The sequence below is a fragment of the Manacus candei genome, unplaced genomic scaffold (genome assembly GCF_025592945.1).
Source record: "Manacus candei isolate 608988 ecotype Guabito, Panama unplaced genomic scaffold, ASM2559294v1 h1tg000057l, whole genome shotgun sequence".
In the NCBI taxonomy this organism is placed as follows: domain Eukaryota; kingdom Metazoa; phylum Chordata; class Aves; order Passeriformes; family Pipridae; genus Manacus; species Manacus candei.
In genome coordinates, this window is record NW_026138105.1 from 11,101,403 (window position 1) to 11,155,681 (window position 54,279).

Sequence of the window (54,279 nt, forward strand, 5' to 3'; positions counted from 1 at the left end):
TGTTCGGGGAACAGTGGGTGGTAGGTTTAAAAAGGCAGAGAGCGACAGAGGAGGAGAGGAAAAAAGAAACGAAAAAGGAAAAAAAAATGGCCCTTTGCGAATCATCTGACTGTTTTCTTCTGGGATGTAGAAATGCTGCATTAGAGATTAAGGAAGGGCTGTGCTTAAAACAAAATGTCTCACTGGAAATGTTGGTAAAATAGCAGCCAAACCCTGCCTGCTTTTAAAGCCCGAGACTCAGGCGAAGGCTGCAGGGCCGCGGGAGCAGGGGGTGAGCCCGTGAGGGTTTAATGGTAAACTTTAGAGGGGCTGAACTGTTGGTGGGTTTGTTTTAAAGGAGAAATAAACCCTGCTCCCAGCCTGCCGAGCAGGAGCGCTCCCCCCCAGCCCCCCACCCCGCCATATGACATCGCTCAGTCACCACCCTGGGGCTTCGCATTGACAGGAGGCTCAAAATACCCCAACCCCGCTCCACCGGGGGAGGGGAGAGGAAAATCAACCCCTCGGGTTTTCGGGGAGGATTCGCGGGGGGGAAAGGGGCAGGTGAAGGAGCGCGCGGTGACAGACAGACCGACAGACCGACAGACCGAGCTCCCCGCAGGGCCCTTCGGCCGAGCGCGGACCTCTCGGGAAGGGCACGAAGGGAAACACCGCCTCGTTTTAGGGGCGAAGCAAGACGGGGGTGTCCCGCGTGTGCCCCCCCGCACTGACCGGTGCGGCCCCGCGCTCCGCGGCTGCGGCTCCGCGCCTTCAATACCATGGACAGCGAAGCGGAGCCGGGCCGGGCCGGGGGGAGCACGGGGACCGGGGGCAGGGGACCGGGGACAGAGGGACCGGGGACCTCGGGGAGGCTTAGCCCGGGCCGGATGGGAGGCCGGGGGCCGGGGCTGGGTCGGAGGGAGGCCGCCCCGCCGCCCCCCGCATCCCGAGCATCCCTGGAGCTTGTCCCCAGCTCGGAGCTGCACCCTCGGGACTGGGTGCGGGTGCCGCGTCCGAGCCTCCCCCGGGGGGCAGGCCCCGAGCAAACGGTAAACCTGAGCGGTTTCCTCCCTGTTAATTTGTTTAGGTTGTTTTCTTTTAAATCGATAAAAGATTGAGAGCCTCGGTCTGCCGAAGTAAATAGGTCAATATGGAACAGGCTCTAAATAAGCAGATTCTTTTTTTTTTTTTTTTTTTTTTTTTAAGTTTCAGAAGAAGAAAAGCGAAGGGAAAATTCCCTTCACTGCGTAATGTCAAACGCTGATTGTCCCTGGTTTGTGCTTGCCATGAACCGCAGCGTTATAAAAGAGGAAGAGGAAAAGGCATGCAAACAGGGACAGGGGGCTCAGTGCTGTGACTGCCTTGTAAATATGGCTCTTGAGCTTGGGAGGTGATATTTCACCTCTCTGTAGAGTATTTCAGAAGCCAAACGTGGCCCACCAGTATTTTACGAGCTGCTATTTGAAGGCCGTTTCCCCTTCGGAGCCTGGCCTGGCCTGGCCCGGCCATCAAAAAGGGAGACAACAACAGCCTCAAAACAATTGTTTTGCTATAGCGGGGAAGGGAATAGATCCCTCTTCCAGCGGTTATTGCCCAGCTGTCCTGGAAATGCTCCTACTGCTGAGGCAGGGAGAGGCTTCCAGCGCTGGAGCAAGACGCCTTCCATCAAAACAATTGTGTCCTGCCTTCCCCCTCCTTACCCTCTTCCTAACACGAAGGAAAATACCACAGTGCATGGAAATACACATAGGCAAATAAATCCTCCCCTGAAGGCTCTTCTAGTGAATATGCATAGCACGGCTGGCCATAAAAGTTACTCTAGGCAGGGAATAACGGTGTGTAGAAACCCACAGAACTGCACCTCCCATCACAAAAATGAGTGTGAATGTGTGTGTATACACAGTTTTTTGGGAGGGGTGTGTGTTTGGAGGGGGTGGGATGGATGGTTAGCAGTGAAGAAGCAGCCTGCTTACAGAAAAACCTAAACACATGCAAGGCTTCTAAGTAAGACCTCTCCTAACTGGACACAGCCTGCTTGCTGTTGAACACGTTTTCTCTTCCCAGAGATTAAATTTGGTGACCCTAGACAAATAGATAAATAAATAAATAAATAAATAAATAAATAAATAAATCTCAGTCCCTATTTCCATTGTAGCAGCTGCACTGAGATGTCTGTAAGTTTAACCAACAAGAGCCACAGTAAACCCATTCCTGCTTCCCAGCATGTAAAATGGATATGATGGAAGGATACAGTGAGACACCAGCTAAGCTGCAAGTGCAGGATGTCTGAGAGGGATGGTGCAGCAGGGAGAGGCGCGTGGATGCCACGGCATAGGTTAGAACAGGTTGAGGGCAGCAAATCTATACGTGCTTTTGGTGTTTTCCAGGGTGGAAGTCTTAGCTTTAAGAAAAAAAAAAAAACAACTCTCTCTGTTTGTGACTTGAAAGTCAAAGCCATTTCCTTCCAGGTTCTCACTCCTGTGAGTCTGAGCTCATGTAACGTTAAGAAAAATCTAGCAATAAACCCCAAAATATAAAATTCGTATTGTATATTTAAAGGGAACCTCTTACTTTATATAACTCAGGACACATTGTCTCTTCTCAGAGAGAACGGGGGTGAAATCCTACACATTAGTTTAGGAAAAAAAAAAAAAAAAGAAAAGAAAACACGTTTTAAAATTACATCCATGTCAGCTTTAAAGAAAATTATTGCTGATGTCTTTTTGAGCTTGGAAATATAACTGTAGGATGCAGTTTTCCCCTCCCCCTCTGCCCCTCCACCCCCTCCCTTCTCAACCAAAAAAAAAAAAAAAAAAGAAAAAGCAACAGAATATATAAAGCTCCTCTGATTAACAGTTTAGGTGCAGAACCCTATTTATAGGGTACACGTTCTCCTGTGCTGCCTCGGTCCTCCAGCCTGTAGCGGTACATTATTGATGCAGCTGCAAGTGCTCAAAGCTTAAACAATATTTTTTCCGAAAGCCCCAGCAGCCCGCCCGGGAGGAAGGTGGGGACAGGCTGGCGATGGAGTCCTGAATGTTACTCCTCCAGTTTCAAGGACATCTTGCTGATGAGGATTTGGTTAATGGAGGAGAACTTATGTCCTAGCGGTGACGTCATTGGGTCCCAATGTAATCCTCTTGTGCTGAACCCAATCAGCAGATGTGCTGAGAGCCGGGATGCGGAGAAGAAGCTCTAATCCCTTAGACTGGATGAGATCAGCTGAAACAGCCAGGACTAGACCCCAAACCCCTCTGCTAGGAAGATCAAGAGAAAAGGGATAAATTGAGAGAGACGCCTCATAACCCCTTTAAAGAGCTTTGGAGAAGAGAAGAGAAAGATGGGTGGTGCACCAAGTTCATCTTGCTTTTAAAGCCTAGCGGGAGCCTGGTTTTCACTCTGATGAGGTCCTTCTGCATTGTTCCAGGGCAGGAGGAGAAAAGAGAAAAAAAAAAAAAAGAGAGAAAGAAAAGGAAAAAAAAAAAAGAGAGAGGAAAAAAAAGTCTGAAATTCAAAGATAATGAGAGACTAGGCGCCTTTCTTATTCATCTCCAGCTTGCCTACACAAAAACAAGCGTCCTGAGCCACGGGAGGGCGTTTGCACTGGATCTGAGCGAGGAGCGGAGTTTGTGCCGCCGGAGCCGCCGGGCGCCGCGTCCACGAGTGGGTAAATCCGCTACGAGCGGGGCTCCGGCTGTGAGCGCGGGGTGCGGGCGACAGTGGCGGGGAGCGACCGGCTCTATCGCTAACTTGGAACAGCATCAGGATTTTTTCCTCCCCTTGTGCAAGCGACCTTAATGGGCTTGTGATTTTTTTTTTTCCTTTTCCTTTTCTTTTTTCCTCTTTTTTTTTTTTTGACAAAAAGAAAGGGAGGAAGGGGAGGGGGTGAGGATTTTTCAGACGCGATACCTAGAGAGAGAAATCGTCCTAAATTCATATGGCGACTCTTAAGTCCGACGGCGATCGACGAAACCGGTTTAATTGCTTTACCCCTTTTCAATCCCTCTCAATTTTTTTTTAATTTTTTTTTTTTGCATTGCAATTAATTTTTTTAATGGAGCGATTATTGTGCCGAACCGCAGCGGAGCGGAAAGCTGGGAAAACGCGTGTTTAACCTCCGCCGGTTTCCCTTCAAGAGGAGAGAAATCGGCTCCTTTGCCTGGCCAGCAAAGACAAACGCATGAGCGGGATTTTCATTTCGCTCCTGGGAGGGAGCGGGGGTCCCCCGCATCCCCCGCATCCCCAAGCCGGCTGCCCGGGGCTCGGACGGCGGCGGCACGGCGGGGGGTTGAGATCCTCTCCCGCAGCCCCGGGACCGGGGGGGGCTGTGAAGCATCTCCGGGCGCTTCGCCGCCGCTCCTGCCTCCGTGCCGGGACGCGCCGCACGGCACCGGCAGCCGGAGGTTTGTTGCGAGCTGTCCTTGGCGCTACTGGCTTTATTAGTACTATTAATTATTATTACCACCACCAGCAGCCGCATTTTTCTCGCTGGTAGGGCCGGAACTCGGGATGTGTCCGTCCTCTGTCCGTCCCTCTGCCCCCGGGGCTGCTCCGCTCCCGGCGCTCAGCATCTGGCCGGGTGCGATGCAGCGGGAGGGAGGGGGGGGGGAAGTCGGAGGGGCTCAGGGGGCGATGCTGACCCCAGCAGGGCGAGGAGCGAGGGGATGGCAGCATCACCCGGCCCGCAAGGCAAACCCTTCTCCCCTCCCTTCCTCCGCTCCCCACCGCCCCCGGCCCCGCGGCCGCCCCGGCGGAGGGGGGCCCCGGGCGGCGGGGAGGGCGGCCGGCGGTCCCGGCGGGGTGGACCCTGCACTGACAGCCTCTCTCTCTTTCTCTCTCCCCCCCGCTCTCTCCCGCAAGCCCCGCTCGCCGCCTGCCCTGCTCCGAGCGGGGACAGCCCGAGCCCCTCTCTGCGTGTTCACAGCGGACCTTGATTTAATGTCCATACAATTAAGGCACGCGGTGAATGCCAAGAGAGGAGCCTCACAGCTTCATTTTCATGGAAATTGGGGACATAAACCCTCTAATTACACTTAACAACAGCCACGGAGCGATCTATGGAGCATCCTCGGCCTTTTGACAAATAGGAGTAACAATGCGCCAGCGCCCGGCGGGGCAGCTGTCTCCTCGCATTAACGGGGGCACGGGGGGAGGCGGGGGGAGGCCCCGCTCCGGCCCCGCCGGGGCTTGCGGGGGCTCCCGGCGTACAAAGGGCAAGAGGAGAGGCAGGACAATGCGGGCAGAGCTGGGGGGGGCCGCGAGCAGGGAGCGGGGCGTGGGCGGGGGGGGGTGACAAGTGGCCCCTCGCTGCAGAGCGAGGGACCCCCCTCCCACGCAAAGGGACACCCCCGCCCTCCCAGCCTCCACAATGTCTTTCAGAGCTCTCTGGAAAAAATACCTCTTTGGAGGTTTTTTGGGAGGCGGGTGCTTTTTGCTTAATTTTTTTCACTTGCTATTTTTTGGTTTTATTTTTGCCGTTGCCCCTGCAATGCTCCTCCCTCGTGTGGGAGCTCGGCCATGCAGCCCCTGCTGCTCTGCAGAGCCACGACACAGGTCCAGGGTCCTGTCCTACCCATCTGACTGCCCTCGTAGCCCCTTTGCAACTTAACTGTTCACAGAACTAAATTATGAGCCTGCTTTTTTTTTCCAAAAGCAGGGCCGGCAAGGTGAGGGGCTGCAGCACTGCAGCCTCCCCAGTGCCACCTCCAGCCCATCACTGCAGCCTGCAAGATGGCACACATCCCTTTTTGCAGTCTCCAGAGAGACTGCAGTAGCCCACATCGGTCCTTAGGCTAGGCTTTAGACCTCAATAAATCTCTGTTGTAAGACTTGTGTATTCAACTTCCTAAAGACGTGCCAAGCCCTAAGTTTGCACTTGGGCAAGGGAAGATCTAATTATTTGTCTGCAAAAAACCTTAGAGCTGGACTCAGCCTCATACACACGACTCTCTGCACACCCTCCTCTCTTCATCCCTGCTCCACTTTTATCAGCATTGCGTCTCTCCAGGGAACCAAGGCCATAGACAGCTCCATCCTCCATCCCTGCAGTGCTCAATATGGGACACACAACCTTGTCTGCGACGGAGATGGCAGTAACAGGGCACTTGCCTTGTTCAGGAAGGGGGGAAAGGAAAGCCTTACTGCACTTTGTGGGATTACTTGATTTCACGTGTGAAAAGCGGGTGCTTTCAGGTAGGGCTCCTGCGGGAAGCGGGACAAGGAGAGGGAAGAGGCAGAGGACGCGGACTGTGGAGGACAGGCAGCAGTGTGGTGCTGAGGGAGGGAGCTGCTCCCTGCTCCAGAGGCTGCTCTGCAGCGGGGGTGTCACACAACCAAGCGGTTGTGAACAGGTCATGCCTCCAAGCCTGGCAAGAGACAGGAGTGAGGGCACACTGGATGCCCATACAGCTACACGGAGCAGTGCAGAGACTCGTTCCTCTCTGAGGGACCTGATCCTGAGCACTGCTCCAGCAAGGCCAGGTACCCTCTAACTGCAGCGGCTCACAGGGCAAGAGGCTGCGAGGTGCAGGAGGGCCCAGCTTCATCAGGAGCGCCCTAGAGATCCTTAAAACAAGCTGGATTTTTCTCCTCCCTCTTTCCTAATAGGTTAGCACAAGTACTGAGGTGTTGGGAGACCTGCTTGCTCCCACATCCATCAAGTGCTGCAAGGCCACAGGACAAATTTTGACCTCATTTGCCCCACCATAAGTCATGGGCTATGTGGTGACGGGATTCGCTGCTGGGGGAAAAGAACATCTCTGATCTTTTCCATGTAACCCTGTGGAGGCAGATCTCCAGCCATGGGGCAGTTCTGCTCTTGAACTAGTCCTTGGTTCTTTGTAAAGCAGGTAGGGAGGAACAAGAAGCCAAGTGCAGGGAGACAGATCCCAATAAACCTAAAGCTGGCATTGACAGAAGGGAGCACTCCAAGGTAATCTGCAGTGCAGCAGGAAAGCTGCTGGCTTCCTCCAGGGGCCACCAAGAGGCCAAGGATAGCTCTGAAGGAATGCAGGTAACTGGAGGGGGCTGTGTGGGGTCCAGCAGACTGGACTGGGCCTGGTCCCCAGATTGGGGCACAACAGGGATTGAGAATCAAAATCAGTTGTGCCAAGATGGCGCAAGACAGATGCTCATCCTGGACCAGATCCCTCTCCTGGTTTGCAGGGGAGGGTGTTGCACAGACCCCTCAAAAAACAGGACTGCCTCCATTCTCAAATATTCTCTTCTCCCTCAGGCTTCCTATGTGCTCCCCTCTTGGCCAAGAGGGGATTGGTTTAGGAGGTTGGATCACTTGGATGTAACCCTCTTCCCCCACACAAAGCCCCCTCCAATGCACCCACATCCTATTGCTCCCTTCCCTGCCTGGCAATAGCAGTCCCTGTCCCCAGGCTGCAGCTGGGGGGCTGCTGGGGGACTGTCCCCAGGGGCTCCCTGCTGTGTGTGCACGAGCCAGTGGCTGCAGCACGGCCAAGGGGGGCTCATTCACACACACCCCACCGACCTCGGGGGCCACTGCTCTGCAACGAGCCCTTCCCAGCAGTGTGACAGCAAAGGAGACAGCGAGAGTCCAACCAGCTGCACCTGGCAGAGGGAAAAGCCAGGAATGCCAGTGATGGAGCTGGCTGTGCTTCCACACTGCACTTTCCCTGCTCGTACACTGACTCCTCTTTAGGTAAGTCAAGGCTCAGTCGCCCAGGAGGAGAAGGTTATTGCACAGAGACCACTGTATGTCCACAAAACTGCCCTCCCCTGCCTCCTCCATTGCCTTTTCTGCTCAGTGGTGGATTCCCAGGTTCTCAGGGGTATGATCCAGCTCCTCAGCCGTGGTTGCTGGTGATCCCACAGCGATTGCTGGCCGGCTTGGAGGCTTGATCCAGGCTGCTCAGATGAAACAGTTGCCCCCAGAGCAGCATCATTAGCCACACAGCAAGGACAGCACTGCCACCAAGTCACCTCTGGTCACAGGCACCACCTCCTCGACATTCAGGAGGATTTATCCAGGATCAGATGTACCCCTGTGCCATCACAGCTTGTCCAGTTTCCTGATGGGAAAGTCTTGGGCAATATGAGCTGGTCTTTACAACAATGGGTCTGGATCAGGCCATTCTGTGATAGAGTCAACACAGAGGAGAAATTACCTTATTTCCCCTGTACAATTCCCCCACACTCAGGAGAGTGATGGTTTCCTCTCAACATGGGAAAGCACAACTGGATCCAAGTTGAGGTGAGAAGGAAGAATTACCTTCTACCCTCTAAGCACCTCTTCCTTGCAGATGTACACAAAGCACCAGCCTCCACTTCATATCCACATGACAACTGCTCAGGGAACGGCTTTGCATATGACTGGTTCATCCTACACAAGTCCTGACATCAGTTACTCAGGACAGGTTAAAAAAACGGGTGTCTCTGCTCTCAAATCACCACAGGGCAGACAGAGTTGCCTTTTCACCCCACTGTGTGTGCCAGGGAGGCCTCAGGTTTGAGCTACATCAAGAAATAACAGGGACCACTTGCAAACAGAGTAAGGAGAAACCACCCTGGACAGAGGCCCAGCCTCGAGGAAGGTTTGATGACATGGATGGATAAACCTAAGAAAGAAAGAGGTTGGGGAAAAGAGGATAACAGTCAAGTGCACAAAAGGCTGCTGTAAGGGAGAGAACCAGCACATTTCCAGGGCTGTGTAGGTAGTCGTGGGCTCGGCCTGCACCAGGAATGATTCAGGCAATAGGAAAAGAGCCTTCTGGTGGAAAGGATAGAGAAACATTGGGACAACCAGGGAAGGGGGAGAAATTCCTGTCCAGGAAAGATAGTGGGGAAGCACCTAGGAGTCCTAAGCCAGCACTGGTCCCTCCAGCCTCAGGCAGAAGGTGGTATCACTTATCTATTTCTCCTCATAGTATAGCAAAGTCCCCAGCCACCCTCATGTTGTTTCCTAAGCCCAGAGGGTTCATCTTTGTCTCCACAGAAACAGGAAAGGTACCACTGCTCAAGTGACAATGACAGAGCACAGCGTCTTGTCATTCTCATACAAAACCAAGGTTGAGGTATCCCAACAGTAGTGATCAAATTCAAGCACCACCTTTTTTCCTCCAGAAAGATAGAAACGGAATGTTTTTTTCATCAGTCCTACAGAAATAATCCTGTTTGGGATTACTTCCTCACATAGTTTGTCTCAAGTCAGCTCAGAACCAATTGAGAGCATTATCAAGGTATAATACCCTCAGGTGACATCCCAGAGGGATTGCTATTTTCTTTCACCTCCTAATAGCTCCCTCTGGATGGACTGCACACCTTCATGGGTATGTTTGCAGAAACAGAGGAAAACACCGATAATTGGATGTGTGTAGGATTATACATATATACAATACAGCTGTATCTGAAGAGATATATTTACAATATATATTCATACACATAATATGTATATATTATACAGCTGTACCCCTGCCCAGGGGAGTTGCAAAGTCAGACAGGGAAGGATTTAAAGCACTCACTGAAGGACCCTGGAGTCTGCTCTACTCTCAAGGGAGGGGAGAGCAGATTTTTTTAGGCTGTCAGGATGATTCACCTCACCTGCAGCACAGCTTTCCCAGTCTGGGTTGCCCAGGTTCTGACACCAGAAAGTGAGACTCTTAGCACAGCACCCTCCCTCACTGCAGAGCCTGCCTGTATTTGAGTAGCTTCCCTGTGCTGTTTGTGGAGCGGCTCCAGCCCTGTGAGAGCACAGGGATCACTTTCACAGGCTGCTCCCATAACCCTGTAAGTAACCCCACCGTCAGCTGCTGCCCAGCTTAAGCAGGCAACGCCTGTTTAAACTTTCATCGCCTCTAGTACAAAGAGAGAACCGAGATAAAACCAGTTCCTGCAGAACAGAGGAGACAAAAGCGGGACAAAGCCACCGTGCCTCTTGCAAAGGGCCCGGTGACCGCAGGATGGCATCACTGTCGCTTCTCCTGCAGGGACACCAGGGCCGTGCCAGGGGCTGGAACAGAGCGGGGAGGGCTGGGCAGGAACGCTCCTGCTGACAGACTACCCGGCCTTTGGGCCTCCCGGGTGGTGCTTCTGTCACTGAACCGCCGATGAATGATTCAGTATCCTGGACTTACACAGGCCCTGAGCTACGAATTTGGTTTCAAGATTGTGGCTTGAATTAAATTTCGTTCTGGACTGAGAGGAGGCAGCTCTTGCCTCCTCCCGCCAGTCCAGCCCTGCTTCCTCTGCAGCCAGAGCCATCTCTCTGCTCTGGCATTTACAGAAACACGCAGAAGCGATGTTCTATCAGATCCTTTCACCCTCAGCCTTTTAGTCCATCGCTCCTGCCTCCCACTGGCTTTGCCACTTTGACTCAGCTCTGAAGCCCTGTTTCCTTGCAGAGGAAAATCAGGCACCCTGCAGCCTGGTACCCACCCCTCCTGTCTCCTGATGGCCCCTCTGCAAAGCACAGGAGGCTGCTCGGGAAGAGGCAGGTATCCCTGGCACCGCTCTCCTCCGGATGGGAGCCATGGCTGCTGCCGGGCACACGGTGGCACTCGCTCTCCATCCCAGCAGAGCTGCGGGAACCAGCAGCCGATGCAGGATGCAAAGCAGGCGCTGGGTTACTGCTCTGTGTCAGAAGATGCGTGCACCGTTCCTTCCCTGCATACCCTGCCCCTCCGTGGATCCTCAACACCAGCTGTCATGCTCGGGCTCAGGTCCTTTCTCTCACAGGCACCAATTCTGGATGCCAAGGGCTGCTACTTCCATGGACACGCTGGATGTTGGCCCAGAGCTCATTTCTAAGATGACAAGGCTGGAAGTGTGCAAGAAGCAAACACTTTCCTGCTGGTCTGCAAACTACCACTGCGATAAAAGCAGACCATCTGAAGCTTTTCCTCCAGTAAGGATGGAAGGTTACAGCCTCCACCTAACTCATTTCCACAGACTTCCCAACTGAGACACATGAACATGCTCCTTCTCCATCCCCAGAGGCAGCACAAGTCTCTTATTCCCCAGCCCTGCCCCTCCCCAGTTAACCCAGCTTCCAGGGAGAATGGATGTTTCCCTAGCACTTCACTGCACAGTGGTAACTTCCAGCCTTCTCCCACCACCTCAATCCAGGAAAACTCATGCCCCTTCCCATATGGAAATGCCAGCTGGTGTAGAGAGGTTAATGTTTTGTGCAAAGCAGTGATCAAAGGCTTGCTTGCAGCTGCTGAGATTGATTTTAGCTATTGCACAACACAAGAAGATGGCTCACCTTTCCCCCAACAGCATCTCCAAACAGGGAATGATATTTAAATGAGACCTACCTAAATGAGAACTCACCTAAAGTGATGTGTCAAATTTCTTTCATTCAGATGGGGAGGTGGGGGTACAGAGCAAGGAAAAGGAGGAGGGGGTATGTGCCCATGAGATAATGTGTCAGGAGCTTGTACATCAACTCACAGGAGAGAGGACTTGTATCACATGCTTGTAAATGGGCAATTTCCATTTTAGAGGGGTTACTTGTACCTTGGTACCCTCACAAAAGACTCCCCAGGGCCCTGCAGCAAGAGAGGTTGTGCAGTGTCAGTACCAAGGCACAACCCGGGGGCAACCCAGTCGTAGGCTTGGAGTGTAAGGCATGAGGAGCTGACACTTGAATGTCTGGAAATAAATTAAGGGAGAGAGGGAAGATGTCGAACTGGGATGTAGCAAAGCAGCGCTGGAAACTGGCCAGTGGAAGCAGGAGGACATAGGGGCTGTTTTGCTGGGCTGCCTGGCAGTCCTGCTGTAGATGCTGCTGGCAGCACAAACCCTTCCCACCCAAATCTCCCCCTTCTCTCAGTGCAAGACGCAGCTAGACAGCCAGTCATTTACACTGCCAAATCCTGATGCAAAACCTTACCTCTGGAAGCCTGTCATTTCACAGCTAAATTCAGGTGCAGACCCCAGAGACAGAAAAGCTTTTGGCATCGTTACAGGAAAAGATCTAGAAGTGCTGTAGGAAGTTACATTCCAATTAGCTTCACATCAACGGTGGGGTAAAGCATTACAAAGCATTTAAAAGATCAAATGCAAAAGCACAGCTTGAGTAATAGGGACCAAGGTGATTTCAGCAAGGAACAGTTGTGGTTAATCTGATGGAGCTCTTTGAGGCTGTAACTGCTACAGCAGCCAAAGGGGAGGCAACAGGCAGAGCACAATTAGGTTTGCAGCGTGCAGTGGACAGGGCTTTGCAAAAGAAGCTAATGACTGAGATGGGGAGTCCCAGAATAAGTGGATGTGCTGTGGCTTAATGCTCTGGAAATTGCCCAGAAACAAAGATGCAAGCAGGAAGGGATTAATGGAAACCTTCTGTGTCAGAAGGAAATTATTCTCGGGATGGAGCAATACAGGCAGCTTGTCTGGAGCAGAACAAAAACCAGTGAGGTAAGACAGAGAGCTTCCTGGGGCAGGGGGCACATTTCAGTCCTGAACATCATATTCCACGACCCCTCATGCCCCAAATAAATAATTCCCTCCTTTTTTTCAGACAGAGCTCCTGGGATTTTGCTTTTTTGTTTTGTTTGTTTGCTTTTTTTCTCCGTCACTTTCTTCTGCTCTAATGCTGTTTGCTTTGTTGGAGGTTTCTGTTTGTGTTTTTTTGGGGGTTGTTTTGTTTTCAGAGGGTTTTATTTGGTTATTGTTGTTTTTTTAAACAAAAACAGAAACTTACTCCAGAACAAACCATGCCAGCAGCATGCACAGGCCCCATCCATGTGGGGCTGTGATCACATCCCGTGCTTGGAAGCCCAAGCATGAGCTATGTCAGATGGTGCCAACTGGGAGTTACACTCCCCACATCCTTCCCTGCATTCTGCAAATCTGCAGGCAAATGGGAATGGCAGGTGAGGAACAGAAAGGCCTCCTTTTGTACCCATTAGCTTTGGGAAGAGTCTTGCAATGTAATAGTCTGACACACATGAGAACAAATTCCAAGCAAATGGCACCTAAAAACCATCTCACTTTCTGGGGCTTAGTAACCTGAGAGCAGGGACATGAGACAAAGCTCCAGCCTTAGCCTTGTTAGTTGTTGTGCTCACAAGACAGACCAATTCTCACCTCTAAGTACATCAGTGCAAACACCCCAGTCCAAAGGGCTCCCCACCTTCTGGGAGTCACATCTGGAAGTCAGAGTCAAGCACGGCATAGGTCAGGGGGAAAAAAAAAGGGTAAAATATGCTTGTCTCCTGGAACACCCAGTCCAAAGGGATCAGAAACCCATCCTGACCTCAGGGCAGCAGAGGACACACAGGTAATGAATCTGTTTGCCAGAGAAGATGGTGATGTGGGGGGTCACCACACTCATACAATTTACCACAAACCAGCTTATTTTCACATGAATTTACTTCTCAATTCAACAGGTGTAAAGAACTCTGGGAACAAGTTACCAGTTACATCATGTAACCTTGGAGTGATCCATATATATCTATACATTTAAACTAATGCAAAGGCCGTGCCCCATCACAAACATCTCTACAAAGGCATCCTAAATATGCAGTTGGGCCCATGTAAAGAGTCAAAGACCTGACTAGCTCCCTTTAGCACATCTAACTGAGCTCTGCTGATGGCCACCAAAATGGCAATGCTGTCAACTCCATCAGCAATGACCAAATTAGCACCAGGGAGATGATCAGATCTCTGCAGTGGGCTTCTTGGCAGGCAGTTTGCTATTACCTTTCCTCCAGCTTTGCTAATTCTGATCCTTTACCCTCCACTAGCTGTGCGGCCTGGGATGTAAATCCAGATCACTGAAATAAGGTTTTTTGTTTTTTACAGTTAGGGGTTTCAATTAAAAAAACAAAGTACTGGCAGGTTTGCAATGGGGAGGAGAGCAGCCCTCCGTAACAGAGCTCGTGTTGTAAGCCAGTGTTACTACTAGAGAAAAGATAACTCTGAATAAAACCCTTATCTTATCAGAGCTTTTACACTGTCAAAGAATTGCAGAGCTTCCCATACCCATTGCTTTTTTAATTTATCTTAAAGTTGTTCCAGGAAGAAAAAGCCATCCTTGCAGAACCCCCTTGTCATGGGTGGGCTGTAACCACCCACCACAGGATGTGCTTTTTACAGCATGGACAGCTGGGCAGACACCACACCAGACCACCTGCCTGACAAAATCTGTGAAAAAGGGGCTGCTTTCCCTTGTTTGTATCTCTGAGAACAGTACCTGATGTACACTGAGCCTTCCAGACCTCCTCCCTCCTCTGCTATTTTATTTCATTGTTAATCATCCCACTTTTCTCTTTGTTAGCATCATTAATACCTTTAATGCACTCTTATAAAAAGCACAGTGAGATTGCCAGCTAGTGGAAATCAGCAGTGTCTGGGGCTGTGCCAATTCCCTTCAGCTCAGACACACAGTCATAGTTACCACCTTTCTATTAGTGTGAAGAAAAAGCCATCACTGTTTCTCCATGTGCCTCTCTTCTTGGAAGCAAACACATATGTGTGTACACATATCTATATGTAATATACACACTCATATACATAAAGCTACTACATAGCAGAAAAATCCCAGTGTTTACTCCAGAGTGTGATTTATTTGAAAAACTAATGGCTTATTATGTGCACAATGTTCTTATTCTACTGAGGATGAAAAGTGCCTTGGAGAATGAAGTCTGAGAACTAACTGAATTGGAAATGATGACATTAGATCACAAAGAAAATCCATTTTAACTATCCAGGACTCTGAGGCTCCTGTTTGTACAACATTTCCTGTGGGCAGAGGTGCCAGAGAGGCAGTGCCTACAAATCTCCTTTTCTCTGTGATGTGATGGCTCTTGTAACTAACCTTTCAAACAGACTCAACATGCAGTCACCAGGCTAGAGACGCTTTCTGCCTCTGGACAAACCTTACCAGACTGAATAATGGCACAGCTGGGTTCCTGGGAATAATTCAAACACCTTCTTTATTGCTCCATGAGCAACAACCGAGGGATACTGCAACAGTCACAAGCCTCCCAGGAAAGCCCATGTGGGCTTCTCACTGCAGGTGTGCTGGGAAAGCTGATGGCCAAGCCACAGGGAAAGATTGTTCCTTACCAGACTGACAGGCTAAAACCAGGAATTCCTGTTTCTTGTCAGAGGAAACAAAGAATAACTGCAGTTTTAACGTTTTAGTTGTAATTTCTGTTTTACAGAGGTCAAAATCAGAAAACTAGGGGACACAGCTGATCGTCCTGTCTTTCCATTTATCTCTAACGTAGCCATGCCCTCACACTTTAAATAACAAATAAGAACAGAAATCACAGGACTACTTGCACATTTGCCACCTTCCCCCCTCGGCTTTGCTCAGGTTTCTCTTCCCTGGCCCCCACTGTGCCTTTCTGCTCGCCCTGCAGAACCCAGGGGGACTCTCACGCTCCACTTGCAGGACAAGCTTTCTCCGGGCTTTTGACTATGAAAGACCTCTGTGCTCAGAGTATTTCTGAATGGAAAACTGCACCTGCTCCCCGACTGAAAAAGCACAAAAGCACAGCTTAGCAAATGTCTTATGTGTGTTTACTTACCCTCTTCATCACCTCGATGGGCCACTCTGCAGAGCATCAGCCCATCAGGAGGAGGCGAGAAGGAAAGGAGCTGTGTGTTCTCTTGAGTCATAACACAGGTCATACTCTCCAGAGCAGATGATGATTTTGATTATGTTTCTGAGAATGGTTATGCCTCACAAACCACTCGGATTTCACCAGGAGGCTTTTGGATTTTAACAGGAGGAACCTCTGTGCAATTTGTTATCTGCAGGTTCATATCCTTGCTTGTATTTATTATTTAAAATAAACTCTAATGGATTAATAATTTTTAAAAACCTGTCTAAAGATCAGCCTGTCTGCTGCTCTATTATACATACTCTCCATTTTATCTTCCACTATCATGTTCTTTGAAATAATTAAATTAGCAACACACAGTGTTTTCCCATCCTCAGCAAGGTCAGTAAGTTCAGGAAAAATCTAAAATGATACCTGGCTCATAAAATTTCTCTTCTTCCCCATCTACTATTTTACTCACTATGGGCAGATTACATTTCCCATGGGAGCTCATTAGTGCTGCTCTTTGCTCAGCATGGGGAAATCTTTTGGAGTTGTATTTACTCCCAGCTGATAAAAATTGCTTTTTGTTTCTTCTCACGACTCACTGCCCATCGCTCCCCAGTTCTGAGGTGGCATTTTGAGAAAGGCAAAGCTTTTGGACCGAAGAAACCCCACCATGCTTCCAACCTTGATGCTGCTGCTGCTGCTGAAGGAACGAGCTGCCAAGATCTGCGACCCAAGCACGCAGCCAAGGCACAGGGAAAGATTGTTCCTTACCAGACTAACAGGTTAAACCCAGGAATTCTCGTTCCTTGTCAGAGCTAACAAGGAGTTATTGCAGTTGTAATGTTTTAGTTGTAATTTCTGTTTCACAGAGGTCAAATATATAAAGCTAGAGGACACAGCCTCCCTCGCCCTCACTTTTAAAATGCTGCACTCCAGAGTGACACAACGCACGGCTACACCTCCTTAATTGGTTCTTTTGTTCCAAATTTCTGTGGCTGATCTGGCATTAGTGAAAAAAGCATAAGTCCCTGAACACTGTGAAATAAGCCAGCTTAGTTAAGCAGGTACTACAGATAAAAAACAAGGCAAAACAACAGTGAACTTGGTGTGATTAAGTGTCTGACCACCCGAGTGCTGCCAACAGTTCAGCTTCAGTACACCACAATTTAAAATTTCGATTTAAAGGCAGATCTTAAAGTTTTGCAGCATGAGGACTGAAAAGGGTAAAATATGAGAAAAATACACACAATTTGCTGGTGGCTTAAGGCAGTAAACCTGCTCTGGTATCTCAGAATCTAACACTGTCCCAGAAATCAATATTCTACAAATTTTACAAACTTCTCTGAAATAGATTTATATTAGGAAAAAAAATTTCATACACACCAATGGAGTGAGGAAGCCAAAGAATCTCCATAAATCCCCAGACTTTCCAAAATCCACTCTTTCCCGAATGTGCCGAGTATCCAGAAGTTTCACCCCAAAGAGGGTGCAGAAGCAGCCACTCTGCCAGTAACTTCAAAAATGGTGAATCTGGGCCCACTACACAGCACGTGCAAGTCATTAATTAGAAAATGACTTGCCATCCAGGTGTAGACAATGATCTGATGTGTTGCTTCTTTGCCCTAATGACTCCCACCCCCTCAAGGTTTCAACGGAATTCCACTAAATACTGTCCCAACAAAGTGCTTTCAGCTGCAAGAATCCCAACGTTCAGTTTCTCTGCCACCAAGTGCTTTCAGCTGAAACAGGTTGTTACAGGAGAGCCAAGAGCAGCAGGAACAGTTCCTACTACATCAGTGATTTCTAACTTCTTAGGAGGGTTTGCAGATCACTAACTTCCAGGGAGGTGCAGAGCTCTCCTAGAGGGTCAGATGTTATCAATAATCAACGTGCTCAAGTTATAATTTGCAGATCCACAGAACAGGGCACAGAAATCAAAGTAGATATAAATGATGGAAAGAAGCTCCCAGTAATATCTGTATAAATTGATGTATCATTTGCTGATAAAATTTACTTTTTTCCTATTCTCGCTTCACAGATGGTGAGGGGGGAAAATAATCAAGGAGGTTGCTTGCAATATGTATTGCTGCCCAAGGCAATGCATTAATAATCTAAAAATACCTGGAGAATGTATATTTGGTAAAACAAGTATTTACACCTCTTTCCCACTGTCTTCATTATTGAAATCACAGCAAAACACCAGATCCTACTGATTTAGCAGCAGTTGGACATTAGAAATGCATTTGGTGAAGACTTTACTGACTGTCTGTTGTCATGGTAACATCCCAGGTAAAAATAATTTCTCGAATAACTTATAAACAGACAGATGGCATAAAACCTCCTACGCTCTCCAAATTGAAGGAGATTCAGTAAAAGACAGTCAAAGACAGTGTTGATGCCAGTTCTGTGAAGTCCTGCATGTTGAAGAAGGCACATCTCCAAGGTCTTGCTTGTGCTGGCAGTAACTCACCTCAGAACATGAACAAAAGGGAGATCAGGACGTTACAGGAAGTGATGAGACACAAGTCAAGTCAGCACTCTTGTGTAGGCTCTCCCAAGGGATTACCAAGGTGCCCTGAAATGATGATCCTACATAAAATAAAGAAATTAATCCCGTACTGTAACAGGGAACAAAAGCTTTTCTTGGAATTGCTGAAGCCCTGCCCTGCTTATTCTCTGGCAAGGAAATGAGAAATACCACAGACTGCCCTCACGTTGCACGTGCAATACACATCAGTGCATCTGCAATATGCAATTTTAAAGCTTTTTCTTTTTTTTCAACATAAGCTTTCTGAAGACAGGAAAGCTGCAAAATCAGTAACATTCATGCCCAAGACAATCCCCTGCACCCTTACATTAGGACAAAGCACCAACACGTGAACTGGAAGTTGTACTCAAGATGATGTCACCTATGAAACAGCCCATTGGACTGAACCACGTTCCTCGTGAAATCCAAAATCTCCCTCTGCCAAGTCACGCCCCAATTAAGTCATTTCAACATTCTGACTCAACTCTCTTAATTCTAAAAATAGGCTAAACAAGAGCTGTGCCTTCTCAAATGAGCTGTGGACAAGGCAGGGATCACAGAAGCAGCCACAGCTACACTCGCACTATTCTTGGGCAGGATCATAAATTCCAATTAAAAACCTGCACTTTCCCAAAAATAGTGAACAGCTTTCTCCTGAAAAGAGCAGATGCTGAGCACTGTTGTCAGAAAAAGCCAGAGCTTTTTCCAAGGGAAACAGATTGTTCAACATAAAGAATTCAAAGCAGCTGAGAGCCCAGGAAAAGGAGCATTAGATCAAAACACACTTCTCCCCATTAGACATTGTTTGTGCTTCATTTTTGCATTTATCTGCTATTTTAGCTAAGCTTCCCTTGCCCCTCAGTTACTTTTCTCAACAGGTGCACAAGAAAAGGGCAGTAACACCACAACAATTGTTTTTCTTTTGATAGTTTTGTGCTATCTCTGCCTACAAGTTTTTTAATGGCCACATTTACTGGAATTTCCATCTTCCCTGGCCAAATAAAACCCCTCATTATTAAAGAGGAAAAGCAAAGACACATTGTCACAACTTGCCCATGCTCTCTAGTGCACTGTGGTCAGTCTAATGCCAATAAATAAATACTGCTCTCTTTCTCACTGAGATCTCACTAACATCTTTCAGTAAATTAATACCTTTCAGTTCTCCAAAGAAAAATCAAGTATTTTGAGGAGAAACACTCATATCTTTCAGTATCTGCATTTTTACAGTACTGTAAAAGGGTGAAAGTGAAAAAGTAGAATTTTAAATTTTACATCCCCCATTTCCATGTCCCAAGAATGAGTGAGGTAAAAAAAACCAGGAAGTCTGGCCTTATGATGTGTTATGGCAGAGAAGTAATCTTGAATATGAGCTCATTTTTGTCTGCCTGTTTCTGTCCCAGTATCTCAGTGTAGGTTTAACTTGATCATTTTCTCTACAAGCTTAAGTCACTTAAAACCATCATTCACAGCAACACACATAATCTCCATAAAGGTCAGTTATTTAGTACTGTTACTTTTGGTGGGACTACCTGCAATCGGATGTCTTTTCCCCCAGTGGTGTTAAGTTCACAGCCTCAGAGCAGTGCAATGTGCTGCTATCACCAATCAGCAACTGAACCAGAGAAATAATTTCATTTAACTCTGTAATCAGCATTTGGTGCCACCAGCTCCATTTGGCTTAAAAGTGGAAGGCAGCAATGCTACTGTCACACCCAAACTCTAAAAACATCAAGCAAAAGCAAGTCACTTAAGGAGTGAATTTAAGCACAATTCCAAAACCATGCAGGCATGTTCCTTTAGAACTCTTACTTGGACTAAATAAAGAATAAGTAAGACCTGTGACATGAAGTTATTCCAAGAGACATTGGAAGAATGCTTCTTCCCCCTCACAGTGTAATTTGAACACTGCAAACCAAAAAAAAAAAGCGAGTCATCTCTTGAAATTGCAATGGCAGGGGACTGAAAATCAGAAGGACCAGCAGCCAGTTCAGTTATCTGAGCACCCAACGTGGTCGTAACGAAGGGGATTATTTTACCCACTGTTAAATCTTCTCCCACTTAAATCAGATAGTGCTGCACAACACTGCAGCATCAGGAAGAAATCCCTGTATGCTGAAGCTGTTATGAATGTTTTCTGTTACCCACAAAGCCTGACAGCTGAAACTTCTTGTTTCCTTTAATACAGTCAAACTAGTTTCAGCTAAATGCTCCCAGTTTGTTGCCTTTTCTTCTTTTTTTTTTCTTTTTTTTGGTGTGTGTTTTTTTAATATTTACCTGAAGTCTATGAGTGTATCACTGAGTTATTCAATCAAACCACTTCTCAGGTTAGACTTAATTCACCAGTCAGCATAAAGGGGGATTGTAACAGAGGAAGAAGGCAGGGAAAAAATGAAAATGACATCAAGCTTGCTAAATATGTATTGTTTATTAAGGCTTGTATTCTCCTAGAGGAAAAAGTTAATCTGATGCTGTCCATTACCCCTTACAGGCAGTAACAGTCCAGAGACAGAGTTATACGTTCTAAATACAAGTCTAAATGATACAGATTAAACTTTATTTAAATTGGAGGTCCTTTTGGAGTAAATAGTATTCAGAAGATACTTGCTTTCTAATATAGTAAAAGATCCTCTACAATAAACACGTGCAGATTCAGTGTGCTAGAGCAGCGGACATGAGCACCATTTCCATGCTTAATTGGAACTCCAGTTGGTGACAGGTTCTCCGACGGTCCCCTCACTCCACAAAAACATGACAGCAAATTCAGTTTCTTAAAACAGGTTTTTTTACTCATCCAACAGAAAAAAAAAATATTAGACATACACACCGTCAATTTTAAACATCTGAGGCATAATCCATCATATTATCCGTACTATTAGTTCCTACGTTAAAGCTCAGCATTATTGGTATAAAAACTTTAAATGGCATTAGGATTTGGGGGGCTGGGAGGGAGTAATGAAGGGAAGGATTAAAAATGATCTGCAAGTTAACTAATAACACCTGAAAGCTGAAACAGGTTTAACACATTGTTTAAAACCCCTGCAATGTCGATAGCATCACATTATTATTTAATTAAGCTACAAAAACCGTAAAGCAGAATTATGGCTGAGAGAAAGCATCTCGCTCACCCTCGGCAGGATATGGAATAACAGATGCACACTGAAGCACTGGTTAACAGAATGTGAAAGGGAAATATTTTCCAGAGAAACAGTTTCACTGACAATTTGATTTTCTACTAGACAGAAAAAACCAACATGGCGCATCAGCAGTTTTAAAAGTGTAATTGTACAGATAAATAAAGAGGCAGAGCAGCTGCACAAAGTGATCAGAAATTAAGGTTTGGGTTTTTTTCCATTTCGAAATTCTGAAGTGCAGTATCTTAAGAGGTTTTTCAAATGACAAAAAACAAAAAAAAAATCAATGCATGGTTTCTTACTTCCGCCATGAAGAAAAGGGTTTGGGAGGAGGATAAAGGAAGATTTGTCATGTATTTTCCATAATCTCTATATCTGGCTAGGAACATAATTCGTGCCAAAATAAAGTCTTTGGGAAGCACTGACACTTTAGTATGCTCATGTATAGGTCCACATTAGGTTAATATAACTGTTTATCAACTTAAAAAAATAAAAACAGACACACCTTTATTAATGATTTCTACAGAATTTTACATAGAAAAAAAAGATACAAATTAATGCAGATCCACTTGGGCAAAAATAAACTACAATGTACTTAAAGATGTGACAACTTAATTTCCCCTGCACGAGAAGATATATTGGAGCTGAAAGCTTTAGTTTGTCCTGATGCCAGGATACAGCACCAGTTATACTTAATTTTGTTTCTCATAGTCGAATTTAATATCAGTTCTAGTATATATATCAAACTGTATATGTTTATTCTTATTGTTTGTTTCGATTCTGACGTTCCTGCAAAGAGAAAAAAGTTAAGATTTTAGTCAAATGAACAAGCAAAAAGTTTTTAGTAGTTTTAACAGCACTAATGTGATCCCAGATAATTACACACTTAAACCAATGCTGCTACATTTTATAAATATATTGTTTATACCCAAAAAGCCCAAGGACTTGATAACTTAATGTTTAACTGCAGCCTCAAGTGGAACATCTGAATGAATACCTGCACAGCCACTTCAAACCAACAGCAGATGAAGGTCACTGAGAGAAAGGTATGAAATATCAACACTCCTAAAGAGAAACAGGATCTGCAATATTCTACTTTCTGGATTATTTTAGCTACTGCAGTAGTAGCACAACCAATACACGAGCAGAAAGCAGATGGCAGATTAGTGAACTCCACAGAACCTGTATAATTTTGAAGCACTCAAATGACTTTGGAGTTTAGTCAGACTCAGTAAAAGCAGCAATTTGAGCTGTCTAGAAATTCTGTTCCTAATTCTTCCTGTCTGCTCAACTGTTCTGGGAGGCACTGGGAAATACTTGACAAGTCGGGGGAAAAAAATATATCAGGTAGAAGACAAGTTATGTGCTTTTGCATGGTCTGATAAAACCCACCACGGCTGGACTGAACCACCCAAGTGTGTCTCAAACCATTCCAGTACAGCAGCTGGGGGGATCTCTGAGCCTCTCTCAAAAGTTTCTGCTAATCACAAATCCTGAAAACAGATAAAGACCATCTAAGGGATGCAGCACCTGCAGGTGAATCTTGGCTAAGGGAGCCTGTGCTCTGCCAGCAGCAAACAGGGAGGCCTTTGGAGCAGTGTCTGCACAGGGATTACACAGACACACTGAGAATGCCTGAACAAAACCAGGGGGGACTTGTTCACTGTTTCAGGAGCCCCACAAGCTGCAGAAAATGCCACAGACAGCAGGACAAAACCATGCTGCTGTATTCTTTAGTCCTGTGCATTCTCCAGCTAAGGCACCAGCTAAGGCAGACTGAATAGAAAGGGCCCAGCCTTCCCATTTCCCACTCCATCCCAACACTGTCTAGAACAGACTGTACAGTGCAGAACTGGCATGGAAAGACACAGCTCTGCAAATGCATCAATATGGCACCAAATCCTATTTCAAGCAAGAAAATTGTGAACTAGCCCAAGCAGCAACAACAGTCAACTCCTAAACTAACGCCTTCACATTCTACTTGTTTTGTGGAATCCTTCTGTATAAAATTCCTCTGAGAATTGTTTCTGTTGCGATATAAAGCTTATTTGCAAATATACCAAACATTATAAATCTAACAGACTGCATTTGCTGCTTCAGCTGGTCACAGCATAAAAATCAGAAGAGATTTTAAAAAACGGAATATATTGATTTCTGCCTCCAGGCAGAATATTAATATTTCAATATTCATAATAAAATTAAATCAACAAGGTCCAGTATGAATTCTTAATCTATGATTTAAGGTAGAGGTAAGAAATAGCAAAACTGTTTTACCAAATCAACAAAACAGACTGTGTAAAGTGGTAGAATTAATTTTAAAAATCTATATTCCTCCTGTCTTTTAACTGTTGACTATGGTGAACTGTCAATGAAAGACATTTCTTAGTGGCAAAGCATCAGAACGTATTACATGTTGAATGTTCTTAATAAAAGGAGCTTATGTCTGCCTGACATTTCAAACAAAAGGTAGTTAGAAAGAATCTAGAACTGAATCATATCAGCTCGTTTTCAGGCTTCAAAAAAAAAAAGTAATTGTTCCATCCTACCTCCATTTCTAAGGTGGCACATCCCCTTTAACTCTACTGCCCTGCCATGCTCAGCTGCCCATTCTTGCCCATTGCCACTTTAAGTAACTTTTTAGTTTCCTGTGCAGTCACCCGCTGACCATCGTAATTCAACTTGCTTTAAAAATTGAAGGTTTACATTCTCATGGACTAGTCCCACATAAACAGAGACAGGCTGGCACCTGAGACTTCTACCTGGTACCTGGAAAGTATGCTCATGGCATTCAGAATCTCAGCTCAGGCTTTATAATTCAGTAAAAAGCGCTATTTACTGAGCAAGTTCTCAAGCAGTTCCTCCTACCTTGCTGCTTGCTTTCTCTCTTGGGGGCTAATCTGAGTCTTCCTCTTTACCAGTGTCTGAAACCACATAAACTGATGCAACAATTCTTCGTGCTTCTGAGCATGGTTGCTTTTTAGAAGCTCTAACTCTCAAATTCTCTTCCTTACTGCTATTTAGCACTACTGCAAGCAAGAACAAACAGTTTTGTAAGCAACTAACAAAGCTTTGCTCGTTTTGGTTCTGAAGATCCGGAGCCTTCACAGTTTCTCTTCTCCAGTGGAATTCTCCAGTACCTCACAGGAGAGCTCCTGTTGCATTTCTCCTTCGTGACACTAATGTATATGGTCTTCAGACACAGGGAAAATGGGTTTTCACATAACTTGCAGAAGTTTCCATCTTGGAGACACTCGTCCCTGTCAAACTTCTGTTCTCTTCACCTCAGTCTAAAATATCTTCACCCTTCCTACTAAACTTAGTCAAAGTCAACAGGATCAAAGTATTCATCTTCAGACACAAAAATATAAATGTTTTCTTTATATCAGGAACATGGTATTAGTCTTATAATATAAATGTTTTTTAGCTAGAGCTTTGGAGGAAGGACAATATTCCATCCTTAAAAGTCCTATTTCAATGAGTGTGTTCACAGAGAGCTCACTGAGAGGAATCACAGTGTGCTAGAAGAAAAGGAGTATTTCCAAGTGCCAACATGGACCAGTAAACACTTTTCAGTATTTAATCACCTAAAGGAGAACTGGTCATCTTGGAGCTTTCTGAGGCCATGCAGCTCAAGCTCCAAGGAGCAGACCTTGGAATAGCTGGGTGCCTTGACCCAGAGCAGAGGTGACAGCACAGCAGCCCAGTACAGGAACTGTGACCATGTGCTTAGGCACAGATCTGTGAGGACCAGCTGCTGACAGCTGATCTGTCACCTGCCCTACCATGAGATGCAAATAAAATTACCAAAATCTACAACAAGTTTATTGCCTTTAAAAGCTTTTTAACTTCGGAAGATAAACTTAACTTTGTTAAGACTGTGCAAGCATGTTTTTAGGGACTGTTAATAATTAACACCACATTATACTGTATTTTCTTTTCAAGAAGCTCTCATATGTCACAACTTTTTTATATTTTCAGAGCATGAGTTTAACCATGGAAGTTGCCCTCTGTGGACAATGTAAGAGCCCTGGAACTGACTGAAAAAGGCTGGGAGGGTCAGGAGAGATTTCAGGTCACTCACTGTTTTGCTATTTCATTCCAGACCCCAATATCCTTCCATTACTCCTTTCCCAGGTTCTGGGTCAAAAGACTGGGCTTAAATATTTTATTACTATGGCAAATCAAAAGCTGGACTTACATCCCAGCATGACCAAATCCTCCCTCAATTCCAGATACTGCAGTGCTGGTACCAGTGATGGATCTTTGGCACTTCACTGAATTCCATCCAGCACTGCACCTGCCAAACCCTCACCTGCTCACTGGGCACTGACACAGAGGTTCCTGCAGCAGTTCAGCTCACACACACTGGGGCTGGCTCTGCACATCAGTTATGGAAATGCTGGTTGGCAACAAACTGGAACCATCTACAGAACTGAAATGCCAGCACACTGCACTGATTATGTTGTTGTTCCCTATGAAATATCTGTGTTTAAACGACATTGTGGCATTCAAGTGCTCCCTGTGCAGATTTTTAATATCTCTGGCCTTTCGGAATCACGACAGTGGTGAAACAGAGGCACAAAATTTCAACAAGTAATTAATTTTGCAGTTTAAACAGAGTATATTGAATAAAATCAGTAATTTGAGAATCCATTAAGATGGCACATATACAACCATCTGAAATGTCAATTAGGTCATAAGATACCTTAACTGGTAATGAGAGTCTTCAAAAATTATTGTGAGAGGAACATTAACTTTGTTTAACAGTAAGGCTTTAACTTCAATAGCACAAACTTCTTCATGATAAAAACTTTAAGTGTGTGTGTACATCCTGCAAAAAAACTCTTCTAATAAACAGCTGGACTTCTAAAATTCATTTAGTCAAGGAAGGGGAAAAATACTGACTTTCCAGGAAATAGTTTTAGAGAGTGCAACCTGACAAGCAGCGTCTTAGTTTTCATTCCCTCCCTGCTGATCTGCTTTCCCTTTCTAGCACTGTTACCTTCCTCACTTTGGTGTCCCATTTTCTAAGCTATTTGGAGGTATCTAAGAAATATTAAATTAAGACTTCATATTTTATTTTGTGACTGTGTCATACAAGCTAGAGCCTCGGTTTTAAATGAGGAAGAAAAATGCGTTATTTTGAAAAAATGATCCTGTTGTATAGCAAGCAGTGATGTGGTAAGAATACGTTTCAGCACTTGAACTGAAAGTGGGAATTAGCTGTGTTTATTAAACGAACCCAAAATGGGATCAGCCCTCTGAGCTACTACAAAGCCAAGGAATTTCAGTGTTCAGCATGCCACCACCAGGATCCTCCTCGGGCCAGCAAGTTATCTGTGCAAGAGCAGAACTCTAACTTTCCCCATACTCTCACTCCTTACACATACACACTGTTCTCCCCTCCAGATTTGGCAGCAAATCCCAGGGAGACTCAGCATTATTAAAAACCCAAACCAATCCCACCCCTCTACACCATAAACACTGGACAGAGGAACCCAGCCCACCTTAGTCAACACTCTCTCCTATGTAAGAGAACCTCTCCAAGACACAGGTTGCATTAAATATTGAATTGCTGATTGTCTACTGAAGGAATGAAGTGTTCAAGTAAAGGCTTTTACGTTTTACCTTGTGAAACCCCATGGGGAGTACACAAGAAAAACTTCCAGTTTTAAGCTGTCCTTCCCTGCTGTGCTGAGGTCAGCTATGCACATCTATCACAGTCAGGAAAAGTTCAGCTAAAAAGTTTTTAAGATGCTGAACTCTTTTTCCTCTCATACTTCAAGGGTACATTATATGAAGACAGTTTAAAGCAATTTTAAATGGCAATAAAAACTTTAAAAAGGCAATCTTAAAATTTAAGCTGCAGGAACATGCATTAAGTCTTTGCTTTAAAAACATCCTGAAGCAAGTGCAAACTGCACTAAACTAAACCTGTCAAACAAATGCTGTATCTGGAATGCTACACAAAAAAGGTCTGAGAAACACTATCAACATCAAGCAAATTTAAGTTTTACTTAGGTAGTAACTACACACCCCAACACCTATTATTTTGTCAGGCCATTACTTCCAGAATGCCTAATTAGAGAAAGGCATTCTTGAAGCTGAGGTCATGGGATGGAGAGGGACAGAGGTCTCCCGTGGTAGACTCAGAGCCATGAAAGTGTATGGAAATTTTTACTACACTCTCCCACTTACTGCCCAAACTTCTCTTACTAAGGCTCCACTCAAACCTTCAAGAATTAGTAGACAGATTAAACCTGGGAACTGAAAACCTTTATTTATCCAAATAATACATGTGACTTCAGCAGCAGAAATGCAATCTTTCTAGCACTATTCCAGCAATTTTATGCAACTCTTTCTTTTCCAGAGAGATCAACTGAACAAACAAAATCAGGTTTCTTGTTTTTAAAGGTGATGTACAAATTCCAAATACCAGTACAGGTATCAATTCTGATATCCCAGTTCCAGTCAAACAGTGTTAAAACACCCCGTAGTTAAGGCAAAAAACTTAAGTGCAATCACTGGCAGAATCCAATTCTGAAACAGAAACTATTTTCTAGTTTATTAACCATTTTAAGATAAAAAAATAAATCAAACTCCAATAAACTGGACATCAAGTCCTTTACCTGCATTACTGCTTAGGTTTCTGCTTCGAAACTCATCAGCTACGAAACTTTTCACAGACAGATTTGCATCAGTTTTTTTTGTGTTGTTAAACACACATGAAACCATCGAGACATATTAAAAACATTTCAAATTCCTACTTACATTTTTCCACCATAGCAGCCTTCACATTTCATTTTCCCCATATCTGTGTATAAAATAAATTTTTTAATAAGTTTACCTTCCGCACCACCTCCTCCTCTTCCTGGCGCTTTTCATAATGAGAAAAGTCATCAAAGATGGAGGTCGTGTGCTTGTAAGTAGCAATAATTTTAAGCACTTGTTTTGCTTTTTCTAAGGGCACCTCCTGTGTATCACGGGAGTTTGTAACGGGTTTGTTGTCATTGTTCTCCAGCCTGATGTGTCGGAGTTGGTTGTTGGGCACATCCTTCACAAAGATCCACTTGACATCAAATTTCCCCTTCCACTTGTCCTGAGACCAGACACCCGCGCTGGTGCCATAGTCCACAGGTGATTTCATCTCTGCAACTCCACAGAAGTGTCCACTGCCATTGACACTGAACAGCAAGTAGACTGGACCCTTGCTGTTCATGGACCGAAAAGCGCTGTCCAGGCGTTTGTTGCCGTGTTCTGTACTACACCAAATAGAATACTTAATGGAACGATGAATATCATCCTCAGAATAGCTCTTTATTATGAACACGCGTCCATTTTTAAGGTTCCATTCGAAATCTTTAGGGTTATAGCTGTGAGCAGCTTTCAGTTTTTCCAGGACAGGATGGGACTCTCCGCTGGGGACAGGGTTGGGCTGGGTGCTGCCAGCTGAGCTGCTGTCGGTACCAGTTCCTCCACTTTGGCCAAAAGCTGCGTTTCTGTTGCGAGGAGCCACCCAGCGATTTTGGGGTGGCTGCTGAGGGGCCTGATACTGCGGCTGAGTCAATGGAGGAGGCTGAGTTGGAACAGGCTGAACAATTGGTTGCTGTGGCTGTGGAACAGACTGAGGAGAAGGTATCTGTTGGGGGGCAGGAACTTTTGCCACAGGACCCTTATTGTCCCAAGTACCTATGTCCATATTATGCTTTATAGGGGGAGGAGGCAACGCTCCTCCGATTACAGGTCCAGTTTTTGTTTTCATTTTAGGCTGTGGTTTCGCAGGCTTACTGGCAATAGCAGCCCAAGAGGTTGGTTTAGATACTGGCAAGTTTACATTAGATCCATTACCAGAGAGGGCACCTGTCATCCCGGCACTGTTAACAACAGAACCTACTGTTTTCACCGCAGAAGTTGTAACATCTCCACCAATCTTAAGTCCAACCATTCCCTGTTCAATACTGTTCATCCCAGGAGCTTTATTTAAAGTATCATTATGAAATCCTGTTTGTCCATCCACAATGGTGCCACCCAGTGAACTGGGTGGGTAGCTGTAACTGCTCCCATATGCTGAACTTTGAGTCTGCTGTCCTTGGGACCCGCTTGTTCCCCAAGCTGAGAAGGCAGGATTTTCAGGGAAAAAGTTAAACCGGTGTTGATAGATATTATTTCCCAGACCCCCAGGCTGTCCAAAAACAGCATCGTGCATAAAATGATGATCTCCATTACTGAGCTGTCCATAGGTGGTGAGATAAGGGATAGGAGGATCTCCTCCTGTAGACCATGGTGCTTCACTGAGAGAATAGGGGAACCCAATAGATGGTGGATAATAACTGGACAGATAAGGATCAGTCATTGATGGATAGCTACTGTTCTGTTAAAGAAAAAAAAAGTCACCAGATAAATAAACCCTTCATTTATAGGTAGCCACAACACTGTTCATCACCAAACAGAAAAGAAAAATAAGAGACAAGGTAACGTAATTCCTAATTGCAGATTTTAGTTGACACTCCAAGAAAGATTCAGGGCTAAAATGGAATATCTCGGCATTTATAATATACCCCAGAACTACTGGCTCACAGATTTTGAAACCATGTAATCTTAGTTACAATACTTAAGGTTATTTAGTAGTTAATATCCCAAAGGATTCCAGGCAACTTAACTAGCTATATTTTGTAGCTCACAGAACTAAGGATATTTAGCATTTCTACAATGCTACACCAGAGGAGCTTTAGACTACACTAGCTTAATATGACAACACATATTATTACAATCCTCATTATGGAGTTGTTTTGAGGGGCCAACAGTCTCCAGCAAGCAAAACACATCTCAAGTGGTAAAACATGTAAAGGCTACTTGTGACACACAGGAGCACAGCCAGACCACACACAGGCCAAGTTTGCAACAGGCAGACCTAAGAACCCCCAACTGAGATTAAGGCCACTGATGCACCACAGACAAACACATGCAAAGATGGCACATGACACATGCCACCCAAACTGCTGGGAGAAAGACCCTCTCTAGCCTTTTGTGTAAGTCTCTTCATCTCTCAGTAAAGTTACAACTATGCAGGAGTGTTTCTGACTGTCCTTCCGAACAGGCCGTCTCTCCCACTCCATGAAATCAGAGACTGAATGCTTAAAACCAGGAGACCTCCTTGGAAATTTCCTCCCTTTCAATTGTTTTTAAACCAAGCTGAGAAAGCCTTCCTTCCAACTAACTCTTCTGCTGACACCTGATTTTTGAAACGTTCCCTATGATTCTCATATTCAAAAGAACAAAGCCAGAATATTCTAAAGTAGGTTTTATTCCTCTTCAAATAAACTTGCAGCATATGTACTGGAGACCTTCCAAACTGACACTCTAACTGTAATTACCAGTGAGGGGGAGGGAAGGTCAACATCTCCTGTTAATGAGTCAAACAGTAGCTCGCCTTTCCTTACTCATAAAGACTATTTTAAGAAGGGAAACTCTTCTTTCAAACTGAGAGATTTCAAACTTGGAAAAAAAAAAAAAAAGTATCTGCAAAATTAGTGAAGCTGCATCAGAACTTCAGTCATTTTTCCAAAAATCTGATTATTTCTCAGCTTTTTTAAAAAATGAAGTAAAGAACTCTCCTTGCTGAGGATAAGCTTAATACCCAACTGATACAGAATCAGTTTTACTCTTCATTTTTCAACTACTCCTTTCCATGACATCCCAAAGTCAGAGTAATTCAGTATCCTTACATTCCATACACAGATGGATACCATAATATGCCTCCAAGACTTCCCTGTGGTACTGCAAACACTTCTGAGATCTAAACAGCCTAAATTCAATGTTATTGATTTTAAAAAATGATCTCTGCCACTGCTCATGCTGCCTTTATTTACATGCAAATCCTATCATTAACAAGAGTTACAGAAATCACCTGCCTATGAGATGGTCCTCTAAAATACATTGAATTTTCTGAGACTCACAAGCTAAAATAATCGATATTTAGCATATCAAAACATTTTTCTGAAAGACTTTACTTTGACAATGATGTGTGTTATATTTTAAAGTGTTATTATGAGAAAAAATGAAAAACAAATGCAGGTGAAAGGGAGGAGACATCAGCAGTTCTCTGAGATACTTATGTTCATATATTCTACAGATTTAGAATTCAGGACCAAAAAAAATAAGCCTAGAGAAAAGCAGGTGTTTTGTCCTAAAAATATTTATGCTAAAGGATTCTAGACAATTCTTGTGGCTGTCACCTCCTGTCACACAGCCTGTGAAGTCTCCACAAGGATTCTAACAAGATTAAAGGAAAGTTTCAGCAGGCATCCTTACCAAACATTCAATCTATTTGGACTGGCTTTATGCCAGAGTGTGTAAAAGAAACCCTGTCAAAAGTCCTTCCCTGCAACAACAGAACATTTATTTCAACAAACTTATCCTTGACCTTTCTGCACCCTTCCCTACTTTTTTTATCAAAAACACCACCAAACAAAAACAACAAATCAACCCAAGCATTCTGTTAATTAGGAAGGGAATCTCCTTTCCCCCACAGGATGCTACTTGCTAGTGATTCCCAGTTCCATATGACTAATCTCTTGGTTCTGAATGATTTTAGGTGGAAGATGCTTGTATATCAATAGTCTATTTGACTCAGCTCCCTTTGCTCTTGAAAGTGCTTTTAGTGTGCTTTACATCCCTGCATTAACTGCTGTTACCTGGAGCCCAGAACTTTTATGGTGAGAAGGCACTACTCAGACACGATTTCCAACAGAAAGGTGGAAGACAATTATATTTTATGTGCTTTTATAGCATGCTCATACTCATTTTAAAGACTAATTTGTGTTTTGAAATGACCAAATTAATACAATATTACCAACTTACAGGAGATCTCTGATGTCAAAAAGATTGTTGTGTCAGCTGGGGCTATAATTTCTTAAGTATTTTTTAAAATATCCAACTGTTTTCAAATCTTTTATTGAGTTGTTTGTGTTTCCCAGTAATTTTTAAGGGCTGAATAAATCTGACTGGGTAACCAGATAATAAAGCTTTGTTCAGCAACATGGTTGTCTTCTGTACAAAATCTCACAGTCCTAATTAATGCCACTGTCACTTTTCACTTAAAATTGTAAGAGGACCTACACAATTGTTTCTTGTAGCATGCCAACTTCCCACTGCAGCAGAAATAAATCGCTCAATGGAGCTACACTGTCACAAAGAAAACTTTTATTATAATTATGGAAATTCTAACAGCCGTAGCAATTTTTCTATTTAAACCTAATAATTGGGCTTGTTGACAGCAAAGACAAGTTTTCTACAATTAAACTGTAACAGATGGCTCTACCTTTCTTCTGTGTTAAACATTCAGTATATTTCACATTAGAAAACACAGCTTGGTTGAAATTACAAACAAATGTGATGAAGAGGAATTTCAAAAAATTAGAGGAAGGTGAAAACTTAAATTTATTTTAAAATTAATGCTGCATTAAAAAAATAAAATTTTACTTCCTTTTTCCCCCCACAAATTTTCTGCTTTTATACCTTCTACAGCACGTTAATTCCAGAAGAGGGAATGCTTCCCATTAAATTAATTTAACTTTGTGTAAGCCTGGTGAACGTGTCTATGCTGCAAGAGAGCTCAGTGATGTCATCATTATTAACAGTGGCATCTATCAGTTTCAGGATGAATTATGAATTTCCTTTCTAAAATGTAACACTTAGCCTTTCCATCAAGAAATAATCAGGTAGTTCTGGGAAGTGTCTCTCTCTGAAATGGCAATTCATACTTAATGAAAACTTTTTGCTGCTTCAGTTTCTTTACAGTTTGTTCACCTTGATGATTTGAATGTTAAGTCAAAAATTACCTCAATCACAAGATATTTTCAATTATAATCATATTTAAGTCATGGATGTTAATTTAATGTACATTATAATGAGAGTTTGCATTACAGTACCTTACTCTGAAGTAACATATCTTTAATTCTTAAGATATTCCAGAGGACACAAATGAATAACATTTGCTGAAGTGTAAAAAGTGGGACAACTCTAAAGACTAGCTAGAGAGCATCAAAACCAAACTTCAACTACATTAATTTCTAGGATAATATAAATAATTGAAATCAGGAGAGCCCAAAAGCAGAACTTTAAGACTCCCACATGCAACTTGTCTATCAAAGAACTGTAAGATCCAAGTCTGTCCCAGTCCAGCCTTATCAATAACCTGCAATGTGAGGAGCAATCAGCTCCAACTACTTGGAGCATCAACTTCATTTTCACTTGTGGCCATCTGGATATGCAGAGTAATATTAGCTCTGGAAGCACAAATGCTGGTTGTATCAGCAAGTAACACAATATGCTGTCATTTCTTTTTCCATTTCTATTTAAGGAATTTGCTCCCTCCACACAATCCTATGAATTGAGTGCCAACAGCATGCCTAAGGAAAAAAAAAAAAAACTAAGTTAAAAATACACTAACCTGATTTGACTGCCCGGAAAGGTAAGGTTCAAAATCGTTGTCATGAACTGTGTCCTTCTGATGTAACGAACCATTTTGTACTACAAGAAAAGGGTTACAACAGATTATAACACCATGAGCAGCATTTCAGGAATGACTTCCACCCTATGCTGCTTTCTGAAAAGCCATATATTTCTTCTTCAAAGCGTGAAGATTCATAAAAAGACCAGGGGATGACAATTTTTCCCATAAAACTCTTTACAGTACTGCTTATAAAACTAAGTTTGAGTAAATTAAAAAAAAAAATTCTATAGTTGAGAGTGAGTAGAAAACTCATGTGAATTAACTCTGAACAAATAGTAATTATTAAGAAGAATTTTGTGAAAAATATTGGGAAACAACATCTATTGTTCTGGTCCATAATTAGAACACTCACACTCACAGTTCTCCCAGCGTGTTATTCACTGTTTAAGATGGTTAAAATAAGATGATGTGAAGTTACATTTAATTATGAAATGATGACTGGTAAGTGCTTTGATATCCTGATATTTTCAGGAAAACTTAACTTTCAACGTTCTCATCTGTAAAACAGAGATATCTGCCATAATCAACGTCCTACTTCAGCATAAATGAATGTCTGAAGAAAAGCATTCAAAACCCATTACTGAAAGATATACAAACCCCAAACTGCTATTAGGTCCCTCCAAATTACTTCCTGTGTTTGCTTTAAATTTAAGAAAACAAGGTCAAATACATTGTATGATAGTTGCTGTATCTACCTATCTCATAGAACAGCTGAACTAAATACAACACTACACCAAATAGGACTTTTGGAAAAAAAGTTCAGGAATTTATCAAAATACTTCTGCAAAGTTCTTAAACAAGAATAGAGGTAAAAGAGTGTTCACAAACACAGCAAACAGTGTCAAACTTTCTGCAACTGGAAGTAGATGAACTTTTAAGGCAGTTTAAGATCTACTGAAATGCATTAATGAGTTGAATATTACTAGTTTCTAAGCCTGAACAGTTACACACTTATTAGCAATCACAGGAACAATCAAGGTATTTCCTCAGATGGCTTGTTATTAAATTTAACTTCAAATAAGCACAGGAGTTATGAGAAAGCCTGTTATCTCACCTGAGGTTAAAACTACCTTTTATTTAAAATTCCTTAAATTATTAAGTTTGTAGGCTTATGTCAATACCTCAGCCAACAGCAGAGCAGCAACACAACTGCATTCACAGAGCAGGAAGAGAGTGTGCAAAAGTATGTAAAAATATATATTGTACAGAGACATCCTTGTGACTTTATGTAGGAACCTGCTTTATTTTCAGGAAATGAGGAGCATTATTTAGTATCAACACACAGTCCCTCCCCCTGCAAACTCAGCAGCATTAAGTGGGATGCAAGCAAGCTTGGATGAATGGCAGTTTACCTTATTTTGGAAACAAAGCAGATATTCCCTCATTCCCAAATGTTTTCCATACAGATTAAGAGAGGTACATTTCTGCTCCCCAACAGGTACCTGTGTAATCGATCTATTACAGTAACAATTTAAGCGATCTCGGCACGATCCTCACCTTTATTATCCTGTCCCTTCGGTCTCTGGGAAGCCACGGCACATGATTAAGGGGGAGGGGGGAGGGAAGGGAAATTAAAAAAAAAAAAGTTAATTTTAGAGATATTGTCATATTGTCACTGCAAAACACGAGCACAGCGCCCGAGGACGGAGAAGAGGCTCATAAAAATTGCCAACAACATCTCGGGGTTTGCTGGAGCCGGGGCTGGAGCAGCGTGTTCCACGTATCACCCAGCACCGGCCTCCCTGAGAAATGGCCCCGGCTCTGGGGAGGCGGCGGGACCGCGCCGTGCCCTCGGGGGAAGCTGAGAACCACCGAGCTCCAGAGCAGCCCGCAGGGGGAAGAAAAGCCTCCCGGGGCCTCCCAGCCGCCGCAGGCCCGGGAACCCCCCGGCCTGCCGCTCACTCACCTGAGGGTCAACGCTTGTGGCAGACATAATTCATGTACAGGGCCGCCGTGGTTCAGCAGAGAGAGCGCCGGGGAGGGGGGCGAGGCAGGGCCGCGGGGCTGCGGGGCCTGGCGGGGCCGAGGGGCGGCGGCGGCGCCTCCTCTCCCCTCAGGCGGCGGCCGGGCGGGGAAGGGGCCGGGGCCGAGGGGGAGGGAAAGGGGCCGCCTGGCGCCTGCTCGGGGCGGCTCCTCGGGGGTCGCGGCGGTGCGGGGCGGCGGTGCCGCGGCTCGGCGGTGCTGGGCGGTGCCGCCCCGTGTCTCACATGCCCGCGGGCCGGGCCTGGGGCCGCTCCGAGCGGGGGCAGCGGCGGCCGCCGACTCCAATGGCGGCGGGCGCCGGGCTGCGGTGACGTCAGCGCCGAGCGCGCGCGGGGCGCGCCGGGAGCGCACGGACGGCGATGGCGGGGGAAGGCGCGCGCGGGGCGGTGGCGGCTCTGCGCGTGCGCGGGGCGGAGGGAGCCGAGGGGGACGGGGGGAATGAGGGAGGTGAGGGGATGAGTGGAGCGAGGGGGATAAGTGCGCTGAGGGGATGATGGGAGTGGGGACTGGGGGATGAGGGGACTGAGGAGATGAGATGAGGGGGCTGAGGGCGATGAGGGGGCTGAGGGCGATGAGGGGGCTAAGAGGACTGAGGGGGATGAGGGGAGTGACTGCTGAGGGAGATAAGGGGACTGAGAGGATGAGGGGACTGAGGGCGATGAGGGGGATGAGGAGAATGAGGGGAGTGGGGACTGAGAGGATGAGGGGACTGAGGGCGATGTGTCAGCGCTGACCCCACTTCTCGCCCCTGGTCTCTTCAGCCTGGAGAAGGGGAGGCTGAGGGGAGACCTCATCACTGTCTGCAGCTTCCCCTCGTGATAAGAACTATCAGATTAATTTTTTTTTTTTCCTTCCAGGGGTTTTGCAGAACCCGGGTGGAGTCATGGCCCCCTTAGCCGGGCTTGTGTTGATTTCAGCAGGGCAACTTCCAGAAGTTAAGAAGACTTGTAACATCTCCGTGCTTAGTTTTGGGGGTCAAAGTGGCAAATTCTAGTCCTCGCGATCATCCTTTCCTTTAGACACAGTTAAAACCAGAGTCTTCTCCATGTACACATGGCTGGAAATTGGTAGTTTGAGTTTGTGCTTATTATCGTAATAAAATATTTGCAATGAGTGGTCCACTTTTGTCCTTTTTCTGATCAGACATCCAGACATAAGGAAGGAGGAGAGGTACTTTCATCCTCAGTACCTGAAGATACTTTGGGTTCTCTGTTTGCCTTAGGCTGCAAGTAATAGTTGATATTTTTCTAGAATCCCAGAATGGTTTGGGTTGGAAGACACTTCAGAGATCATCTGTTCCAATCCCTGCCATGGGCAGGGACACCTTCCACCAGAGCAGGTTGCTCCAAGCCCCATCCAACCTGGCCTGTTGCCATTCCATTAGTTATGGACCAAGTCAGTAAGTCTGTGCTCTGGAGAGCTCCTGAGTGAGCTGGAAAGGCCTTCCAATGAGCAGAGCTTCCAAAGCAAACGTGAGGGAAAAACAGTGAGCAGCATGGCTGGAGAGGGGAACATCTGTCCAGAAGGAAAAGGGAAAGGCTGGATGTTTGGGTGATGGGCACTGCTCCAGAGTCCATGTGATTGGGTATGTTCACCAGTCTTGATATAGAAACGATGTGACTGTGAATCATCCTCACCATGAGTGCATGTGGGCAGAATGTTGGAACTGTGTTTGCTCCAGCATCCCAAGGTACAGGGGACTCTGCTAGGAGGCTCTACCTGTTAGTTTGAACTCAAAGGCAGCATGTCAGGCACATACATACATGTGTACACCTGAGTTGTTGTGGGAGTATTTTTTTTTAATTTTGCATTAGGAAAATGGGAATTGTTTGTTCTTCCTGGTAACGTTAAGAATGATCTTGTCTATCCATTGAAAAGCACGTGATCTTTTAGGAATAAAACCAGTAAGACAAGAAGACTCAGTTGATGGATATAGACAAGGCAATATTCATATTTATATATATATATAAAATAATTCAGAATACTCTTGGAGTGTAACACTGTAACCCGGGAGGTACCACAGGGTTTGGCTTGGTTTTGGCTTTGTTGAGAGAAGTATGGTGGTATGTTCCTCTAGTGTAAGAAAAAGTAACACACATCTTTTTCTTCCTGTGCCAACACTCTCTGAAATCTAAGAAGAGTTCATGTGTAAATTACAGAATACTTTTGTTAGTGTTTTGGATTTTTTTGTTTATTTGTTTAATTTAGAATTTAAAGGGATTTTATGCAGCCCTCTCTCCTACGAACAGGGAGGAAAATAAAATATTGCCGTGCTGGAATCATCTCCCTCCTGCGCCTCACACCCCCGTGGAATGTTACCAAAAAAAGGACCCAGCGTTCATTTCCATCATTTTAGGGTGGAGAATAAAAACAGACACACGGAGAAATTGTATCTGTTCTTCTCTCTCTCTCGTGTCACTGCCACATTTTTTGTGAAAAACGTGAGGAGGGAAATCATATGCAAAGAGTGTGGCCTGTGAACAGATCCCATCTGACATCAGCGTCACACAGGCTGTTCTCTGCAAGACAAGGAGCTCAGCGGAGCAACAACTGAGCGCCAGGACTCTCCCGTGTCTCCCTCTTCATCTTCATGGTTGGCAACTCACTCTTGCTCCTATGATTCTTGATGGCTGGTTTTCCACCAATTAAAAAGCAGGACGAGCTCCATTAGAGTCATAACAATGCCTGACAAGTCCTTCTTTGAAGGTAATTTACTGACTGAATGGTGGAAGGTGCTTCGGTCACAAGTGGATCGCAATCTCTTCTGAGGAGTTGTTAGTTTAACTTGTGAGCAGTTTGGAGCAGCAATGCCACTCAGTTTACACGAGGCTACATGTTTTCTGTTCCTGTACCTCCTGGCTTTGGGTAGATAGAGGGAATAGAGCCCAAATGTGAGGCTCCTCCATGTCAGAATCAGAAGGAATTAGGAAATGGTCAGTCAGCGAGAGGGAGAGGCAGGAGCAGAGAGGAAGGAGAAGCACAACTGATCTTTGGGGAAACCTGCCCGATGCTACTTAGAAAGGGAGGAAGAAAGGGAGTATCATTCATGTTTTCCATGCTCACTGTGGGAATTGTACTTAGCCCTACATTTCTCTCCAGAAACTGTAATTCCCTCCACTTGCTCTTTGGATCTTTAGATTGTTGATCTGCTGCAAACTGAAAACAGTTCATTCAATTTGGGCCAGTATTGAATTTTTAAAATTTTTTTTTTGAAGTTTTCAGAATGTTGTGGGAAACAAACGAAAAAAAATGGCAACAAATAATAGGTGGGGTTTGGGTTTGTTCTTCATTTCTTTTTTTTTTCCCTTATGGTGTTTATGTTCACTGGAAAAGATGGGAAGGGATAGAAAGCCAAATAAAGAGGGAAATAAAAGACCCTTGAAAAAGGAACTCAAATTTGTCAGCTCCAAAAGCCATTTAATGAAATAAAAAAGGAAGTGTTTTCTACAAACACTTACCTTTTCAAAAAGCATTGAACCATTTTCAACCCACTTTTCAATAGAAGAAATAGCTTTTAAAATAGGCTGGACACTGAAATCATGAAGTTATGAAAGGATTTTCCTCATTCCAAGGAAGGGGCATGTTTGCTTTTCTTTCAAATCACAATAGGATTTTAAGGCCAGTTCCTCCAGTGATTTTTTGAGTATCTGCTGTGCTTTGCAGATTTTCCTTTTGATATGTACTGTGTTCTGTTCTGTGGGCTGGTGTATTAATAGGATTGGATTTGAAGCACTTTCATGAATCATGTTGCAAGCTACATTTAGCTATTTCTAGCTATTACAATACATAAAGTTTTGAGGCAATCAAATGACATGGCAGGGGAGGCCAGGAGAAAGAACTAGGGCAGGAGATTGAAAGAGTTGAATCCTTAGGAAATCACAAGATGGGTATCTGTTACTCACCTGTGCATTAGTTCTGGCAGTCTGTATTTATAGTATGTGTACTTTTTACAAGAGCATGCAGTGATAGGACAAAGGGGAATGGTTTTAAAGTAAAAGAGGAGAGATTTAGATTCACTGTTAGGAAGACATTCTTTATTCAGATGGTGGTAAGACCCTGCCACAGGTTGTGGCTGCCCCATCCCTGGAAATGTCCAAGGCCAGGTTGGACAGGGCTTGGAGCAATCTGGTCTAGTGGAAGGTGTTCCTGTCCATGGCAGGGGGTTGGAATGAGATGGTGTTTAAGGTCCCTTCCAACCCAAACTATTTTGTGATTCTTTGATTTACTTCACAGCAACATTTTTCAGAATTAGTGATTGTTAATGTTTGGAGCAATAAATCATTTAGTATTATTAATGTGTTAAATTTGTTTTTCATTATTATTGAAAAGTCCCCCGAGAGAAGTGCAGCGAGGAAGACATTGCTAGGCAGAGAAGATCCCTTTAGATGTAAAACTGTGGGAAAAGAAAGAACCTTGGGCTGGATGAAACAGCGAAGTGAGACTTCTGAGCTTTGCCCTAAGGGAATGACTTTGTGTTTGTCCCAGGGGTGACCAGTCACTTTTCACTGTGTCTTGTCATTATTCACTGGGTTGGATCCTTTTGCTTGTCCACAGTGGAGTTGTTTTATGGATGTTGTGGAGCTCTGTGTCAAGAGCCAGCGATGTGCTTTGGTCCCTCAGCGCTGCACTGGGAGGCAGCTGAGCAGTCAGGCACCCTCCCGGATTTCACTGTGGCAGGAACAGTGACAGCAGCTCCCTGGAGAGCAGGAGAGTGCAGGTGCTTTGCTGCAGGATGAGACCAGCTGGCCCTTCGGTGTGAAGGAAGCTGAAGGACGACAGACAAAGAAGAGGCAACCAGAAGAGGGGAAGCAAGGCCCTAAATGCAGAAACAGCAGCAATCATCTACTTCTAGGGCTACAAATGTAATGATTTTGTCTACTCTGCTTCAGGCTGGAAAGCAGTTATATCACAAAGTCTGAATGTTTTGTTCTGAAAAATGGATCCTTGTCTTCATAGTGGTTAACAGTGGTTCTGAGCAAGTGAGAATAGCAATTATGTCATAAATTTGTTTGATATCCAGCTCCTTTACACACCAGTTGCAGTGGCAAGCTGTGGCACCTCTATCTGTGTTCCAGCCTGTTTCTTTGTTTATGCCAACTGATACCTTTTTCCCCCTGCTATAAAAGCCTCTTTCCTCAGTAAACGCTTAATTTATTGATGAAAGCACATTAGTCTTCCTCTAGCTAACCCACATGGAACAGCTTCATCCCCTTACAGCTGTGTAGCACCTCGAGGTTAGAGATGCTGAATTCTGCTGGAGTTTTTCCAGGGTCTCCAGTCACTTCAGCCCTTTCTAGCTCTTCATCATGCTGTCTCCAGCTATATTTTGGCCCTTGTATTTATTGATTGCTTTCCTTCCAAATCACGTTGATGTTAGTAAACATATTTTTGATTAATTATGTTTATATTCTTTTCTTCATCGAGTGTTTCAAATCACTGTCTAGTGATGGCACTGTTGATCATTATCACTGAGCTATCCTGGACTCCTGATTGATGTTTACTGATTCCCACATTTGTTTGTCATTAGCTCACGACACTCTTCGTTTTAAGAAGCATTCGGAAGTTCAGTAGGACATCTTAATTCTCTGAAAAGGGACTAAAAATGTATATGACTTGCTAAAAAAGGTCAGTATTAGCTGCATACAACACATTACTGAATATGTTACTTGCTCTCCAAATTTTGGTGTGCTATAATAAACTCCCCATCATTTATACACAGTGACTTATTTTTACTTGCTCTCAGCACCATACTTGATGTCACTTCATCTTCTTCTGCTATGATCATCTCACCAGTCCTCCTGAGCTTTGCTTTGTTGGTGAAACGTTCTCCCCAAAATCACAAGTGTATCCCCATATAAAACCAACCTTAAACCTGTCTTGAAGCTTCTATGATGGGAGAATGTTGTGTATACAGAGAAAAAACCCTAATAATCCCTGCCAGAATCAGTCAAATGCTGTCAATTAACTAACACAGAAGGTGCTTTTGAGCTCCTATGAGATTTATACAGCTTTTCCCTCTTTAACAGTCACACTGGGGGCTACCCAGTGCACCTCTCAAGGTCACCTGTGGGAAGGCAGGTGGTTACAGGCAGCCCAAGATGTGTTCATTGCTTGTAAAATGCTTCATAAGACCAAAATTATCAATAATTTTATAAATTAACAAGTGATTTGCTAGAACCCATCAGCAGTCCCCAAACAGCCTCTGTAGGAGGGATTTTGCTAAATCTGGATCTTAGGTTTTTAGGACATATCCTTCAAAAATCAACATAGAATTAGAAAGAACAGGATCCGTGGAGCAGAAGAGAATGTGCAATTATCTTTATATGTATTTTATTACATATAAATTCATTAAGGACAAAAAAACCCCCAACACATTCGCTGGTTACAAGATTCTGTAAATGTTGTATATGAGCACTGCCCTCTACTGCTCAGGGACTTTCATTAAAGAGCATTTAATTAAAAAAAAACCAGCACTGTTCTTTGTAATGAAAATATTTGTATAGACTTGCCTGTAACAAAAAGGACTCTGGATCTTTTTATTCAAAGAAAAATCCTAAATTATCATTTTTTATAAACTGAAACCACCTGTGTTCTTATGTTTGCACAGAGAACTGATGTTTTGTCAAGCACACATCTTAGAATAAGCTTCATCTCTCAGGCAGAAATGTGGTAAATGAAAATGCATTTTCAAGTAATTGCGGCCTTCAAAACTACCTTTAAAATCTTCCATTCTGAATTGTGACCACAGGAAGGCAAAGGAATAGGAAGATTTCAAAATATGAAAATGCAATGGCAGCAAAAGAGCGTTGATCCCAAAGTAAAGCCAAGGCAATCTGTTCAAGCTGTCTTGAGAAAATTCTTCTTGCTATTTATCCGTTAATTTTACAGTACATTTTCTTAAGAAATGTAAGGTGCAAAACACACATGTGAGAGCAAGTTGAAAAAAATGCAGAAATACTGTTATTAGAGTCTCAGCAGGAAGATGGGAGTCACTGTATCATAGGAACCAAGATGTCATGCCTGGCACTCTTCTTGGTTTTAACAGGATCCCAAGACTTAGTTGCTATTATTATTTTCATGAAGGACCCAAAAGGTTTCTTCCTGGAGAAAGTTCAAGCTTATCTTTTTACTCTTCCCTGATGACCCCCACACTAATTAAGATCAAATGTGAACTCATTAGCCAATAGGGAATTTCAGCCCAAAACCCAGCCAATAGGGGAAAACAAAGCATTAGAAATAGCCTCTGAGGCAGCTGGGTTTACTTCCACCAAGGAAAAATTTCTGCTTGTTTGAAAGAGTCTTTGCTGTTGTTGGGAAGAGACTTGTGTGAAGCTTGTGGAGTTGAGAGAGTTTTAGTTCATGGAAGTGTTCTGGAGTTTTGTTCTCAGGTTGCAGGTAAAGTTGGTGGTTTGGGGTTGGTTTTAATAATTTTATTTTCATTGTGTAATTGTAAGGAAGTGTTGATATGAGCTGTAATGTTGCTTTGGCTTTATATTAATGTGTAAGTAGTGGGTTGTGTGAGAATGTTGGCTTTTAGTGGTGTTGTAACTATTTTAAATGTTAACTTGAAGAGCCTTATTAGCCAAGCTAATGAATTTTCTGCAGAGCATATAAGTGTCTTCAGTGCAAGTAAACCATAATGGGGTTCTTCATAAGCTAAAGATAAATATATTTTTTCTCTGATATTGCATTTCTCATTTATATAAAAAAAGAAGGTTTTGGTGGAAGAAATAATTTTGGTCTTGTTCTGCCACGAAACTTGCTCTGATGTGTATTTCCGAAGTGGAAGTAGGCTGAGAACTTGTTCATTGTGTAGGTGAAACCCAGCATTTGTTGTAGCTCAAGAGTTATAGCTTTTGTTTTGTTAGGGCTCAATACGAGAGCAGCACTGACTGTGGAGCTGTGCCTGATGAACAAGCCTCTCTGTTGTTTCTCTGTGTTCTGAGAGCAAAATCTGCTGTGCAGGCTGATAAAAACTGTGTGCTCCTCAGTTTGCTTAGCTTGCAAATTCTGCTGGGTATCAGGGACTTAATGGCTTTGGTTTTTTTCTTTTTGTATGGATTTTTCTCTATACCAGTGACATAGTTCTTGAGTAACCACTTTATTGTGTTAAATAAAGCTCAGTTTCTGAAACTTTAGAGCTGCTTCCTGCAACTCTGCTTTCTGTCACCATAGAAGAAAATTCTAGTTGCTAATAAATTTTCTCTTCCTTGCTACCTTTCACTGTGAGATGTATATGGTTGAGCAAGCTTTTGCTCTTAGAATCTCACTAAATGTGTAATACCTATGGAGGATGGATTTATTAACTCTGGCTGCGGTCTGGTGACTAAAATGCCCTCTAAAGTTTGTTTTTGCTCCCTAAATGTGCTGCAGCACTTCGTTAAGAGGAAGAATAATTCAGAGATATACTGCTTTGAGTGTTTCTTAAGCCCCTTCATGGTCCTTGTGATGGTTTTTACTGCAGAGTAGCTGCTACACAGGTGGTCTCCACTTGTTTGTATTTTATTCTGTGCCTATTCTGAAGAGTGCACTGCTGTAGTTATCTTAATGTGCTGTACCAACTTTGAAACCCCATAGGTTTTTAGGGTGCTTATTTATATTTTTTTGCTTGTATTTCCTTATATTTGCCTGTGTGATGTTTTGGGGTCTGTGTGCTTATAATGCCTAGCCCCGATAACCAGTAGGTAATTTTCACCTCCTTGGGATGAACTTACCTGTTGAGTTAGGTGGTGAAAGGATCTTCAGGGCAATAAATTAAAAAAAAAAAAAAGTTGATTGCATCTACCAGTTAATCACACACTTCAATCCAAAGGAATTCCTTTGATGTAACTTGTTAAATTGTTCCTTATTTTCAGTTGTGCTATTGTATGGCATTTTGAGTGTGTCTTTGCCAGCCATGTGCACCTAATTATTTTAGGCTATCCCCTGGGGAAGCCCTTTCATAGAGGTATTTCTAGATATTCACTGTTTAATTAGGACAATACAATTATGAAAAATCTACTGATTTGTGTAGTGTTTGGCCGTAAACTGGAGTTGATGAGACACTTTTTGTTTGGGTGTGGCTGTTCTCTGCTTTGTTATGGCATGCCTGCTGAAATCTGCTTTTAGGAATAAAAAAATTTTAATAGTAGTTTAAAGGCTGATCAAAATGACTGGGGATTTATCTCACAGATCAGATGCCTAAAGCTGGATTGGCTCAGCTTGGGAGGCAGCACAGGTTATGCCCTCCCCCTCCACTCTGTGTTCCATCTCTCCTATAAATTGGCAGGGGGGCTCTGAAAGTGCTGGTCCCTTCCCATCAGACACTAGTGAGGGCTCAGCAAAAGTTCAACAGCAAAGTACAGAAGCACCAGCTCTGCGTTTGGGCTGCAATTCCGAAACAAGCTCAGCTTTGTCCAGACCAGGAGCTTTCTGGAATATACACGGGGATGAGGAACAAATAACGCAGGGTGAGAGCTGCCTGACGCTGGGAACCCAGCTGACTGCTCTGGGATTTCTCATCCTCTCTTTCAGAACAGGGCCATGGGGGACGCGGCACCGGCCGAGGGGACGGAGCGCGGGGCTGCCTCTTCCCAGCTCTTCGATTCCAGCATGAGGAGCATGGCGAGGAGACTCAGGACTTTCCGGCGGTGGCCACGCACCTCACCTGTGTCCCCCCGAGATCTGGTCGAGGCTGGGTTCTTCTACGTGGGTCCCAGGGATGAAGTGCAGTGCTTCTGCTGCGGGGGCGTCCTGAAGGACTGGAGAGCCGGGGACTGCCCCATAATAGAGCACCTGAATTTCTTCCCTTCCTGTAAATACATTTGTGGTGAGGATGTTGGGAACCAAGAGATGCTGTCTTTTCAGGAGATCTTTGACACTGTGGATGGGCAGTTCCTCAGTCTCTTGCAGGGGATAGTCAGTGAGGAGACAGCCCTGCCCAATGAACCAGAATACCCAGAGATGGTCACAGAGGAGATGAGACTCTCTACCTTTGAGAACTGGCCACAAAATTCTGACGTTCGTCCAGAGCAACTGGCCAGTGCAGGGTTCTTTTACACAGGTAGGTACCCTGGGGAGATATTCTTAACTCTTATTCAAGTTAACTTTTGAAAGTTGCACTATGTTTTATTGCTTTTACAAATGCTTGCAAATATGTGTGTTATAGTTAGAAACCGCATTCTTCCTTCAGAATGTGCTGTTTCACTTGCTGCTTGTGCAAAATTTACTTCAACTTTAACTCCTGTTTGAGTAATGAGGGGTCCACTAGTAAGTGAATTCCCTTGCCAGCATGAGTGGAGAAAGTGATGTGTTTTGAACAAATGTTTTACTGGAAGAAAAGTGTGTGCTTTAAGATCCATTGAGCTTGTTTATTAGTTGCACTTCTAAAAGGACTTGAGGAGCTTGCTTGGCGTGCCATATTTTCTATAAGGTGTCTTACACTGAAGCCTTCTCTTCTCAAACCCCCAAATCTGAGTGAAATCTGTAGGTAGTCAGCCCATCTGGCTGTCACTGTGAGTTGTTGCTCTAAGAACTCCAGATTTGTAATTCAGAAATAAGATACTAATTTTTTAGTAAAATAGGCAATATTTCTTGTAATGACATGCATGTGAATATCAATATAACATTATTGTTTCCCTTTGAGAAGGCTTTGCTTATTAGGTAATAGTTTTAAAGAAATATTCCCCTTTGGATTGACCAATCAGAGGAAATATTTACACTATGTTAATGCTTGACTGCAATTAAATATTGAGGGGAGTCCTTCTGGTTTTTGGAAGCTAATAATTTAGGGATACTTGTGTGTTACTAGTGTGATGACTTTGATATGAAGGAATCTATTTGTTTTTGCATGTGAAACTGAGATATGGAAGGAAGTCACAGGCAGGTTCTATAAACTAAAGGTCCCTAAGCAGAAACAAACCTGAACACCCTGAACACTTCAGAATCACTGTTGAAGTACGATTGAATTCTCCCTTTCTCCACTTATTTAAGTAGCATTTGTTGGTAAAGATGGTAGCGGGGAAAAAAAACAGCCTTAAATATTGTGATAGCTGGGAAAATCTGAGCTGTCAGTGACAGGGATGTAGGAAAGCCCAAGTACCTGCCCTTCTGTTCTTTCAGCTTGAGTTGGAAGAAGTGACAGGTTAGTTTGCTAGTACATCTCAATTTCTGCAAGGTTTTCACTCAAACTGCATAACCCAAATCTTGCTATAAATCCAACTAAAAAGCTGTGTTCTGTGTTAGATTTATCACTTTCAGAGCTGCTTGATAGCCCAGCACAGACTTACTCTGGGGACTCATTAGGCACAGCAGTCTCACATGGCACTCCCCAGCAGTCCCCTGACCTGGAGAACTCTGGAACCGAGCACTGAGTGAAGCCAAACATGAGTGCTTGGGAGATCATGCCTGTGACCCAAGCTCACTGGCAGCCTTTACTGACATTGTTTCAGTGTCCTCAGGGCAGGGCACTTATCTGCAGTTCTTCTTAATGGTGTTTGGATTTTTTCCCCCTGTGATTTCTCTGAAGAGAAGCACAGAGCAGGCAGGGACCACGTTGTGGCAAGTTCTTATACCTGTGGGATGGAATCTGTGTACACTGCCTGCCTGTGCCTGCTGGTTATGGCAGATTGTGGTTAGTGAACAGTGTGTTTATAGGTATAACTACCTACAGTTCTACTCTAAATAGGGTGGAGGAGGGATTGGGTAAGGTGTGTGTGAACACATGGGAGCTCAGGTGCTCACATTCATGCTGCCTGTTAGCTTGTGACCCAGGTCTGGAATCATCTCAACCAGCTGCAGCTCTGGGAATTCAAACTGATTTCCTGCCCCTGCACTGTGCTGGTAAATTGTCACGTGTTCATCTGTTCTGTCAGCCTGTGCTTTGTGCTCAGTCCCTCCCCAGGTTCTCCTCCAGGGTCAGTAGAGCACCCAGTGTCTCAGATATAAAATAACCTCTTGATATCCCTTTCAGGACGAGGTGATGTAGTGAGATGCTTTTACTGTGATGGAGGTGTGAGGAGCTGGTCGTTCGGAGATGATCCTTGGAGGGAACATGCCAAATGGTATCCAGAGTAAGTCAGTCTGAGTTCACAAGTGCCCCTCACAGCAAGATCAAAAGATGGGTCATGCATTTTACACTGATAGATTTGGCTTTTTTTTTCCCATAGGCTAGAAATATTTAGAACCTCTCACTTTAAAAGCAAAATAAAATATTCAAGCTCAGGTAGCATGGCACAGTTCAGACCTGAGATTTTCTAATTTGACCCAGAGTTCACTATCTAAGAGTTCAATTAAAATCACTTTCTTTGACACAAAGTCAAACAGCTTTGATTACTACTACTCTGAGGTACAAAAATAAATGTATTGTAAACCTTGGGTTTCTTTAGCAGTTCTTATGGCTATTTTTCTGTGAACTGCTCTCTTATCACAGTTCTGTGGTCTATTCCAAAACATGAAGATTGAATTAAAGGGGAGGAATCATGAACTTCTTACTGTCAAGCTTTGTGCAGGAAGTGGGAGTGAGAAACCCCATGATACCCTATCTTTAATGAATATATAGCAGTTTTCTCATAACTCATACCACCCTTTGCTTCTAAAATGCAAACTACTCATGCTACTTTGACTTGAGAGATCCTGTACTAATATGTTTAAACCTCTCTACTTATAGGTGTGAATTTTTATTGCATTCAAAGGGGAGAGAATTTGTTAGCAGTGTTCAGGAGACCTTTTCTACCACCCTGCTAGCTCCAGTGAGTCATTATGTACTTTGTGTGTAGTAGATGGAGGTTTGGTAGATGGGGGAGTTTTGAACACATGCTTCTTTTTGTGTCATTTTTCAGAGGCGTTCCTGGGAGCAGACTGAACAGGATTCCCCTCCTTCCCAAGGTCAGTGCTGTGATTACATCTTCAGTGTTTCATCTTCTGTTGGAAGTGGTGTGGTCTCAGTTCTGCCACCCCACCCCAGCTACTGTGCACTCTGTAGACATGGTATTTGTGAGATGTTTTGATATTCCAGAAGCAGTTTCACTTTGTTTTTAGGAAAGTGTCTAGCTCAAGAAACAAAATTACTTGTTCTTGTGAGACCTCTTAGTCTAAGACCAGAGACACTTAGCTAGCCTGGATAATGGTGTGAGTTTTGAGTGTTTGCCCAATGTTCCTTTGACTTGTGCATGCTCTTGATGTTGTTGTCTGTCTGTAGAGTCTTTCACACTGCAACATTTTAAACAAGCTTGATAAGACACGAGAGAACAGCTAGAGGGTCTAGATGTTTGTGAAGCTGTTGATCCTGGGGATTATTCCCATTCATCAGTTGCTCCTGGAAATTTAAGCAGGTGAAATTTGGCTCCCATGAGCTTAAACAAGACTTAAGTCTTTGAACAGGCTGCCAGCTGAATTTCTTACTTCTGTTGTTACTGATGAATGGTTGAGCTAGACTGAGGTAGGAGACACTTCAATTGGGATGTTCCACTTGATATTCATGAAAACAATTTTAAGGCTTCTGTTCTGGGACGTGAAAACAAAGATAAGGATTCTGGACTGAGGCCAAACTTAGCTCACTGATAGAGGGAGACTTAGTTTACTGATACAGTGGAATAAACCATCCAAAATTATTCCCTGGGCTTTTATGAAATTGCTTTTGATTAACTTGCTTGTGAATTATGATTGGAAGCAAAAACTGTAAATCTGAATGTTAGTCTAGCTATATAGATATCTTGAGGAGTGTTTAAGAGTATATTAATACCAATTTATATATAATAGCTCTGGGGAATGGCACACTTGGGGCAAAAAGTTCTGCCTTCTTGGTAAAGTATCTGCTCGCTGCTTTACAGATCCTCTGAGTGCTTGGAAAGAGCTGGCTCATCCTTCTCAGGATCAGCGTAACATAGTGCACAATGTCCTGCAGATGGGCTTTGACCCCACTTGTGTGGCAAACCTGGTAGAGAATAAATTTGGGTTGACTGGGGCTTTCTACCTTTCTGAGTCTGAGCTGGTTTCAGATCTGCTGCAGCCGGGCCGGGCCGAGAGCGGCGGTGCCGTGGGAGGCAGAGGTAGGCCTGGCTCCACACCTGGTCTGGGGGGTGTCACCTCTTCCTTCACCCTGAGCCCTGCTGTGGTGTCTTGCAGGTCTGTCTTCTCTCTTCCTAGGCTGGAATTAAGAGGAGTAATGCCCACAAGCCTGCCTTTCTTGGGTAGGCTGAACAATGGGATTCTGATTTAAAGAAACCTGAAGGAGCTGTGGTTACTGGGTTATCAGTGACTATCTCTGCCTCCACTAGGCTCTGGTGTAGATATCTTCAATGGTTCCCACTGCCCTTAGACCTGCAGTAGCAGCTCCACAATGTGGAGATCTGTGCATGAATTCACATCTGATCCAGACAGAGGCAGCTGTCTGAAGCAAAGCTTCTAGGATGGATGATTACTCCAAACCTATTTAAAATTGGATCAATAAATTGATCAGAAACAGCCATACTACTTGTCTGGATGATATGTAGCTTCCTCAACTTATCTGTCTGTCTTGTTACCTGTTTTGTGGAGTCTGTTTACCAAGCGAGGTTTACTTGAAGGTGCAGTTTCCAAGGCTCCTGTCTCCATAGCATGGTCTGACATTTCTGGAGTTAACATGAAAAAGAGAAGTTCACAAAACTGAAAATGTGATTAAATAGTAGGAAAGCACAGCTGATGGCTCTTGCTGTCTGATAGATAAACCAGCTTTGAGGAGAGAATGTGATGTGGACATGCCTTGATATAGATGTTCACTTATATAGTGAGTGAGCACGTGAAATTAAGAGCAGAGTCAAGAGGTGTGTAGCCAAAGGCTCCTGAGATCCAAGATCCTTCATCTTTTCACACAGCACTGTCTGGAGAGGGAGACAAGGGTAGCATTTAATACCATCTTCTTCCTGGTTACACAGATCCTGTTCGGAGGGAGGCTGGAACATCAAGAGAAGAAATGCAATCTGTGCAGCAAAAGGAATCAGGTGCTCTGGGCTGACAGTGGTGGTGGAATTGAGCTTAGGCATAATTGTGATGAATTTAAGAATAATGGCATCAATAATAGTTATATTAATTGATTTTATTTTATTTTTTTTAATTCTGAAGGGGAGAATGTGCTTGCTTAAGTGGTACCTGCATTAGAAATTATTCAGGAATTAGAGTTTCACTGTGAATCAGACTGTTTAAAAAAAAAATCCAGTTTATTGGGATAATTTACATACCACAGTAAAGTGATGTTGATCTCTATCCCTGCTCAGTCCAGCATGTGTAGATAAACTGAACCTTGTGCAGATAAGCCAGGTTACAATGGCTGTAGTCTTCCAGTTTAAATGAACCTTGCCTGAAAGGTACTTTTGCCATGTCCACAGTCAGTCTCTGAACAAAACAACAAACAAGTTGCAGTGTGACTTCCTAAGCTGCCAGGACTGGCACTCTGGAGCTGTGAGAATATTAACAGTTTGGGCTTTTTTTTTTTTCCTTTCTGGTAAAGATGAGTCTCAGCTGAGCACAGAAGAACAGCTCCGCCGCCTGCAAGAGGAAAGGATGTGCAAAGTGTGCCTGGACAGAGATGTGTCTGTTGTGTTTGTTCCCTGTGGCCACCTGGTAGCTTGTAGAGACTGTGCCCTCAATCTGAGGTTGTGTCCCATCTGCAGAGCTGTCATCCAGGGCAGTGTGAGGACTTTCATGTCCTGAGCCGTGATGCACCCAAAGGGAAAGATAAGTCTATACAGCTCACTGATAACACAGCAGAGGAAGAAAATCACTAAATAGATTGATGCTGGAGCAGTTTTATTTGCAGGGTATCTTGGCATATGTGTAAAAACTCACTAAATGTGCCTCCTGTGCACAGTGTTTCTAGGAGGAGTTGCTGGTTTGCTGTACTGTTGCTGTAGGACTGTTCCAGAAAAACTCTGCTGGGTTCTTTTCTCCTCCAAAGAGAGGCTTTTGTTGACAGACTCTCCTCCAAATTCCTGTGTTCTCAAATGAATCTTTGCTCTGTGTTGAAATCAAAGGCTGTTTTTAGTAGGCTCTCTGGTTCTTTTTCACACATTTAGCAGTTGTTTAGAGGTTATTCTGCTAGGGCTTCCTTCAGTAAGTTTGAGTGAAAATGGGTTTTTTTGTATACAAAATGCATTCCATTGAGACAAGAATACTCAGCAGCAATGTGTTGTGGGAGGGGGAGAGTCTAACTTTTTCTTCTGAGCTCTTTCCTGTCCTCCTCTCTTTTTTTTTTTGCTGAATTTTCAACAATTGATGGCAGGTTTTACTGGTACTCAAATCTGCATAACTAAGTGGAAAAGCCTGGCCTGTAGTAGACTCTCCAACCTCTTTACTCTCAATTGCCCTCCCCAGGTGAAAGACTCTGCTCAGGGTCACTATGGTCTCCTGGAAGCTTCTCATGGAGCTCTTCCCTGGTTGTTGGGTACTATCCTACTAAAAGATAGCTATGGAAACTTACCTTTTTAGGACTTCTGTTTGCTGGCTAAACTGGTCATTCTTATTTAAAATGGAATATTCTATCATTAGCCAAAAAGAATAAGTTTTGTCTATACTATAGCTTGTTCACTGAAGGGGAAAGGAAATATGTTTTTAAAAATAAACTGTTCTTTTTCATGGAATAAAATTTTTCCTTTGTTTAACTTAGAGGTCTGAGTATCTGATTCTAGTACAATTCCCTCCTTGGGGAGGGAGGGCTGTGGTGGTGTCCTCAAATGTTAGACTGACATCAGGTTGTAGATGACTTCTGTCCCTCAGTGCTACATGGGCATGAGAAAAGTAACTGTTCTGACCATGGAATTCACAAGACAACATGTAGGTCATGGAGGCATAGGATTGGGTTGGAAAGGACCTTAAAGACCATCTTGTTCCAGCCCCAGACCAGAGTGGATGCTCTCTTCATCCCTGCCTTCAGAAGAAGGTGGTAGTAGTAGTGAAGTTCTTGGCAAAGATGAGGGAAATTACTAGTTGAGCAGTTTGAACTCTCCAACTCTTGGAGGAACTGGTGGGTCTCTGCCAGACAGCAGCTTTCATAGAGAGCAGAATGTCACCAACATGCTAAATTAGGTGTTGTGTGGGTTCAGGATATCACTGGCTATGTTTTGCCACTATAAATAACAGCAAAATATTACAGTTTAAATAGAAGTGCTAATCACAGAAGGGAAAACAAAACCAACTCTACTGAAATAGTGTTATTTCCTCTTAAACTCAGCTCAGTGTGGCTTGAACCTAAAGTAAGTGTGAGCAGGACTACAGGGCTGGAAGTGTGCAGCTATTTATGGGGCTTCTCTTATTGAACACTTTGAAAATTGTGGCTTTTCCACGTCTGGAAGGGAGAAGCTGGTTTTTCCTGTGGCAAGATGTTCCTCCAGAAACAGGTTTTTAGAGTGGTAGCATCTCCAGTGATGCCTGTCCCCAACAGAGGGCACTCCTAAACTGGAGATAAAGGAACCCACAGGAGCAAAACCCTCAGCTGCTCCTCACTCTGAGAGCACACTGGGGGTAGAACCGACTGCCAGTCCCTGCCCTCAGCACTTTGTGACCTTGTGGTGCTCAGAGTGGCTCTAGCACAAGCAGACCAGGAGGGGTTTTCAGAGCATGAAGGATGAATGGCTCTGATAATGAAAACTGGAGGAGGTAATTAAGTGTGGAATATGACCCTTGGTAGCTTCTCTTAGTTTTTTCTCAGACTGTGGTGGCTTTTTTTTTTTCTTTTTATGATTTATGGCAGTCATTGATACTACATGTTATAGGCTTACCTGAATATAGGCTCAGTGTTTATTTTCCTTCTATTAATTGATGCTTTATGCTACAATGAACACAGGTAGTCGAGTGGTAGTTATGAAGCTACTCAGTCATCACACTTTTATTTATTCACTTCATCAGTGTGTATTAAAGCCAAGAGGTAATGTTGTTAAGTGCATAGTTTGATGTTTAGTCCCTTTAGAGTACTTGGCAAGTGTTTTTTATCAGTTTTATTAGTAAATGTGGCATCAGGGTCTGGAGATGTGTAGTGTTAAAAACATGCAGATGTCAAAATAATTCCAGAAGTTCCTTCATTTGACCACCTAGAAGAATCCCTTCCTGAAAGTATTAGTGAAATGTTTCAGCTGTTCAAAGCTGAAGCTGTGCTTTCTCCACCATCTGGGCTGAATTTTGGTTGCTCTCAAACAAGGCCAATAGCGACTGCTGGTATCTGATGCACAGCAATTTCTCCGAGGAAAAGAAATCATAGTAAAAGCAAACCAAAAAATGTGAAGTTAGTGTTTTTGGATGAGAGAAGGGAAGATTAAATTAAAAAGCCCCAAATAAATGAAATATTTCATGGAATAATCTCATCGACTAGAGGATGTTTATTCTTTTTCTTTTTGGTTTTCTGCCCCTCCAGGGAACATCAGGGCAGGTGGGAATGAGTGGGATGCAGAAATGAATTGAATCAAAGGTGAGGTGGAGAAAGAGCCAACAGACAGGGTATGCACTTTTCTGTTCATGGTGTTGAAATGGAGAGTAGCTTGTGTTTCACTGTTTGACTTAGTGGTGACACACTACTGACTAATAATATAACTAAGTAGTTATATTTTGTCAGGCAGAGCTGTTTGAAAGATGGTTAAGCTTTTTCTTCCTCTAGTCATGACACTAGTA

General features: G+C 44.0%; 2 protein-coding genes across 5 annotated transcripts; one reads left to right on the forward strand and one right to left on the reverse strand.

Moving 5' to 3' along the window:
* Positions 1–20,445: 20,445 nt before the first annotated feature.
* YTHDF1 (YTH N6-methyladenosine RNA binding protein F1) lies at positions 20,446–35,979 on the reverse strand. Of its 3 annotated transcripts, none has more exons than XM_051803133.1 (5): positions 35,591–35,979; positions 35,182–35,206; positions 33,622–33,701; positions 28,018–29,541; positions 20,446–21,959 (listed from the first exon to the last, which is right to left on the reverse strand). In XM_051803133.1, the coding sequence occupies exons 1-5, from the start codon at positions 35,615–35,617 to the stop codon at positions 21,933–21,935; spliced, it is 1,683 nt and encodes a 560-aa protein (XP_051659093.1). In that variant the 5' UTR covers positions 35,618–35,979; the 3' UTR covers positions 20,446–21,932. The 3 variants fall into 3 exon arrangements, with proteins under 3 accessions (XP_051659093.1, XP_051659092.1, XP_051659091.1); XM_051803132.1 differs by having other exon boundaries at positions 21,906–21,959; positions 27,942–29,541; positions 35,591–35,978; XM_051803131.1 differs by having other exon boundaries at positions 21,906–29,541; positions 35,591–35,978.
* A 9,210-nt stretch (positions 35,980–45,189) lies between these two features.
* Positions 45,190–51,434, forward strand: BIRC7 (baculoviral IAP repeat containing 7). Of its 2 annotated transcripts, XM_051803144.1 has the most exons (7): positions 45,193–45,709; positions 47,618–47,717; positions 48,314–48,395; positions 48,486–48,531; positions 49,476–49,694; positions 50,559–50,624; positions 51,131–51,434. In XM_051803144.1, the coding sequence occupies exons 1-7, from the start codon at positions 45,259–45,261 to the stop codon at positions 51,331–51,333; spliced, it is 1,167 nt and encodes a 388-aa protein (XP_051659104.1). In that variant the 5' UTR covers positions 45,193–45,258; the 3' UTR covers positions 51,334–51,434. The 2 variants fall into 2 exon arrangements, with proteins under 2 accessions (XP_051659103.1, XP_051659104.1); XM_051803143.1 differs by lacking the exon at positions 49,476–49,694 and having other exon boundaries at positions 45,190–45,709.
* Positions 51,435–54,279: the final 2,845 nt, after the last annotated feature.

Coding starts and splice junctions, on each gene's coding strand:
- YTHDF1 (XM_051803132.1), bottom strand. CDS start 35,617: ATGTCTGCCACAAGCGTTGACCCTCAG. Junction 35,207..35,590: donor CCACAAGCGTTGACCCTCAG/GTGAGTGAGCGG, acceptor GTGGCTTCCCAG/AGACCGAAGGGACAGGATAA. Junction 33,702..35,181: donor GAAGGGACAGGATAATAAAG/GTGAGGATCGTG, acceptor CTTTTCTTGTAG/TACAAAATGGTTCGTTACAT.
- BIRC7 (XM_051803144.1), top strand. CDS start 45,259: ATGAGGAGCATGGCGAGGAGACTCAGGACTTTCCGGCGGTGGCCACGC. Junction 45,710..47,617: donor TGCAGGGTTCTTTTACACAG/GTAGGTACCCTG, acceptor TATCCCTTTCAG/GACGAGGTGATGTAGTGAGA. Junction 48,532..49,475: donor GGATTCCCCTCCTTCCCAAG/GTCAGTGCTGTG, acceptor GCTGCTTTACAG/ATCCTCTGAGTGCTTGGAAA.